Source organism: Juglans microcarpa x Juglans regia, chromosome 4D (genome assembly GCF_004785595.1).
Source record: "Juglans microcarpa x Juglans regia isolate MS1-56 chromosome 4D, Jm3101_v1.0, whole genome shotgun sequence".
NCBI classification, from domain to species: Eukaryota; Viridiplantae; Streptophyta; class Magnoliopsida; order Fagales; family Juglandaceae; genus Juglans; species Juglans microcarpa x Juglans regia.
This window is the reverse complement of record NC_054600.1, coordinates 20,985,644-21,057,732: the sequence shown is the minus strand read 5'-3', so window position 1 is coordinate 21,057,732 and position 72,089 is coordinate 20,985,644. Positions and strand designations below refer to the sequence as shown.

The following is a 72,089-nucleotide window of genomic DNA, read 5'->3' as shown; positions in this document are numbered from 1 at the left end:
AGAGGGTAATTCCTTGTCGTACCTATATACTTGTGTTTTATTCAAGGGGTGGTTCCTTGCCATTACAATGGATGCTTGTGTTTCTGCCGTAAGAGTTATTCCTCACCATACATAAATATATGTGTTCACAAATCTTTTACATGAAATTATACATTACATCTTTACATGCATTTCTGTCATAAGCAGTTTTGTCATAGTTGTTTAACTTACCTATGATTTTGTTTATCGAAACCATAAACTTTGATGCAGAGGTAACCTCAGGAGAGATTTTCGAGGAAGACGGACCGACCTCATTCTAGTGATAATAAAAGAGGTATGTCTTCGTTAATAGTTGTTGTATTGTGGGAGATGTACTATTTAGTTAGGCAACAAATCATGTTTGATCTGTCACACCTGGACGTAGGAGATGAACGGATGGTACTGTATAATATTATTTCAATTGTGACAGTGACATATGAACATTTGTGTTAATGAATAAACCTATTTCCGGTTTGGACCTCTAGTACAAATAGTTTTTAGTTTCTGACTAAACCTTTACTTACTCTGCTACAATAAATATATATATATATTTTACTTACACGTGCACTTCTTTTTGAAAATTACACGCCTATTTCCGATCAAATCTGGGGTGTTGCTGACTAGCTGGCACTCTTGACACCAAGGATCCTAGCTAGGTCCTTTGCCGAGGAACAAGGTGCCATAGTTGCACCCAATTTAATCAATCATACTTACCAAGTCATGGACTTACCTTCCACTTGTAAAATTTCTTATTTTACATATATTAAAGAGGAGCATGCCAATAAGGAGGCCTAGAGGACACATGGGAGGGTTGGAAGGAGAATTGTGAAATAAGTGTCATCTGTAAATTAGTTAAAGTTTTATTTAAATTTTATGAAAGAACCATTTGAGTTGGTTTAATGGTTTGAACTCAATTTATTATATACAAAGGTTTTTAGTTCATTTTTCCCTTGTTATTATTTAAGTTACCATTGTGACGTTAATAGATTCACCCCATTGTTTAGAAAAATTAGGGCGTGACAGTAGTTAAGTACTTCTTGCCTTATGTCACTTTCACCCTTTTGTATCTAACTAAACCTCTTTTAGATTTATCTATTCCTTCTCTTATCTCTTACTTTTATTATTTCTAATGGGCTTCCAATGGGCTGGACCTAGTTCATCTATATCCAACAGATGCTTGCAATTTTTAGGGCCGATTTGTCCAATAAGAAAGCCTTGAAAACCTTCAAGTTAACAATGATAGAAATAGTCTACAAAAGCTATAAAGAACCTTGAGGAGACGTGTAAGTCCTTGTAAGGGCCTTTAAGGATGGGCCTTTAGGACATTTGTTTGGGTGGGCGTATATATGATAAATAAGTGTACTGATGCTCGTGTGTGATTGTTTATCGTTATCGAAGAGCTCATATTTCGTTCTTGGTGATTGTTATAGTTTTCGTTGGTGCTAATGGATTTCATGCCCGGCGATTTCACAGTGGTGGTGTCATTTTGGTCTTAAAGTTCGAGTTTGTTGGTTGTAACCCATACTAAGTGGTCAAAGAGCTTGTCTACCCCCAGGATCCATCTCAGTCAATTGTCGAGCCTGTTGACTTGTTCGCGAATGCAACCTGCATAAGGCAGTTTTGAAGCTCAAAAGGTCGTCCCCAAAGGAGACCCACTAGTTGTGGTTATGGCGAGAGAGGTAGTCTTGGTCATATGCACGTGCACTGATACTTCTCGCTTAGGCAAAGAAAGGCTTGCTCAATCGCTTATGGTCACTAAGGTCATGCTAGACTTGATCACTGAAACACGATTGCCAAGGTCATGTTAGCCTTGATCGTCATTGTTTTGAGAAGTTTTTACCAAAAACTAAGATGATTAGTGTAAATAATTCAAACCATGAGTTTAAGACTTGAGACCTGAGCCAAGTGGCCTAATGTTTGGTGAGATTTTGATTTCTTGGAAGGCTTAAGGTGCCCCAACAGTAATTGAGGGGTGGCTCTGCCTTGGTAATAATGAAGATCTGGAACGCTCGAGCAAGTACTCTAAGGCAATCTATTCTGATGAATATAGGGAGATAAGGTGCCCGAGTGGTACTCGAGGGCAACTCTGCAACTGATGCTCCAGGTTAAGTATCCACGATGGTTGCTCAAGGGCGAGCTTCACTGCTCATCCTTGACACCCACTGCTGGCTAAGTGGTGCTTTGCTCGCTTGTGCTGTGAGCCAGTTATGTTAGTTTCTTTGCTCATGGTGAGTCGCGCTTCTTAATAGGAGCGAGATTCTTTGCTCATCCTCAATGCTCGATTTGTGGTGATTGCCCACTTTGTGTACAATGGTGGGAGTAAAGGGCTCACCATGCTTGTTGCACAGGGGAGAGTTTGGTTCGATTCAGCTTCCTTGCTCACCTGCATCACCACGGTGGTTGCTTGAAGGCGAGCTTCACTATTTGCCCTTAACATGCATGGCCTAAGTGGTGCCTTGCTCACCTATGATGCGAGGCAACTATGTCTACTAGACTTGTTTCCCGAGGTCGTGCCTCATTCCTCCCTTGAGATTTCGAGCACTGATGGCTTAATTGCTTGCCAGGCGTGTGACTTGGGGCGAGCTTTATTACTCCCCCCCTCCCCCCCCCCCCCCCCCCTTATGTTCCTTGTGAGGGCAAGGCTCGATGCTTGCTTTTTTTTTCCTTTGCCAATTCCTGTGCAGGCGGGATAAGTGTCTGCCTTGCTCGTCCCTTAGGCAAGCTTCATTGCTTGCCCTTGAGCCATGCTTATTACTCAGGAGAGAGTCATTGCATGCCTTTAAGCCATGGTTAATGCTTAGGGAAAGCTTCATTGCTCACCCTTGATACTCTGCTTGTAGGGAAAATTGCCCACCTTGCTCGTGAGGTCTACAGCAATGTTTTGAATACCGTACCGGACGCCGTACCGGTCAAGGCACTGGAACGAAATATTTCGGTACCGGTACCGTTTCAAGATAGCATTTCGGAATAACGTTTCAGGATAGTCGATATATGAATAAATTATATATATAAATATATATAAAAATTATATTCCAAAATAATAGTCTATATATAAATTATAAATAGTCTAGTCTGAATTGGGAGTTAAAAAATAAGCTTGTAGTTTGAAAAAATGAAAAAAAAAAAAAAACACAGGCCGAAATATAGGCCGGTACAGGCCGAAATTTAGGCCGGTATGACCGGTACCGGCCGGTACAGCCAGTATTTTGGCCGGTACGGAACAGGTATAGTACCTGTACCGGCCGGACGGCCGAAATGAAAAATTTCGGCCGTACCGGCCGGTACGGTACAAAATTTAAAACACTGGTCTACAGTGCAACATGGTAATGCTCATCAGGTGTGTTTGGTGGGGTGATCGTCATTGCTCACCTTGATACGGGCAAGTTGAGTGCCTGCATCACTCGTTGCCCAGAACGAGCTTCATTGCTCTTTCCTTCGCTCTGGCAGGCTAGGTGCCCACCATTCTTGCAACTCAAAGCGACCTACAATGCTCTCCCTTTATGTTCCTTGCGTGGGCAGTGCTCAGTACCTGGCGTGGGCAGAGGAAGAGCTAGCCTAGCTTGTTGCTTCATGCCATGGGGCGAGCTCCATAGTCGCCCTTTACGTTATGTGGCTGAGGTTCAGCACAATGCTCACCCCACTTGTTGCTTGGGATGAGCTCAATGCTCACCCTTGTACGTCATGTGTGTTGATGTGCAGTGCATGTGTGTCCAACGAATGCACTAGAGAATGGACCAGCACAATCCTCAATGGTGTAGGGCAATGGTCCCACGACCATGTGCATCCCGTACTCTATGCATGGGCACATGTTGCATGCCCCCCACCGCATGCCGTGCAATACTCTATTTTTTATATTTACCAACAGTCTTAACTAAATTAAAACCCACATGAACGATAAAGAGAAATAACGGGGAAACTTATATGCTTTTTGGGAGGCAATCTCGTGAGCCGCACAACCCTTTCATTTGGAAAGTGATACTAGATCCTATAGACAATGCCAAACTGTTGATGCCTTTTTCTAACGTGGCCAAAGCCTATCATTACAATCGAATGACCCACGATGATGGTTTAGACGTTGGTATGGTTGTCGGATGCTCATACATGAAATAAATGATAAATAAAACATATAAATTGTAAATAAAGGAAGAGACACAAAGATTTATGTAGTTCAAAATAAAAATATACGTCCACGGGTTGTTTTGGGGGTGAAATCCGTTATGTTTAGTGATTTTACAGTTTTTCCTAGCTCTCAATACAATAGAGGAAATAGAGTTTGAGAAATGTTGAAGAAGACGCCTCCACTATAGAAATCTGGAGGGGGAGCCAATAATATGCCTTGATTTATAGAGATTTTCTCCTTTTATAGATGTCTCTTTCCTTCTTAGGAGGAGTTGAGTCTTACTCACCTTATATCACTTTTTACCTTTTTGTGTCTGAGTTGACATCTTTTGACTTTGGCCTAATTTAGATACAGAAACGATTTTATCTCATCTCATTATTACAATTTTTTTAAATTTTCACACAATATATAATATATAATTTAACTTTTTCAAATCCTAAAATAATAATAATATTAAAAAATAATATTTTATTCAATTTTCATATAAAACTATCTCATCTCATCTCATTATCCAAACAGTACTTCTATCTTTTTTTTATCTTATCTCTTCATTTTATTCTTGACAATGAGCTTCAATGAGCTGGACCAATTCCTTTCATATTCATAGATCTTATATGATAATAAAATATTGGTATAAATATAGTCTAGATTATTATATGAAATAATATAATGAATATTAAATTCAGAATAAAAAGCAAATCTAATAAACAAGAGGCTCAAGGCGGCACAAGGGAACAAAGAAAAGTCATATTTTTAGACTTTTCAAAGATAGGGTAATCTTGGGCATTTAGAAATCGAGACTCTTTAAGCTTTAAGAAATTGTTTTTTTAAAAAAAAAAAAAAGGATTTGGCTAAATTTTGAGTTTTAGTAATATTAGATATATATTTAGGATATATATGTTCCGCACATTCATTTTGTAAAAGAAGGGATGTATCATTAAAAAAATAAATTTTTATATCTATGTTTTACATTTATCTATTTTTTTAAAAATAAATAATTAAATTTACACACAATAATACTGTATAAACAATTTCCTTTAATCAGATCTATACATTTGTAATTTCTTATATTTAAATAAAAATAAATTATAATAAAATATGTGAGATCCCACGCACATCAAATCTCGTCTTATTCAATCAGATAATCAGAAGTTAGGTGCATTCCATAGTTCCGTGACAGAGGAGCCAAGTAGTCCTGCTAGCTGTGTTGCATGCTGCCACCTCGCTGGTCAATAATTAAAGTTGCTTGTCTTTGACTTTGACCATAATAATATTGTTTAATGAAAGCAATAACTCTTCGTTCTGTCTCCTCATTTTAATCTATCATGTATTTAAATTTTTTTTAATTTTTTTGGTTAATATTTAAGAAAGTGATTGTTAGTGTATAAAAAATACTCTAGTCATAAAATGATTATACAAAAATAATCTCATAAACTGATGTAATTTATCAGATTGTAAAGTTACTTTATTGTAAACAAATCTAACAGATCATATTAAGCCACGTCTGTTTATAGAATTACTTTTGTGTAATCTCTTTGTAGCTCTAACGCTCCTAAAAAAAAGTACAATTTACATTTTTCGTCACAAATATTCATTTTTCTTGTAGTGAAAAAAAATATAATTTGCACTAAAGATACCCAATTGGGCAAATTGAGGGGCAATATAGTAGCACTATCCTTTTATTAATTCCTTTGGGACACATGCATCATATTCTTTAATTAGAAAATTAATGTTGACGGGACTAATGACATGATCCGGTTTTTCAAATAGAAAATTTGGATTCGAAACCACTCATTCCCTTGTATCCAAAAAAAAAAAAAAATTGACGAGGCCGTTGAATATATAATTGGAATATATAGGTCCTGTTTGGATAGTGAAAGTGTTTCATTTCATCTCATCTCATCTCATCTCATCTCATAATTACAATTTTTTCAAATTCTCATATAAAATATAATAAACAATTCAATTTTTTCAAATCTCAAAATAATTATAATATTAAAAAATAGTATTCTAACAATATTTTATTTAATTTTCATCTAAAATCATCTCACTGTCTAAACAACACCTAATGTTAACAAACATAATTTGATAATAATTGCACCTTCTTATATTTTTTTAATAAAATAAAAAGGTGGGAAAACTTTTGTACTACAATCTAGAATAACTTTATCATTATTTGGGTTTCATTTGGAACCTAAACTCATTTCAATTCATCTCAATTTATCATTACAATTTTTTCAAATCTCAACACAAAATATAATAAACAATTCAATTTTTTCAAATCTCAAAATAATAATAATATTAAAAAATAATATTCTAACAATATTTTATCATCTCAACTCAACTCTGTTTAACATCTAAATATAGCCTAAACAATTATGAAGCAGCGCTTTCATGACAAGTACTTAATTTTAAATAATACTGGGAAAATAGTAATAAATGATTTTATAAATTAATAAATTGAGCACGCCATACCCTTATCTCATCTTTGGTATCAAAATTCCATATATTAATTCGCATGATTTCGTGACCAGATTTACAAATTAGCCTGATCAGTACTATATATATAACAGAATTCAATTTTTGTAAAATTATGATATATTTATATATATATAGAGAGAGAGAGAGAGAGAGAGAGAGAGAGATCATAATTTTACAAAAACTGAATTCTATTATTTAGTGATCATTAAAATTATGATATCTGTGATCTCTTCTTCTTGTGCATGCATTTATATTGGTAAATTAATAAAGTAAGGAAAGAAAAAGGATCGATCTAGGCTGCCCAACATGCATGATTATCAGAAGTACTACCCAATGCAGTAATATTTATATATATATATATATATAAATGATCAATCAGATTAATGTGATTAATTAGCGTTTATACGTTAATTCATTACCATCTAGATGATCAGATGGTTACGTAATTATTCATGAATTGAGATTGGACTTCACTATATACCAGAAAAATGTTTTGATCATTAAATAATTAAAAAGATATATATGTTTGCAGTTTGCTAAAAGTCAATGTTGGCTTCTAGATTAATTAAGCAAAAGCTAATTAATTAAGCAGCCTCCTTTGACCTTCGCTTTGGCCTTATCCCAAGCTAGCTCCAAGACATGCACTACTACTTTAAGCAAGCCGCCACGTACAACTTAGTGACATTACCTAAGGTACGACTATTATAAATAGAGGTTGCCTTCATAGATCTCTCTCAAACAACTTGAACATGGCCTCCTCTATCCGATTCCTTCTCTCCTCTTCCCTCCTAATATTATTTCTCATTGCTCCCACTTCTCATGCACAGCAATCTTTCCGGCCCAAAGCTCTCGTGATTCCCGTCTCTAAAGACGCTGCCACTCTCCAATACGTCACCCGCATTAACCAAAGAACCCCGCTTGTTCCCTTAAGCCTAGTGCTTGATCTTGGCGGCCAATTTTTGTGGGTGGATTGTGAGCAGAATTATGTGTCCTCCACTTACCGTCCTTCCCGCTGCAACTCAGCCCAATGCTCGCTGGCTAGAGCCAGTGGCTGTGGGGATTGCTTTTCAGCCCCAAGGCCAGGGTGCAACAACAACACATGCGGTGTCACGCCTGACAACACCGTCACGCGCACCGCCACCAGCGGTGAGGTAGCCGAAGATGCTCTGTCCGTCCAATCCACCGATGGGTCGAACCCCGGCAGAACCGTTAGCGTGTCCAAGTTCCTTTTCTCTTGCGCACCGACTTTCCTCTTGGAGGGTCTTGCTAGTGGGGTTTCAGGCATGGCTGGTCTTGGCCGGACTAGGATTGCATTTCCTTCGCAATTTGCTTCTGCCTTTAGCTTCCACAGGAAATTCGCAATCTGCTTGGCATCTTCAACCACATCAAATGGAGTCGTGTTCTTCGGAGATGGTCCTTACGTACTGCTTCCTAACATCGATGCCTCCGATTCCCTCGCCTACACGCCGCTCTTCATTAACCCAGTAAGCACAGCCTCAGCCTACGCACAAGGCGAGCCCTCGGCAGAGTATTTCATTGGCGTAAAATCTATAAGAATCAACGAAAAGGTTGTAGCAGTAAACACGACTTTGCTCTCCATTGACAGTGAAGGTTTTGGAGGGACTAAGATTAGCACCGTCAACCCCTACACAGTCTTGGAGAGTTCTATCTTCAGTGCAGTGACGGAGGCTTTCATCGCCGAGGCCGCTGCCAGGAACATCTCGAGGGTGGCTTCTGTGGCACCATTCGACGTGTGTTTCAGCTCGGAGAACGTGCTTAGCACGCGTCTTGGGCCGTCTGTACCGACTATTTATCTTGTTTTGCAGAACAATAATGTTTTATGGAGCATATTTGGTGCCAACTCGATGGTGTATATTAGCGAGGATGTGCTGTGCCTTGGATTTGTTAATGGAGGCGAGAACCCCAGGACTTCGATTGTTATTGGAGGGTACCAGTTGGAGAACACTCTTTTGCAGTTTGATTTGGCAACGTCGAGGCTAGGGTTCAGCTCTACCCTGCTGGGCAGGCAAACTACATGCTCAAACTTCAACTTCACTTCCAACCCCTAGAGGGTTCTCCCTATATATGATGTGTTTGCATCTATGTGTTTACACAAGAGTGAATAATTGGCCATATTTAATTTACTCAAGGTGGCCATAAATATGTTAAGCATATAGGATTTGTTGAATAATAAAATGTAATAGTAGTACTAATGACTCTTCAAGAACCATGATCTTGGTAGAACAATTTTACTCTTTTATCTTAAATTTATATATTCGATCACCTCAATTAAAATAATGCAATTTAATGGATTTTATATATCAATCAAACAGAATTCTTTAGCCACAAAGGGATTCCACAAAAGTAAATCTATAAATTGATGTGGTTTGATGTAGTAAGTCAAATTGTAAAATTACTTTTATTATAAAATAGATCTAACGGATTCTATGAAAACACATCAGTTTTTAGGTTTATTTTGTATAACATCTTTATGTCTATAGCAGTTTTCATCAATCAAATAATTAATTAAACAAATCGACACTCAAAATAAGTCATGACAGAGTATGTATTGATTAAAGATGACAAAATTCAAGATCACCATCGTCATTCCTCATCTAATTATAATAATTAGAATGTTATGAAACTAGCATGTTGAAGTGCACAAGACTAGCTATGCATCGTCAAAAGAACATGATCAAACCAAGCAATTAGACGGTGGATATGGTTTATTGAACCTGCCATTATGAACATGAAGCCAAATTAAAATCAAAAGCTTATCCGATTGTAAAATAACAACTTTGACAAGCCGCTTTGTCCCTTTGTGACCATTGAAATATTTTTCAATCTTATCGAATTGTTCTCCTGCCACTACAAGAAAAATGAATTTTTGTGATCAGTTAATTTCAGCGAAATGATTATTTGTAACTAAAATTAGTTGTAAATAATCTTTTAGTTGCAATAAATTAGTCACAAAATCTCCTTTTTTTTATAGTGTGCCCACAGTAGTTGATCTCAGCCCGTTGTAAGCACCACCTTTAAGATCGAGAGGCCAGCAAGTGATTTGGACAGGATATTTATTTAGTTTCTTTTTTATTTATTTAAGCAGATAATTATTTAGTTAATTAAATAATTAATTAGTAATCGGTTTATATATAGTTCTTATTACCTTGTATTAGAACCACATATATATATGCATTTATTTTTTGGGAAAATGATAAAATAACTACCCATTATAATTTTTCTACAACCTTCCAATAAAATAATATTTTTTAAATATTTATTTTAATTTTGATTTTGATTTGATATGTTTGAAATTTTAAAATAATATTATTTTATTAATAAATTGTAAATAAATTGTAGTCGGATTGTAAAGCTATCGTCTGATCCCTTATTTTTTATAGGGCCTTTCAACTTTTCAGGACAAACGACGACTCAACATGAAATCAGCCATTTCCGACTAATTAACACGATTTTTCGGATTCCAGTACCTCACGGTATACCCACGGATTGCTGATTGTTCGAACCCGAATAAAAAATTGATGAGTATTCTGATCTTAACATTGTGTAGGTAAAGTACTGTATGATCGATATAGGTGAAGGGGCACGATAAAGATGCATCGGTGCGAAGCCTAACATTAATCCTTTACCGAGTGAAACTAAGTTTGTGTTTTGGTAGTTAGGTGATCTCAAATATTCTGTAAATAGTAGTAAAAAAATAATGAAAAAATAATGATAGAATATTAAATAATAGTGAATACTAATAAAAAGTATGTGAAAAATAATAATAAAATAATGAATAATAGTTCCACTACCCAAACTAGCCTTAAATTTTATTATAGAATCATGCTACGTGTAGAAGCCTTTTGGCTGAAGCATGCCGCACGCTTGCTGAGGTGGAATCTACGTTTAAAAAAAAATCAACAGAACTCAGTTACCTTGGTCCTCCTTCACATCTTCTCTCTGCACTTCGCACTTCTCCTTCGCGCCGCCCAACCATTGCTTCGATAATCACCTATCTCTCTCTCCCTCTCCCTCTCCCCCGATCTTTGTAACAAAAATGCTAGATCTAAATAGTTCTAGGCAAAATAGTTCTTGTAGTTATGGGTACCTAGAGGTAAGGGCCATGGTTATTTGCAACAGAAATGCTAAATCTTCTCCTACTGTTGATTTGCCCACTACACATTTTGTAGTGTTGATTTCATTTTGTTTACTTGTCGCAAAACCATTTTAATGGAAGGGAAGGAGGAGAAATGAAGGAGAAGAAAGGAAGAGAGAGTTTTAAGGGAGAGCAAAATCGATATTTCACTCCTGATGATTTGGCATTCGTGCGGTGTGCTTCAGCCAAAACGCTTCTGACTAGCATTTTTCTTTATTATATATATATATATGACCGTTTCAAAGAAATTCAATGTGTAAGTCTCGAAACAATTTAGGCTTTTCATTGAATCATAATAATTAATTTGATGCGAGTTATAGATCATAAGTCAAGCCAATGCCAAGGTAATGTCACATTGTTACGGATACGTGGAGCTAAGGGACGTGGATGTCATGCATGCTGCAAGGAAGTCAAGTGCTAGAAGTAGTAGTTAAGTTCTAGTAGGTAGGTAAATCAAAAGGAATTTTGCTTTGTGACAAGTGCTGGTTAGTGGGATGATAATGGCCACTCTCTCTAGAGTCTCTCCTCACTCCCCAGTGAACCTCCACTCCACCATGGAGTCTTCCCTTTCTTGCTAAAATCCCAACTCAGAACTTAGTTACAATCTACACCTAAATGGACATCGATTCCCTGATATCATAAACTGAAACTCTCTTATGGCAATATCTCAAGCTAGAACCTGCAGTGGAAGAAGTAATAAAAAAATTAGAGCTAGTATTGGTAGGGCGTCTAGTTGCAGCATGCCCTTTGCACAAGTTTGCAATTCTTTCAAGCATCAAAGATGCATGGAATTTCATACAAAAATTCCTACTAGAAGACCTAGAAGCAAATTTGTTCTTATTCACTTTCCAATCCTCTCAAGACAAACACAGAGTTCTCAATCAAACCCCATGGAACTTCAAAGGACACCTACCCATTCTTAAGCCGTAGCCACCTAGTTCTACATTGCAGAAAATTCATTTAACTTTTTTTGTGCAAATACATAGTCTCCCACTTGACCATGTGACTCGTGACAATGCTACACATATTGGGAAAGCTTTGGACAACCTACTAGAGGTAAAAGAAGACAATCAATATGGAACTACATGCAGGAAATTTATCAGGATAAAAGTTGAGATCGACATCATCTTTCTACTGAAACAAGGATTCACTCTCCCAAGAGCCTACAACATAGATACTTGAGTTTCTTTCAAATACAAAAAGTTTTCGGATTTTTGCTATGCTTGTGGAAGATTAGGTCATTTCTAAATTTTCTGCACTTTTCTAAAATCTATTCCACACATCTTCCATTCAGTCCATGGCTCTGAGCTGAGAACCTCAACCAACCATTATCTCAAACAATCCTAACTACAAATCCACAAATCCCAAGCCAAGCAAAAAAACCACATCCAACCCTCTCCACTAATCAGTTCTCAACAACCCCTCTTCAAAGCAAGCCCCTTCCACAGCATCATTCAGATCTCAACATCACTACCTCATAGCAAACTCTGCTAACCAGAGCAACCCAAAAGATCCAGAATCAACAATTTTCAACACAAAATGCAAAGGAGAAAGGAAAAATGGTGGAAAATACACAAGAAATACCATAAAATAATTTTCCAGAGTCTTAATCGATGGAACTCACCTACGAAAAAGGCCAAGATAGCATCGTTTTGGCTTTTAAGAACCACTGGCTGATCCAGCAGTCGAAAACTCTCGACTAGCAGATTCTAATGCACTTTTCAGCAATCAGAGGCAAGGAGTTATTGTTGCATAGTATTTACTCAACAGAATTTAATCCATTAGCACCAACCATCTCCAACCTAATCAGAGTGGGGTTTTAATTTTTTCACCGTTAACCCTCTCCCATCATCAGTCAAGGCAAGATCAAACCTCTCATCACCAGGTCCTAATTATGTCTTCTAAGTCCTAACCGATTCGGCACCTCCGCAAGGGAATTTATCTCTCTCAACAGCTACGAAGAAGCCTCTCTAGTATTCACAATAGATATAGATGTCGTTGTCATACAAGGATATTAAGCACAACAAGCTAAACAAAGGGCCCATCTCCTCTCGGCCCATCACAGTGAGCTCAATTCTCTTTTCTCAAATTTTATTCTACAATGCTCATTTCTTAACAAGCAAGCTCAATCAGCTATCCTTCCTAAATTAAGCAATACAAATCACTCAAGCCCACTAGTTATTCTAATATTCACTACCAAAAATTTCGTCTGCTCCAATACCCCAGTTGTATACACAGAGGCCTCCCACTTGTCCTCACTCTACTCTGAGAGAATTACAAAAAGGCAAAGCACTCCTACCTTGCCCGATGACCCACAACCTCTAAAAACAAAAGCAATAACAAAAAAAATCAACCAACAGGTGAGGCTAACGAATCTGCAGAAGCCATCTCGAAACCATCACAGATGATTAAACTCTGGCTTTCATGCTATTGGAAATGTGATCCGATCTTTAGGAAAAATCAAAAAATAAAAGGAGCATCCAAGGTCCACCTTGTACCTTAGGTCACACTCAACCATGTCTGAAAAATCTGAAAAGGCTGAAGAGACAAGCTCAAAAATGCCTCCACCAGCTAAATGAAAACAATGGTTTGGAATTGTAGGGGGACTAGCCCGACCCAATGCAATATGATCTCCAAGGGTCAATATTAGAAAATATAATCCAAATAGTCTTTTTGTCAAAAACCATGGTGCCTGCAAAACGCATCTTATCTATTGTGAATAGTTTTGGTTTTCACCATTTTGTAAATTTTTCAACATCAAGGAACAAAAGAGGCATTCTACTTTTATGGCGTTCAGGTTTCAATATTGAACTTGTTAATATTAATATAAAGGCTATCTCTATTTTGATTTACTCATATCCTCTCTATCAACCTTGGCTTGTTACATTTGTATATGCTTCTGTTTAGTGACACTTTAAAGCAAACTTTTGGATTCAATATTCAGAGCATTCCCTGGACCATGGTGTTATATAGGCAATTTCAATGACCTACTCAACCAATCTAAAACAATTTGTGGGGTTTCCTTTCACATCTACCTCTACAGGATTGAGGAACCTTATGGAAAGTCGTGGATTAATTTATATCAGCTTCACAAGTCCATCTTTTAGATGGACTAGCAATAGACAAGGTAGTGCACTTATATGCGAGATACAAGATCATGGTATTGCAAACCAACAATGGAAACTATTATTCCTAGATGTCGCATTGCAATATCTAGCTTGTTCTGCATCGGATTACCATCTATTGCTTTTAAATACAACAGTTCACTAGCATTGGACATATTCTTTTAAGTTTGAAGAATTCTAAATCCATGAATCACTCAGAAAAATAATAATCCAAGAAGCATGGAGCAAGCATTTCACAGAAACTCCAACTTATACACTCTACAAAAAAATAAGGCCACAAAAGATGCTCTCAAATATTGGAACAAAGTTCATTTTAGGAAAATTCAAGTCAACATTCAAAAAATATAAAGTGAGCTTTTTGAAGTACAGTGCAGCACTCCATCCTTACAAAATCAGGCAATAGAAAAGCCTGATTGAAGAATGAAGAATGAAGAAACTCTATGGCGTAAAAAATCCAGAATCTCATGGCTAATCACCTTATATCTCAACACCAGACTTTATCACCTATCAACAAAGGTGGATCAATGTGATTGACTCCATTAAATTGGGCCCATGAAATTTGTCAATGGACCAATCTATTATTCGATCTACTTTCATTAATTATCTTTGGTCCATATATCCTACAAACCCGACAGTTCCGGCCAACTTGAAAATCTCTTCGATAAACAAGTCACGAATCCAGAAAATGACTTTCTTAATGCACCGCCCAGTGAAGAAGAAATATTTACGGCTTTAAAACAAATCCTAAATCAAAAAGCCCTCGAGTAAGATGGAATGACTGCTCTATTTTATAGACACTATTGGATTATCATCAAAAGTAAAGTCATCAAGGCAATGCAAATTTTTTTCAAAAGTGGTAAACTTTTGAAACAGATGAATCATACAAAATTGTTTTCATCCCAAAAATTCCCAATCCAAGCTCACCCCATCATTATTGCCCAATCAGTTTGACCAATGTCATCTACAAAATCATCATTAAAATCTTGACCAACCATTTCAAAACCATCATTCCTTGCATCATCTCCCTTCTTTAAACGACTTTTGTTCCTAGCTGCAACATAAAAGAAAATATGATGATTGCCCATGAATTGTTTCACCACCTGAAGAAAAAATTAGGGAAAAGAGAACTAATGGCAATAAAGCTTGACATGAAAAAGACTTTCTATTATATAGAATGGGATTTTCTATGTGATGAAAGTTTTGGAATTTAGCAATACTTTTATCAATTTGCTTAAATAATGTGTCACAACAACATCATTTTCTATTCTCATTAACGAAGCTCCCAGAGGTTTTTTCAAAACTTAAAAGAGACTCAAACAAGGTGATCCCATCTCGCCCTTTCTATTAATATTGAGCACAGAGGCGCTATCTAGACTAATAGCTAGATCAGAGACCCAAGAAAAACTTGAAGGTATTTGGCTAAGTAGAAACAGTCTCCCAATCTCTTACTTATTATTTGTGGACGATCTAATCATCTTCGAAAAAGTAAATGAAAAAAGTGCTCAAGTAATATCCAAAAATCTAGAGAAATATTAGGATTGGCCGGGATAAAAAATCAATCTCAACAAGTCCTCAATTCTCATCACTAGAAATACCAATTCCACAATCAAAGTTACAAGCACTTAGATATTGTCATACAAGTCATCCTCATCCAGAATGAAATATCTAGGACTTCTAACTTCTTTCAACAAAGCCAAAAAAGAAAATTTCAAATATTTAGTGGAGAAAATCAACCATAAGTTAGAAGGTTGAAAGTCAAAATTACTTTTACAAGCAAGAAGGACAACGCAATTCAGATTTGTGGCAAGCACAATTCCTTCATATCAAATATTGTCCTTTATGTTGTCGAAATCAGTGTGCAAGTCGTTGAATACAAGCTTTAAAAATTTATGATGGGGTTTTCCCAAAAATTAAAATCACAATCTCACATTGAAGTCATGGAAATCTCTCTGTCAACCCAAAAACTACGATCGGCTTGGACTAAGGTCAATGGAGAATATGAACTTTGTGTTTCTAGCAAAAAGGGGATTGGAATTGAACCAAACAAATACTGGATTAAGGCATGAGGTCCTCTCAAAAAAATACCTCAGTACTACAAATTTTTGGAATGTACCAACAAAAGTATCAAACCGATGGTTATGGAAGGGACTTCTTAAGACAAGAGAACTACTTTCAAAAGGCAACTGCTATCAAATCTTCAATGGTTTATCAGTCAACATATGGTCAAAGCCTTGGATCCCAATATTGGAAAATTTCAAGCCAAAGCCTCTCCATCAAATGAATGAGGTACACCTGCTCCTAAAAATCTCTGATATCATTGCAAACAATTTTGGCTCTTAGATTCCTGAGAAAATGCTAACTCTGTTTGAGCAAGATAGCATTATAGAAATCCAAAAAATTTCTCTCCCTTCAAACAGTTAAAGATAGGACTCAATAATTTGGAACTTGAACCACCATGGAAAATTTCACACCACTGCAAAATTTTCCAAGCTCCAGCTTTAAAAAACCCTGGAGTTTGAAAATTTGTAATCGTCACAAGTTACTACTTTGGAAAATAATATGGAATATGCTTCCCACAAGGGCAAGACTGAGCAGCGTCATTCCAAATTTTCAACTTGAAAATTGTCTATAGTGTAACGAATAAGAAGAAGAAACAATTATCCATATTTTCATTGAAAGCCCAATCATTTGCATACTATGGCATCAAAACAACTGGCCACTAAACCTTACCTTACTGTTAATAAATTCAATGTCAGATTAGATACAAATAATAATCAATCCAGCACAAGTATTGGGATTGAATGCCTCAAACAAACATCAATTTCATATTTTCGCGGTAATAGTGCTGGATTTTATATGGAGGCAAGGAAACGATATTGTTCACAATCATGCAGCCATCTCGCTTAGAAAACAACAATCTAGCTGAAAAGATGTACCAAGCCTATAAACAAGCATGGGAGCAAAAATCAAAAGTCCATCAAAGATTAAATTGGTTAGCTCCACCTTCGAATCAATGGAGCTTCTCTTTTGATGCAACAGTAAGAGACTCTTTCTCTACATTTTCAGCTGTATGTCGAGACTCAAAAGGAAATATATTGGAAATATGGACCAAAAAATTTTCAATAACAAATCTAGTCACAGTCAAAGCCTCAACTGCTATCTTAGCTTCACAACTGGTAAAACAACCCTACAAGAGTCCATCTGTCCTGGAATGTGATGCACTAATTGTTATAGATGCAATAAAAAATGAAGCTCTTTCACCAATATGGCAAATAACTCCAGTCATTGATGGCATCCATCAAAATCTTCACCCTCAAGAAGATTGGAGAGTAATCAAAATTCATCGATCACAAAATCAATAAGTGCGCTATGTGGCGCAATGGGCAGCGACCAATTTAGTTTTTTATCGTATACCCTTTGATTGTATTCCTAGATGTTTCTTATATATTTACAATCGCAAAGACCCTCCTTGAGATATTATGTACCTCTTATTATTACTTCTCAATATTAAGCTTGTTTGTTTAGAAAAAACAAAATAAGTTCTAGTAGGTAATTATGAGTCCTAGAATATTAGATTATTGGAGTCCTAGTAGTAAGTGGGAATAAATAAGAAGATCTATCCTCACTACTAAAGCCAATGAGTTCTAGTAAGAGTTAGATAGTCATAAAATTAAGGACTTATCCTCAAAGCTAAAGCCAACGTAACGAGTCTGGTTTATATGTTCTCTTGTTTATTTAAATGATTGTCAACATCATTAATAAAGCATGCATGAAGTTATTTTAGAGCCTTGGGTTTGAAGGAGGCCTGGATTACCTTTAATAGCCTACTTATTTTATTTTACACTATTATTGGGAATAAACGCGGAAAGGATCCCGTTGCCTTTTCGATACACTAGCCTATTATGAGGTATATTTTCCAACTTCGTAATAATTTGGTACGGAGCCAGTACTCCACCCCCGCCTTTCCCCATGTCTGACCTTCACGATCCGCATGTCGACTATCTAAAACACCTCATGGAGCTTGTAATAAAGAAATTGTATGACTTGAGCACTCATATGGATTCATGTGACTCTACAGATGCTTTTTTTATCTATCATTTGGTCATAGTCATGGCATCTCCTCTTCCATGGCCCTAAAAATCACCAAACTTAACTTCCCACGCTACAATGGTAGCGATGACCCCACTAGTTGGATATGTTGCGTAAAACGATTTTTCAAATTTCAGTAGACCACAGAAGAGGATAAAGCACCGCTAGCCGCTTACCACCTTGATGGTGACATTATCAATTGTTTAAAGGCACAACTCAAGAGGTAACATGGGCATTTTTGAAATCTTCCTTACATGCAAAATACAGCCCCACGATATTTAAAAACCACTTTTCAAACCTCACAAAACTCAGGCAGGTGCGTTTAGTGCATGAATATCAAAATCAATTTGATCAGCTACTGACTAGGGTGGGCTACCTCTCATCCAATCATCAGATTGGTTGCTTCATCAGTGGCCTAAAATACCATATTTGTATTGGTGTTCAAGCAGCATGCCCAACATTGTTGACGGATGCCATTTGTTTGGCTCGTCTATACAAGTCTCACCATTTATTGCACCATAACCCCTTCTGTCTACCACGCCACTCCCTCCACTACCTTCCTCATCATCAGCACGCCCCAAGCAACCTCCAGTTAAACAACTCAGTGTCTCTAAGTTATAGTATAATCCCCTTCTGTCTACCACGCCACTCCCTCCACTACCTTCCTCGTCGTTATCACGTTCCAAGCAACCTCCAGTTAAACAATTCAGTGTCTCTGAGTTATAGTCTAGTCGCAATCGAGGGTCGTGCTTCAATTGTGATGAGCATTTAGCTTCGGGTCACCATTGTAAAAAGTTATTCCTGTTAGAAGGTGGTTTTTCGGAGGATGATGATCCTGATGAAGAATCCTTACTGGCACAATGCACAAATGATGACCAATCATATCCTTACATGCCATGTTAGGCTCAATGGCACCACGAACCATGCGCATCCAGGGCACCTTGCAGCGCACCCCACTAGTTCTATTACTTGACTCAAGAACCACACATAACTTTCTGATTTCTAAATTTGCAACTCGTATCAACATACAACCAAATGTCGAAGATCATTTATTTGTGATTATGGCCAATAACGATTGCTTGGCGTGCCAATGTTGTTCACTGTTATACAAGTAAACCTCCAAGGCCTCCTTTCTCACTCAATTTTTATCTTCTGGCCATTGAAGATTGCGATGTTTTCCTTGGCACTCAATGGTTGCATTTTGTCAGAGCAGTTTGGTTGGATTTCCATAAGTTGGTGATATGCTTCCTATGGGGTGGTCGTATAACTCACTTAACATGAATTAAATAGCCAAAACGTAGGGTGGTTAACACAAACCATACTCTCTAAGCATTGCATAAATGCCACATGGGTTGGGTGTCTTTGCTACGTTTGGGAGTTGTTCAGCCTGACACTTAGGAAGAGCAACTACACACCATTATGTTGGGGTCTGCCCGCTCGGGTCCCTCTAGTCCATCTATAGACTTGACTAAATTATTGGCTACTTTTGAAGATGTGTTTACTGAACCAATGGGCCTACCACCACACCGCCAAACAAGACCATCAAATTCCGTTAGTCCCTAGGGCTAAACCAGTCAACGTCCACCCATACAACTTCACCATATAATATAAACCAGGACCAAAAAATCGAGCAGCCGATGCACTTTCTCGTCAAGTGGCAAACGCCCAAAATTTTGCCATCTCACAACCATTGCCTCGGTGGCTTGATGAAGTCAAAGAGGAAGTGGCTTCCACACCAACACTACATGCACTTTTCTAGGGCATCGATAAGGGAGAAGTCGTAGGACCATGGACTGCCAAAGATGGAGTGATCTTCTAAAAGGGACATATTTTCTTTCAAACTAACTCTCTTCTTGTCAAACCCATTATTCGAGAGTTCCATAAGGGCACACATGAGGGGTATCACAAAATGTGGTATCACATACTATTGGAAGGGAACACAGACACACCTCAAGGCTTTTATTCGGTAATGTGACACTTGCCAATGTAGTAAAGGAGAACACACGAAACCAACTGGATTGCTTCAACCATTACCAATTTCATCAACAGTTTGGACAAAAATCTCAATGGATTTTATCAACGACCTTCTACCAACAAACGACAAGTTAGTTACCTCGGTAGTAGTAGTTCATCTTTCCAAGTACATACATTTTAATCCTTTCAATCACCCATATACAGCAACAAGTTTTCTTTGAACAGATTTTTAAACTCCACGGCATGCTAGTTTGAGTTGTCCGTGATAGGGACATGGCATCCAATCCTTCCGTTTAGAGTGGACATTTTAATTTTAGCTCATTATATCATCCCCAAACGGATGGCCAAAAGGAAGTCTTAAACCGGACCTTAGAAATGTATTTACGTTGCTTAGTGGGTGATAAATCAAAGGAGTGGATTTCATGGCTATTGTGGGTTGAGTCCGTCTATAATATAAGTTGGTGCTCCAGCATTGGCACTACATCCTTCAACGTTGAGTATGGTAAAGACCTGCCCTCGCTACTCTCATATGTCTTAGGCACCGCAGAGTTGAAGCTATGGAGCAATCACTCCTCACAAGAGACCAACTGCTTAAAGAAGCACTAGAGAATTTGAAGTATAGCCAAAACCGTATTAAACAAATTTACGATAGGAAGCACCAAGATAGAGAGTTTTAGCGAGGCGAATGGGTGTACATGCATCTTCAGCCTTATCACCAACAAACGGTAGCTCATGGATCAACATGAAGCTCGCCCCCCCTCCCCAAAAAAAAAGGTTTTATGGCCCTTATAAAATTTTGGAACGCATCAACAAGGCGGCGTTTAAAATTGACCTCCCGCCCAACTCAAGCATCCACCCTGTATTTCATGTGTCTCTCTTAAAGCAAAAGATTGGAGACAAGATGGGCACAACAATACTTCCTACAATAGTGAAAAGTGACTAGGAACTATGACCGCAAGCGATAATTGACCGACTGGGCATAAGGCCAAATGAAGAAATCAAGTGTATTGGAAAAACTACAACCCCACTAAAGCCACCTAGGAGAAGCTGTCGGAATTTTCTTTGAGATTTTCTTCACTAATCCTTGAGGACAAGGGCATTGTTAGGGGTGGGGGAGTTGTTATGGATATGTGGAGCTAAGGGACATGAATGTCATGCATGCAGTAAGGAAGTTAAGTGCTAGAAGTAGTTGTTAAGTTCTAGTAGGTAATTATGAGTCCTTGAATATTAAGGAATCCTAGTAGTAAGCGAGAATAAATAAGAGGATTTATCCTCAGGGTTAATGAGTTCTAGTAGGAGTTAGATAGTCAATAAATAAGAGGACTTATCCTCAAGCCTAAAGCCAACGTAGCAAGTCTGGTTACTATGTTCTCTTGTCTATTTAAATTTTTGTCAACATCATTAATAAATCATGCATGAAGTTATTCACAAATCTTGTGCTTAAAGGAGGCTTAGGTTACCTCTAATAACCTACTTATTTTATTTTATGTCTTCATAGGGAATAAACGCCAAAAAGATCTCGCTGCCTTCTCAGTACACCAGCCCATTACGAGGTCTATTTCCCAACTTTGTAATACACACTAGGGGTGCTACCCGCCCCCCTCCCACTTGGGGTGGGGGGTTCCCTGTTCCGCATAGGCCCCAAGGGGGGTTTGGGCCCTGTCGACACGGCCTCCTGTGGGCAGGTGCCTTAGTACGGGTGTGGGGGAAGCATTGGCCCTTGCGGTCGTTTGCACCACCCCAATACCCACGTCGAAAAACAATTGAAAAAATCAGAAACAACAACAAATCCACAACCAACCATCCCTAAAATCCATAGATCTATCATCCAATAACAACTCCAATAAATTACAAACATTAAAACAATGGAAAAAAAAATACGACAATGAAAAGACCATTGCACAACCACGAATGTTTCAACGAGGAGAAGAAAAACTGAAACAATATAGGTACAAGAGGAGAAGAATAAGAGAGAAGAGAATGACAGAGGGAGAGAGACTGAGACAGAGGGAGAGAGACTGAGAGAGAAAAATGGAGAAGAGAGGAGATCAATAACGGAGTAAGAGCAACAAAGAGAGAGAGAGAGATGAGAGAATTGCCAAGAGGAAAATTAGGATTTTTGACTTAATATAATAATTCATAAGTATAAAACAATGTAACCACAGATTTGTTTATATTTATGTGTGTATGTATATATATATATATATATAAACTTGGGTCAGGCCGGCCAAGGCAACTAAAAGTGTATCCGCATGCACCCTCCCCCCAATCTGCAGGCGGGGGCCCTGCCCCCGACCAAGCGAAGGCCAGACGAGGTGGCGAGTGACAGAGCCCTGACGCCCACCCCTAATATGCACCCTTGAATAGCAAGAATATTTTATTTCCATCTAACAACAATTATACTTGTAAGTCAATGTGGAGGGCACACCGGCATCCACGCTACCTACAATACATAATAATATTTGATTTGTAAGATAATTTAATTTTATATTATTTTTACAAATTCAAGTCTTATCAAGTAAGTACAACATAACAACTCGTAAGTAGAAGTATTCTCTATTTAAATGAAGAAATATAGTTGAATTTTACCATCTTTTTTGTATGGGATACACTTGCTTTACTAGAAAGAAGATTTGAAAGCGATAACATAGTGAACTATGTTTGAACTTAATTTCAACAATCACTTAAAACTTTCTCATAGTGAAATATCAGTGTTTATTATATGTAACCAAACAGTTTTAAGGGTATCCAAACCAACCCAAAAGAATAATTTCCATCTTTGTTCTCTTTTTGGTGTTTAAAGAATGGCTTTTATTTCTTATGGTTGAGTATTAAAATATTTTTTGAGTTTTGGATGGGTATCTTTTTTGTTTTTCGGGTTTTCCAACTTTATTGTTATGACTCTTGGTTTTGTCAATTATTTTTAATCAGAATTTTCTATCTTCCGTTAACTACATCAACGACAGACTTGTCTTGTGAGATCATTAATGACCGCAAGAACCATTAATTAAAACAGATAAAATGACATCTCTTTAATAATTTTAGACAAAAATTTAGATAGACTATTGGGAATGCATTTAGATTGAGGTGATTTAAAGAATTCTTTTTTTAATTTACCTATTTATTAATTATTTTGTAAGTTTTAATTAATTTTTTAGTTTTTTATTTTTTTAGATGTGTCAAAATTATACTATAACTCATGTGTAACGTGGCAAGCTTGTGATCAGAATAGTTAACAAAATATGTAAAGACTTTTTTACCTGGGTTTCAAATTGGGTACCCGGATAAATCCGGCCCGAAATCCGGATCTTAAATTCAAATCGGAACTCAGATCGGGTTAACTCGGTTATGACTCGGGCTAAAACCTGAATGAAACCGGGTCTTTACTTTTTTTTTTTTTTTTTACAATAATTATATGCTATTCAAAAATTAATGTTGAAAAGTATTATTTTTATTTTTATTTTTATTTTTTTATCTAAAAGCCTATATTTCATTACAAAATTTTCAAGAAAAAATGTTGTTAAAAAGCATAATTTGTTTTACATAAAAACCTATATTTTTAAACACTTTATCCAATGAGTATGCTCTAACAAAATATGGACAAAGTGTTTAAAAATTTATTAAATTATAACTTAATAAAAAGAATAAATCTACACTCATTGAGGACCCATCGGTCCCGATGCAATTTTTTTAAAAAAATTAGTAATTAGAAAGTGTTTTTTAAATGATGTTGTTAATTTTTTAAAAACAAATATTTAAGAATATAAAAAAAATAATTTTTTTATATATCTTGTCGGTAGCCATTCTCATGCTACCAACAAGTTTTCGGTAGATGTAGCACAACTCTAAAAAAAAATTGACAAACGTGATAAATAAAAGGGCAACGCTACATACCATCCATAAAATTGGACTCATTTGCAATCCAAATATAGGAATAGATAGAAAGGCCCCTATTTTAGAATAAACTTGACCAAAATACCCTTAGTGAAAGGCCCCCATTTCATCTTAGTGAAATGCTTCGTTTCAATTGAATTAGTTTACATACAATCCCCAAATGAAGATTACTCATGCAAGTCTATATATTTATATTTAAAAAAAATTAAAATTACAATAATATCTTTTTTAAAATTATATTTTTTCATTTTTACCCTCATTTATCAATGAGACTACACACACAGTCCCTCACTCAAGATTGTAAATAGAATTTTTGATTTCATTTCTCTATAAAACGGAGCGTTTCGTTTAATTTAAGTCTGCAATGCAGTCCAGAGATGCAGAGTGCAAGAAGAATTATTCTAAATAAAAACTCGGGAAATGCAAACTTTTGAATACTTGCGGAAAGCGCGGGAGATCCAAGTAAATACCTCAAAGTGCAGGGTGTCCAAGAAAACTCACCCTCGAGCTACGTCGTCGTTTCAAGAAACACAGAAGCCTTGGTTCAGCGCGAGCCAGCGCGAGCCCTAACTTAAAAAAGTCGCTCACTCTGTGTCTGTGCATTTTCGCGTCTTCCTCCGGCCCCAAGCCTTTGGTCTTCCTTGCCTGCCCAGTGCCCACAATGAAGCTCGTCAGGTCCATAAACTTTCTCTTCATTTTCTTACCTCCCTATGCTAACATATTTTTGAATTCTCTTTTTATTACTGGTTTTATTTTTTCTTTAATTTATGAAAATCAAATTTGAAAATTGTGCAGATTTTTGATGAAGCTGAACAACGAGACCGTTTCAATTGAGCTGAAAAATGGCACCGTTGTTCACGGAACTATAACAGGTCTCCCTAGCTCTGACCTTTCTCTTGTATAAGGACAGGTTTTAATATACTTGGGGTTTATGTTAAACCCTAGGTAATCGGTTATTCGCTTTTGTAAATCTTGGATGGTCATTATTTGGCATTTTACCTCAGCATTCTGTGTATTTGCTTCGTTTTACGGTAATATTATATCTACACTACTTCGACAAAAAATTAGACGTAGTAGTTGGTGGTTATACTTTCACTTCTGCAGTATATCTCTGATCTAAGCTTTGTGTTTGGAAATATGACGGAAGCAACAAATAGGGTCAAATAGAGTGCAAGGAGGTTCTTTTAGCGGGTTGAAGCTCAAGTGTAATTTCTACCATTTTTTATTTTTCCTGTTTCAAGTACAAATAAAGAGTGCAAACATTCGGATTTCCTTTAGATTTTGACTTGAGATTTTTGTGAAATATCAATGGAAATTCTTGGATTTAATTTATGACATGGGGAACAAAATAAGTGCTAGTTTTTAATCTTGTTGGTTTCTCCTTTTAGTTATTTTATTCTTCTTCTGGTCAAAATTATGTTTCCCATGGCTTCATTAAGGGAACCAGTGGAGAGACATAGGAACTTAGCTTTTGGTGGAGGTTTCCACTGTTAAATTATCTTACCTTTTGGTAAGTTAAGGAATGAAAAAAGTTTTGAAGATCGCGAGCGGTCAATGGACAAGCTTAGAATGTTTGTCTTTAATACTTTATTCTATTGGTCGATTGTAATAGACTTCAAGGACATGAATATTCATGACTTCCTTGTATCCCTAGTCAATTATGCATAGGAGTTGCTCTTGTATATGTCCTATGTACTTGGTGTATGCCTACATTCTATCATTAATAAAATTACTATTTGCCAATAAATAAAAAATAAAAGGAAAAAGATTATCTTACCTTCTGGTAAGGTTGAGGTTAGGATGTTCTCTCAGTGCCTCTAGAAGGAATTTGTATTTAGAATTTCAAGAACTTGTGCCATTATAGCTTTGAGCATTCCCTCTGTATTACTCAATAAAATGAATTTTAGAACTTTTAATGGGGTTGACTCATATTGATGATTTTTGTTTCCGAGTGATAAATAGCAAAAATTCAAAGTTTTTTGGAGGGAAATCGGGTAGAAGGGGTCATCTCAAAAGGAGGTGGAAAGCCCTAGGGGATTTGCATGTTTGTGATTGTACTAGTTGTTTCAGTGGGAATATATGTCTTTCTTATTCCTTTTGATGGATGTGTGGGTGCTTATTCATGCTCCATCTTATCAGGGTACCATCTGGATACTGGAAGCATCAACTGCATCAATGTGAACTAAGCATATCATGGTTTAAGACACAATTGACTTCAAAATGGTTGAACGTTTGAGTGTCCAACCTAATGCTTAATGAAGAGCTTGTTTTTGTATTCTAACCGAAAATGATCTTCAATACATCTTATAAAAAGAGAATGATCCTCAACACATTTTACCCTTTTCTATTAACTAATTGCCTTCCTAATGCAAATGAATCAATTTTATCAGAAGTGGGATTTGTTTCAGAAAATTTCCCACGGACTCATAATATCTTGCATCTCAAAATATTATGAGGGGTAAGCAAGGTAGTATTGAGGTGGACAAGACTGTAGGATTTCATTTTTCTTGATAGTTTAAATATATTATTGCCTTTGAAATTCTATTTGGAGACAAATTTGATAACTTGGACAATAAAGTTATCAAATTGGGTTGCATGTGGCGTCTTAGATTTTGGGTGCCTTATACAAGTGCAAGGTAAAGTGGTAAGGGGGATTCTTAACTCTGATATTAAAGGACCTGATTCTAAGTCATATTTCTATTATAAGGTTGTGTCATCGTGCTTCGCCAACATCAGTTGTAGACTATTGTCTACCAAATTGACTCTACCTTCACCATTTGAAGGCTCTTATCATAAAATTGTATTCTTGCCATCTAGGAACAGTTAATATTAGTTCCCCTCTCTCTCTTGCTCTCTTCCCCAACACCCCTCCCACCCTAGTGGGGGTGGGGGTTTGCTGTAATTCATGATGGATCAGGCAGCGTGTTTAGTTTTCAAGTAGGAGATGAAGTTGTTTAAAAAAGAAAATAGTATATGAAGTTTCAGGAGTATGAAGTTTATGCTTGCCAAAGTGTAGGATTGTTATATGCGAAATAGCTCTTTTTTGACGTGCACAATGCACACAAATAGAAAGGTTTGAGAAATTTCAGCTCTTTGTACAGGGGCCAGCCTGCTTTGTAGAGAGGATTTATTTGTTTTACAGTTGAAAGATCGAGAACAAAAATAATGCTTTCAGCAATTTTTGTATTTCATGCATAGATAATGCGAGGAAGGCATTGTGCTTATAAAAAAAATGTTGGGATGGTAGTCTACCTGAATTGTATATGGTGAGGGATGCATCTTTTAGGGCCCTTTGGGAAGTGCTACAGTTTCTTATTAATATGTGAAGGTCAACTGCTTGCTTCTAAGAGCCGCCCAAAATGCACAAAAAAAGTTGATTCACAAAACTGACAATGAGCTGAAGCCCCTTCGGTTTACCAACTGAGATGTGGGTAGCTTCCGCTTTAAAATCCAAAGTGCCTCTGGAAAAGACCCTCCTGTTGGAGACTTGGATATGTGTATTTTCAACCCCCAAAGACTTTTGTCCTTATAGGGTGTTGACCACATATGTACATATATATGTTTGCATGCATGTATTATGTATGTATATGGCTATATATTTTTATATTTATATATATATATATATATATATCTTTGAAATGTAATATTGCAAAGTTTTGATCCTATATGTCTTCTAATTATGAGTTCTCTTGATTTTAAGCTGGTAAATATCTCCTTTTAGCCTAAATTTCATCTTTATGACATAGAAGTACTGCTTCAAAAATCTTCACTCAGGTCTGTAATAGTTTTGGTGTAGGATGGGTTTTAGGAAACAATTATTAGTTGAAACCAAGGTTTTTGTGTTATCATTAGAGGGGGGAAGCTACTTTCGTATTACTGAAAGAAGTAGGAAGGTCATAAAGGAGATGTTCTTTAGCCATGCCAGTGCTCGTTGGTTGGCAATCACGGTAGAGTGCTATCATTCTAGGGGTAGGAAGGAGTTCTTCAAGACTTTTTGTAGTGGGTATGTATCACTAGTTGCCATTAGACGTTCCAATACTTACGAACGCTACTTAGAAGTCACTGAGTATGGTGGCAATGGATGTCGAGGTATGCTTGTGTTCCTGGAGGGGATGGAAGGTAGATGGTGGAGAAGCCTCTTCATGGAGATGAGGTGTGCTCTGTTTACTTCTTCCAAGGCTCCAGTGGTGAGTCAAGGTGATGGGAAAGGGAAGGAGTTGGGAATGCATGCTAGGACTTACGTTGAGGCTACGATGGGAGAAGTAGAAAGTAGGGTGGCGGTGCACAGTGGTACAGGCCATCCTTTGGAGTCACAACATGGAGAAAAGGACAAAAAGCAAATGGCGATAGAGGAGTGTTCACACGCAGAAGGGGAAGGTTGCAACTTAGTACCTGGAAAAATCAGAGATGGTCTACCTGATACCTACACAGTGGAAAGTGAGGTGCAGAGCGTCCTATTTGTGATAAAGGAGGAGCTGGCTGGCATGAGAGGAGCTACTTTGTCTAAAGAGTTCTGTCAAGAGATGCTAGGTAGAGTAATATCTAGCTAGGGCGTAGGCCTGGGCCTGGGACAAGGAAATTTTGGGAGGCCTGAAAATGGCAAAATTAAGCAGGGGTTGGGCTTGGGCTGGACAGGTCCACCACGTCCCAAATGGGGATGGCGCTTGAAAAGAAATGGGCTTATGCCCATCCAGGCCCATTCAGGTCCACCATGTCCCACTTCCCAGTTCGAAGTGGGCTCAACATCGAACTATGAGCCCAAGGTCATGCTATCACAACGGCCAATGTTGTCACCGGCACTTTCGTCAACATCGTCTGGGGTAGTCTCAGGCAACCCATGTGCCGAAACCCTAGAGTTGCCAACGTAAGAAAAAGAGGACAACTCGCAGACAACAACCTCCAGTGGCTAGGGCTTTAATCGAATCGAGCCGAGCCGGTCTTTGGCTTGCCGAGCTCATCTTGACTAAAAATACTCGAGCTCGAGTTCAAGATTTTTATTTATTCTTTGTTCGAGCTCGACTCGGTAAGCTAAACTCTTAACACAAATGAGCTCGAGCTCGAATTTTTTATTTTTTTTTTTATTTTTTGAATAAGATTTAATAATTGATAAATTAGATAAATAAAAAAATAAAGAATCTAATATTGAATTTGTACAACTAACAAGTAGAACTTCTATCGAATTATAAGATTTTAAAAATTTATGAATAATTAATATCTAACTAGTTGATATTTATCCATAATAACAATATATTATATGCCTACATATATTATTAATACATACACATAATATGATAGCATATATCTATTTCATATGTGGTTTACACATACTAGTATATGAAATTATTAAATCTTATCGACTAATTATTGTACAAATTATAAAATATAGTTATAAAGTATATTCAATATATAGACATAAGTAATTAGGTTACATATTATATATTTAGTTATAAGTGTTATGCTTATATTATTAGCTAATACATATATATATGTATATATACATAGGTGTATGTATATATTTATCAATATATAAATGAGCTTTAATTGAGTCAAGCTAACGAGTAGGCTCGAGGATAAACGAGCGGCCTTAACAAGTTTTAGCCTAGTCGAGTTGAGTTTTGTCGGGTATATATCATTTACTAATCGAGCGGGTATCTGCTTTCACAGGCGAGTTTTTTTTTTCATGAGTCGAGTTTAATTCAAGTTTAATCGGGCGAGTACCGAGCGGGCTATCGAACAAACTGTGGGTTGTCACAAACTTGTGCGAGGTAAGGGTGACGTTGCTGTCGCCAGCTGCAGAGCATATGCAACAAAGGGTGGTGTCGGGGGCTCAGGAACATGGGGAAATCACACAGAAAATTTTGCAGGAGGCCTCTGGGTAGGAGCTCAACCTCAGTGCAGTGCAAAGGGATATTTCGGTGCCAAAAAAAGTGTTAGACTACGAGATTGATCAGAATTAAGAGGAAACACCAAAGAAAGGGCTGCTGGAGAGGGTTGAGTAAGAGCAAGGGTTACATATACATGAGAAGGCAGAAGGGGAAGGAACAATGGTCTTATTTGGGTCCAACTTGATCCCATCTGGGGGTGAGGAGATACATCAACTTAGGCCAGAGGCAACTAGGGATGATCCCATCCCTATCTCTACTATTCTTCCTCGTATATTTTCAGATTGGGTCATACAGAAAGTGGAGGAAATTCAAAGATGTGTAGGGATTTCCTGTGAGGGCTCTGAAGAGCTATCCAAGGCACTCTTTACAACAATCGAGGTAGGACATTATCATCATGAAATGAGGTAAAAAGAAAACAAAGAATTGAAGAGGTTATTGTGGTCTATTAATTATGAAGGAAAGGAGTGAGTGCTAGTAGAGGAAGAAACAAAGGGAGGGTTGTAGTAGCAGATAAATGAAGTCACAAATCAAAGCAGATAAATGAAGCCCAAAATTCTAATTTGGAATGTGAGGGGGCTGAATGAGATTGAAAAATGCCTCCAAATAAGAAATTTGTTAAGACAATAGAAGGTGGACATTTTATGCTTAATGGAGACTAAGCTGAAGTTTATCACAAGAAGTATAATCCGGAATATTTGGGGCTGCCAGCATGTAGGGTGGGCGTATCTACTCTCAAATGGGGCCTTAAGTGGAGTGTTGGTAATGTGGGATAAAAGGGTGGTGGAGAATCGTGAAGAGTTTGTAAGGGAATACTCGGTGGGGTGTTCTTTTAAAAATACTGAAGATGATTTTTTATGGGCATTTGCTGGCGTATATGGTCCTAATTTGGATGGTGAGAGGCGGTTTCTATGGGAAGAGCTAGCAAGATTGTGTTCTTGGTGGGATGTTCCGTGGTGTATTGGAGGAGATTTCAATGTGACAAGATTTTCGAGTGAGAGATCGGGGGGGGGGAAGGAAGACAAAATCATGCTATGGTCGAATTTTCTAATTTCATATTTGAGTTGGAGCTCATGGGCATCCCTCTTATCGAGGGTTACATATACATGGTCTAATAATCATGCTTGGTCTAGACTGGACAGATTTCTTATATCCCCAGCTCGAGAGTCGCATTATCCAGATGTATACCAGAAAAGACTAACACGGATATCTTCGGATCATTTTCCTTTAGTGTTGGATTGTGGAGGCATCCAAGAGGGAAGAAGGCCCTTTAAATTTGAGAATATGTGGCTGAAAACTAATGGGTTTGTGGAATTGATTAGACAATGGTGAAGATCATATCAGTTACAGGGCACTCCGAGCGTCATATTGGTTGGTAAGCTGAAAGCTTTGAAGAAGGATTTGAAGACATGAAATAAACAAGTATTTGATAATGTAGAATTTCAAAAGAATTTCTTATTACAAGAGCTACAAAGATTGGAGGGTGTAGAAGTAGAAAGCACTAGAAAAGACCAAGTCATTTCCGAATTAGAAAGGGTGACTCTAATGGAGGAGATTTCTTGGAGGCAAAAATCAAGGGCATTGTGGCTTAGGGAGGGGGATAAATGCACAAAGTTTTTTCATTGGGTTGCCAACTCACATAGGAGGAATAATGCCATTGAAACCATGATTATAGATGGTTGCGATTTTGTTGACCAGTCAGCGATAAAGGGCTACATTGCTGGACATTTTGAAGATTTGCTTTCGGAACCCTTTGAATGGAGGCCTAGATTAGATGGTCATGCTTTTGAGGCCATTGATCAGAATAGTATGGCTTGGTTGGAGAGACCATTTGAAGACGAAGAGGTACACCAAGTAGTCAAAAAAATGAACAAAGACAAAGATCCGGGCCCTGATGGTTTTACTATGGCATTTTTTTAGAAGTGTTGGGAGGTGGTGAAAGGGGATGTCATGCAGGTTTTTCATGAATTTTTCACCTTTAGAAAATTTGAGAAGAGTTTAAATGTTACATTTATTGCACTTATCCCTAAAAAGGTTGGTGCAATAGAGGTGCATGATTTTCGGCCTATTAGTCTTGTGGGCAATATGTACAAGATAATATCAAAAGTTATTGCTAATAGGATGAGCACGGTTATGGATAAAATCATCTCTAAGTCGCAAAATGCATTTGTTAGGGATAGACAAATATTGGACTCGGTTCTCATCACCAATGAATATTTGGACAGCAGGATCAAGTCAGGAGTCCTGGGTATTTTATGCAAATTAGACATGGAGAAGGCCTATGATCACATCAATTGGGAATTCCTTTTTCATTTGTTGAGGAGATGTGGTTTTGGGGAGCAATGGAGGGGGTGGATGAGACATTGTGTGACAACAATACACTTCTCGATCTTGGTAAACGGTGATCCTGTGGGTTTCTTTAACAGCTCAAGGGGGTTGCACCAAGGAGATCACTATCACCCCTCTTATTTGTTATTGTCATGGAGGCATTAAGCAAAATGTTGTCAGCTTTAGTGGAGGGTGGCTTTTTCTCAGGTTATTCAGTGGGGGATACTAACCATAGTGCTACTATTATATCACATCTTTTGTTTGCAGATGATACGCTGTTATTTTGTGAGGTAAATCCAGGTCATCTTCAATCTTTAAAGGCTACTCTGTTGTGTTTTGAAGCGGTATTCGGGTTAAAAATAAATCTCCCGAAAACAGAGATAGTTGTTGTGGGTAATGTGCATAATGCCAAGGGGCTGGCTAATATATTGTGATGTGTGGTCTCTTCATTGCCTATGAAGTACCTTGGCCTACCGTTGGGAGCATCATTCAAAGCTAAGACTATTTGGGATGGGGTGTAAGAGAAAATAGAGCGTAGGTTGGTTGGGTGGAAACGGATGTATTTGTCTAAAGGGGGTTGGATTACATTGAGAGCACCCTTTCTAGCCTTCCCACGTATTTCTTGTCATTATTTCCTCTTCCCGCTGGTGTTGCCTTGCGGATTGAGAAGCTTCAATGAGATTTTTTGTGGGGTGGACTTGGAGATGAGTTTAAGTTCCATTTAGTTGGATGGGACAAGGTGTGCTCTCCCTTGAGGGGTGGTGGATTGGGGGTTCGTAATGTGAAGGCCTTCAATAAGGCTCTTCTCAGGAAGTGGCTATGGAGAAATAATTATGAGAGGAAAGCCTTATGGAAGATAGTGATTGATAGTAAGTATGGGAGTATAAAGGAGGGGGGAGGGGGGGTTGGTGCTCTAATGAAGTTAGGGGGGCATTCGGGGTGGGGTTATGGAAGCATATTCGGAAATGTTAGTGGTCTCTCTCACAACACTAGGCTGTGTATGGGGGATGGCCATAGAATCAGGTTTTGGCATGACGTTTGGGTTAGAGATATGGCTTTTTAGGATGTCTACTCTGTTATTTTCATAATTGCAAGGGAACAATATGTCATGGTGGCTGAATTGAGGGATATTAATAATGGAGCGCATCAATGTAATGTTAGTTTTATGCGGGAGGCCCATGATTGGGAAGTAGGAGTCACGGTGGAGTTCTTTAACTTGCTGTACAACATTAGTCCTGTTGTTACAGCGGAAGATATACTGGATTCACGGCCTTCCAGAAAAGGCAATTTTTCTGTACACTCCTTTTATGACTCTTACTGCCCAAGGTAGGAATCACTTTCCTTGAAAGAACATTTGGCGGGGTAAAACACCTACAAAGGCTGCTTTTTTTGCTTGGACAACAGCTTTAGGGAAGATATTGACTGTTGATAACTTAAAAAAACGCGGGCTTATCATCATCGACTGGTGTTGTATGTGCAAAAATAGTGGTGAAACAGTGGATCATCTATTTCTACATTGTGAGTTTGTAAGGGTCGTATGGAATTATTTTTCCATCAAAGTGGGATTAGCATGGGTTAGCCAAAAAGGGTGGTTGAACTCCTAACTAGCTGGAGAGGGATCTTGGAGACACCACATATTGCAGTTGTGTGGAGGACGGCTCCCATTTGTATTTTATGGTGTATCTGGAGAGATGATAGAAATTTTGTGGATTGGGAGCGCTCATTGGAAGAGTTGCCCGGTTTATATTCGCAACCCATCTCAACTCATCTCACTACTATTCATTACTATTCATCAACTTTAACTCACAAATCTCACTACTATTCACAACTCATTTCACTACTATTCACAAACCATCTCCACTCATTTCAACTCATCTTCGAATCCAAACGACACCTTAAGTTTCTTTTGGAAGACTTTATTTATGTGGGCCGTCACTTTAGATTTAAATGGTCTCAGTTTTAATGATTTCCTTGTAACCATTTTTAGTTCCTAAATAGGTGTAATCACATGTCTACCGCTTGTGTATTTGGGCTATGCCAATTTTTATATCAATGAAATATCTTCTTATAAAAAAAAAAAAAAAAAAAAATCTTTACTCTTTGGACAGCAAATGGGAAACTTTTCAGTTATAGCACATTAGTTAACAAGATTCTCAGCTAGTTTTTATCGATTTGAATGAATCTTATTGTACACTTTATTACTTATTGCAGCACTAATCTGCTGCTGTTGCATGTATTTGCTTCAAAATGTGTGAATTTGCTTTTGTTTTTTTTCAAGCTCGGCAGAGTTTTAAGGAGACAGGCACACATTGTTGTATGAATTTGCCGTTCCTTTTTAAGTTTAAAATTTCAAAATGCACGAATTTGCAATATGTATTTATATTCGATCTTTAAGGAGACAGGCACACATTGTTGTCGCGAATATTAGAATTTTCTTTAGCTGTGATCTTGCTTTTGTTTTTTCAAGCTTGGCAGAGTTGCGTTGTTTCATTACAATAGTCTTGCAGTTTCCTTATTCACTTGGTGGATGCAGGCGTGGATATCAGTATGAATACACACCTGAAGACGGTGAAACTTACATTGAAGGGAAAAAATCCAGTGACTCTGGATCATCTAAGCGTAAGGGGTAACAATATCCGATATTATATCCTTCCTGACAGCTTGAATCTTGAGACTTTGCTGGTTGAAGAGGCTCCTAGGGTCAAGCCCAAGAAGCCAACTGCTGGTATTGCAATTATATCCAACTTCATTTCGATTCATGTTGATGTTTCTTTGTTTACACTTTGGGGGCATGTGGTGAGCTTTTTCAGGGAAGCCTTTGGGACGGGGACGCGGCCGTGGACGTGGGCGTGGGCGTGGACGGGGTCGCTAAGTCATGCTGCACTGATTTCAATTTTTGTGGCACCTGTTTATGTAAAACACCTTTGTTGCGCGGAGCTTGTATTTTGAGTTTGTGGTATTTTCTTAAACAGGGCTATTAGAGAAGTTGAAATTGATCATCTCAGGAAAATTTTCATTTACGGTGCTGGCCAACCAGTAGTAGGCAGTAGTATAATCTACAATCTCGTAATCTCTTTTTAATGGGAGAATCAGATGAGCCTGATTTGTTATGGGCCTCATAAGTAGTTCACTGTCTAGGATTATCATAGATTTCTACTGCGCATTTCTATACAATACTATTATTTCTTTTAATTCCTCTTCTAGACCCAAAACATGGTTGAGTACTGCTATCATGACATTTTTACACCGCACACTGTTTAGATAGCATAATCTAATTTGAAAGATAAATTTTAAAATTTAAGACTAGATTTGGAATAAAGATAGTTTTAACTTACCTTAACTCATATTAAAAAATAATTTTTTAATAATATTTTATTCAATTTTTAACTTTCATTCTAACTCATCTTATCTAAATTTACTATTCAAATCTCACTTAAATTTTACAAATTAAATCTTATTATTTATTATTTATGTGATGTGAATGGTGCTTTACATATTGACTTGATAATTATTTTATAATTTTATTGAAGCTGGTGGTTCATACTGCACTATTTCATTGTTTTCGCCACTTAGGAAAGGTTTGGATAATGAGTTGAGATTAGATGAATTGAGATGAAAGTTAAAAGTTGAATAAAATATTATTAAAATATTATTTTTTTAATATTATTATTATTTTGAGATTTAAAAAAAATTAAATTATTTATTATATGTTGAGTAAGAATTTGAAGAAATTATAATGATTAGATGAGTTAAGATGAGTTGGATGGATTTTTGTATGCAAATCGGGCCTTAGTTAACGTGTTGTGAATTTTTTTTTTTTTTAATAAGGATTTATCTGAAGATGAAGATTATTAATAATTTTTTTTATAATTCTTGGTAGATTAGTGACCTAACTTTTAACATTCTGGGATGATCATGTGTCCCTGCATATGATTGTATTTTGATTTTACTCTTTGCAAATTTGAATGACGATAATTGTTGTGCTCCTTTATATAATCTAGCAATTAAATGAAGGATAATACTAGTCATACTGGAAAAACCCATCGAGAGTGAGTATCGTTCGTCGTTTTTTCTTTTTCTTTTTTTTTCCTTAGCGGTTAAGGATGTGTTTTTTAATAAGTTTGTGATTTTTTTTTTTAATATTTAAGGGGATTTTAAAAAAAAATTGCTAAATGTACTTAAAAAATTTACTTTTCTACGTATCAGTTATTGATATGTTGAAAATCATGAAATTTGAATTTCAAAAGAAAATTAACAAAATAAATCTTATAAGTACATATAGCACTACTCTTTAATCAGTGTTTGAAAAAAAAAATATTACAAGTTGGGTATCCACTCTAATTGAATATTTTTTACTACATATAGCATTACTCTTATAAGTATATATAGCACTACTCTTTACATATAGCATTGTCCTTAATGGCTCTGCAGCCACAAATGGAGGCTCCCAACCGTGCATTTTATCTATTTTTTATTTTATTTTTTTCTCACGCATTTTTTTAATAGTTTTAAATATTTAAAAAAATTCACAACATTGTTAAAATATATTTTTTTTAAGAGAAATAATATTTATAATCGTAGAATGTGTAAATATTGTACAATCACTTTAAAAAAATGAATAAATACAAGACTCACATAATAAAAAAATAATATTTTAATAATAAGATTTTACTCTTTTTCAAAATAATTGCACAATACTTATGAGCCATTTTTCTTAAGAGTTGGGCTATTATGCCGTCCCACTCTTACCGTTGGGAGTATCATCCAGTGATTTTTATTTTTTTATTTTTCTTTTCATATTTTTTTAATATATTTAAATATTTTGAAAAAATAAAAAATATACTAATATACTTAAAATTACTTTTTTAATTATTAGATAAAAAAAATTTTGATCAATAATCAAATAGAGATCAATTTGAAATGGCAAAGTAGACTCTCTCTTTTCTTAATGAGTAAGTACATCAAGAAGTTGCATATTTTTTGAGTTTTGATTGAACGTATATCAAGAAGTTACACGACGCCATTAACTGTCCCACACGCTTCCACGTGTCCGTTTATTATAAATTTTATATATGTAAAAATCGATCGAACCGTTTGTCAAAGCTTTGAAGAAGGAAGATGGGGAAATTAGAGGATACGAAGCAAGCGTTGGTGGTATTCGGAGCCCTAGCGTTCGGGTGGCTGGCCATCGAGCTCGCCTTCAGGCCCTTACTCGACAAGGCTCGGGCCGCCATCAACAAGTCTGACCCGACTCGAGATCCCGACGACGAAGAGACCGCCGCCGATAACAAGTGAGGATCAAGATTTTCGAAATTGGTGAGAATCTTATTCCGTGTTAATTAATTGAAGTGCTTCGCTTGTATTATATTATAGTGAGTTGGGGCTCGGTTTTGAAAGTGTATTTTGGAGATTTTATAATGGAAAAATCGTCAATCAAAGCCGAAACTTCGTGTTTCAATTGATGTTTTCGTTTTCGTTTTATTTAGAAAATAGGTACACTATATTTTAGTTCACAAGTCATTATCTGAAACTACTCGTCGGTTGAAATTTGATTGTTTTTTTATTTTTGTAACGAAATGTGATTTTAAAATAATATTAATAATAAGAGGTTGGTAAAATATTTTTTTCGTCCTGCAGCTGTGTGATCAACTTTTGATGTTAGGTTTTAGACGTAAAGTGTATCCGTCTAAAACCTAACTGGGGTGGTGAATAAAGTTAGGTTTTAGAATGTTAGGTTGGTGAATAAATTGTATTTGAGAAAAGATATTTGTAATCGTGAATTGTATAATTGTCGCGTAATCGCTTTAAAAAAAAGTTAATAAAACATGGATCCACTTGAAAAAAAAATTAATTTTTTAATAGTAGATTTCATTCTTTTTCAAAATAATTAAGCAGTATTTACGATTGTATGTAAAATTATTCATTATATTTAGCCTCAGTTTGGATTGAAAGTTAATCTAACTTATCCTATCTTATTATTATAATTTTGATAAATTTTTATATAAAATACAATAAATAATTCAATTTTTTTAAATTTTAAAATAATAATAATATTAAAAGATAATATTTTAATAATATTTTATTTAATTATCAATTTTAATCTTAACTCACTATCCAAACCTAACATTTTAGTAAGAGTAGTATTATATGTACTTACACTTTTACTTACAAGACTTATTTTATTAGTTTTCTTTTAAATTTCAAATTTTATGATTTTTTAACGTATCAATAACTGACATGGAGAGAAGTAAGTTTTTCTCAAATATATTTACCATTTTTCTTGTTGTAAACCGTAGTCATTCTTGAACTAGGATCAATATCTTTTTTTTATTTCTGATATATTTCTTCCTGTACAGAAATTCATTAAAACCAACAATTATTTGGAACTGGAGTAGTTGGAATTTTTTGCTAGACATTATTGTTTGTTTGGTAGTAAATGGTGACAATGAAATTTGTGCTGTCTTTGGTAATTTAGCTTTTTTTTGGGGGAATAATATGATGATATTCATTCTGGAAAAGAAGTAATTTCTTCTGTATCTCATTTGATTTCTGGAAATGATAAGTCCTTGGTGCAAGAAAATGGGTAATCTATAGCTTTTGATTCGAATAAAATATTAAAAAACCCAAGGATGGAACAAGGGTAAAGGAACATTTTTCAAATAGATATCTTGAGGTTAAAGGCAAGACAAAGAGGGTCAGAGCATTTTTAATGATGGAGACTTGGGGGTTATATACAAGCAACCAGCACTAATTGATGTGGGCATCGGCAATGGGTTTCTTGTAACGATTCCACGTGATTTAAACCCACCCACCCCACCCCCAACACCCCAAAAAAAGGAAGAGTTGTATGTTAAACAATTTGCATTTATAATTGCAAGGTTTTTGACATGGACAGGGGTTTTATGTCTGACTACACCTATAATATAATTGAGCTATGGGGTGTCAATATTTTTAGGATTTTATAAAAGTAAATTCATGCTTGGCTTTATATTATCTATTAGATAGAAAAAAAGATATAACTTTACAATCTAATGTATCTTGTTACGTTAGTTTGTGAGTTTTATTTTTATAAAGAGAAATATTCTAATCACAAAAGAATTATATAAAAATAATCTCACAACCTGATATGGCTTGATGTAGTTCGTTAGATTATAAAGTTATTTTTATTATAAAGTAAATATAATTGATCAGAAGAAATCATATCAATTTGTGAGATTACCTTTGTGTAATTCGTCTGTAGATGTAGTAGTACACTTTTATAAAATCAATTGTAGCTAAAATATTTCTCTTTCCTATATAAACAAAAAATAAAATAAAATTTCAACAAAAATTTAAACTTCCTTGCTAAGATTATATTTGTTTCATGATTCAGAATCCACCTTAAATCATGGCAATTAAGTTATATTATTAGGGGTGGGGATAGAGTACCTGAGACTATATAGAAATTAAATTCATAAATATTGAGCAAGATATGTCAAGTTAAGAAGATTGATAGGTACACAAACCTTTATAATGAGCAGCAGGCCAGCAAGCCTGGACATGTCCTTTTTCAACTAGTAAAAGACCTTTGGTCCACTAGCCAGCATGCCAGCAACCTTTATAATTACTACCACACTTGCATTACAATCGCCCTAACAACCTACAATCCATATCTTTCTAGGGTACTATACCATATAGACACCTATACTAAGTTATTCCACCGAATTTGTACAAACTCTAATAGGTAAGCTATATACGAGTCTTGTAAAAAGTCCTTGTAAAAATCTTAGCTAACAAAGTGGAAAATTAGATCTGGAAAATTAGACCCCCCCTCCCCTTCTTTGTTTTCTGAATTAATTTTGTTTTTATTACGGATTGTTTTTGTTTTTTGTTAGCTAAGATTTTTAGACTTATATTTATATATATATATATATAATATAAGTTTTTTCTCTCCCTTTTTTGTAAGATTTTAGGTTTTTAGATGATTTCCCATGTTTTTTTTAATCTAAAACACATGGCGCACTCATTGACATGGGAAGTAATGGTCTACTACTAGAATTCTGACGAATGGACTGCTTTGATTAACATCATATTCAATCCAAATATATTGGAAGTAATTTGATTTCAAGACAAACAACAACAATAATTAAAAACTAGTTAATCTTATCTTTTAATGAAAAATACTTGGGAGTCTCATCTACTTTCTTTGAGATCCAACCCCCCCCCCCCCACAAATTTTTTTTTTGGCTTTAATTTATGATACTGTATATAGACAATTGGTGATTATAGAAACAAGAAAAATTATTTTCATCAGTCAATATTCACCATCTCACGCCCTACATCCTATGAAAAATACTCAATACACCTGATAAAAAATACTCTCAAGTTCATGACCTAACAAAGCCAAAAGAATAAAGAGGTTGTGGATGAATCCATCCTATGATTTAATGGACAGTGGAAAGTAATGGTAAAATGGGGGATGTTAGGCAAGAAATTGCTGGCTCATACTTGGCAAAATATCTACGATGTGGGCAGGCATTGTTCTTGCCATCATAATAAAAGAGAGATTTTATATGAAAATTTTATAGCGCACTTATCCATTTAATCAATGTATGATTTGTTATTTTTATACTTCTATCTTAATATTTAAATATGTATATATTTAAATAGAATAATAAAAATAATAAATTACATATTAATTAAATATAGATGCGTGATGTAAATTTTCCATTTCTCGTTACTAAGTTACAAAGGTGTGGGTGGGTCTCAAAAGGAAGGAAGTGAGTTGTTGGGAAGCGATTTGAATTTCAAAAGTGGCAAACTATATCCATCTTTTATCTTCGAACACCCGAAAGAAAGGAATTTTGTACCCATAATAATATTAATAATAAAAAAGAGTCCTCAGAGACATTAATGGATTGATACGACCTAAGGTCAACTTTCTTAAATACCCTTCCCAAACCTATCTATCTTGCTTACATTTTTTTTTTTTTTTTTTGGTTTCCCAAGCCTATCCAAACTCAGGAAATTAAAAGCTGGTAGATGCATCATGAAATTAAGCTATTATTTCGTATTTTGTTACTTTTATTATATAAATTAAATATAATATTTAAAGTAGCACACATCAATTTAAGATTAAAAAAAAAACCATTTCTTATATCATTAGAAATATCTTAATACATATAAACATGATTAGTTGTCTCGTGCTTATTTGTATCCCATAGAGTTCTTAAGAGAACTTTAATAATGTTTACAAAAATAAAGAAATTGATACAAAAAATATAACTCGACTATTTTCAAAATTTTCAACTCATCTCACTTCCTAAACAAGTTCTTAATATTTAATAATTATTATAAAACTCATATTATATGTCTAATTATCCCCTACTCGAGATTCAAAAATACTTAAAAATTGTGTCAATATTTTTTTGTTTTAGATTGTATATCAATATAATTAAAAGCTTGTTGACATGATATAATGTTGGATTTTTATCTTTGAAAAATACATAGAAATGATACTTTCGTCAACACACTATCACATAATTTTTTTAATTTAACGTCCCAAATTACCTAATTTACAGTTCTCTCTCTATAAATATATGTCAATGTTTTTCAATATTCAGAAAAACAAAATAAAAAGGAAAATGCAATTTAATATGCCGATTTAAGAAGAAAATAAAAACAAAACAAAAAGAAATATCTAGACATGTTGGGTTACACAAATGACCTGTATCTGATGACGTGGTGAGAGTTGTGTGGTGGATGAAATATCAGAAAAATCACCGGAGAGGGGGACGCAAAGCTTGGGAAAAGCGCAATCACCATGTCTAGCTCCGTGGCGAGCGAAGGTACAGACAGGACACAGCACAGCACCCGAGAACAAAGCCTCTGAGATTAGTGAAAGTGACCCTTAAGCTAACGGACAAACCCAAATCTCCTTACGATTTCCATCTGGTCAATCAATATCCCAAAGGATTCGCTTTCAGATCTTCGTCCTTCCCTTAAATTCCTTCCCAACCCTTCTCTGTTTCCCTGCTTGGGTCTTCTCGTTTCATTTCCTCAGTTGGCTAGTCTATGAGGTGCCTCTCTCTCTCTCTCTCTCTCTCTCTCTCTGTGTTATATCTTACCTGGATGTTATTGTTTGGTTGGTTCTACTATGTGAATTGAATTAGGTATGCTGTATTTGTAAAATTCTCCCAGTGGCAATTGTTTTCTTTTTTGTTCTTGAATTAATAACTTGAAATCATCTTTGAGGTCTTTTGTTTTTGTAAAATCTGGATGCTCATATTCAGTAAAAAAACAGACAGCAAAAGAGGAAGAAGAGTATTTTAGAAAGTCCAGGTAGCAAGCATTTGCCATGTTGCTGATAAATTTCTTACCCCTCCCCCCCTCGCTCTCTCTCTCTCAAATGATATGATCTTCCATAAAGAGGTGTTTATAGTTCTCCCTTGAGATGAATTGCGTTTGTATTTGTATTTTTTTCCATCTTTAAAGGATGAATGCCTAGTTTACTTGCTAGGTTATTCTGTGGATGTTGTTTTTGGGTGCAGAACAAAAGTTGTCAGCTTCTAAATTGGCCTTCTTTTTTGTTGTTTTAGAATTTGTTTCCATTTCTTGCACGGTTTTATTATCTAATACATCATATCGTTATTTATAGTTTTGTCAAGAATAAATACTATGCAATTCACTTGAGGCATTATGGACTGAGGCTTGATCTCTTAGATGGGTTTCTAGTAGATTTTTCTTGGTATCGACGCTGGGAACATTTCTTCGTAGAATCAGAATGTAATGTTGTGTATCTCTGACTGCTTACCCATGCATGTAAAATGCCATGCACAAAATTTTAATACTGACTTATGAAGAAGTCCCCAAGTATTGGTGCCATTTTTTCGAAAGTATTCTTGATCTTCTGGAAAAACAATTCATCAAGCATTTAACTTAGTTGAGTTGCTTCTAATACTTAAATCACTTATAGTACAGTTATTCTATTGTTTTACTCCTTCTGATAAATGTGTTTGGGAAATTTTATGAGGGCTTTCCCCGATAAAAAACTTTATGAGGGCTTTCTAAGCATCTAGTGCAATCATTAGTCTTAGCCCAGGCATGCTAATACAAATGTGAGTTTTAAACTTTTGTCGAAGCTAAAATTTGTCTAGTGAAAATGAAAAAGAAAAGATTTACAGACTTGCGCTTGTTTTGGTTACTAGTTTGGGTTTTGACTTGTACTTGTGATACTTTTGAAATGTAGATACATGAACACAGTCAAATGGTGTATTATAACTTTTTTAATCTAGACGCATGTATTTATCATATCTGAGCTTTTTTTTTTTCATGTAGACAAACTATAGGTAGTTTATAATCACAAAATTAGCAATTGTGTTAAACTTTCTTCACAAAAATGAATGCAATCTTATGATTACACGTTTTCAGTTAAATAAAGGAAATTCCTTTCCTCCAATGACACCATTGGAGGTAGCGGAAACAAGTGCCTTGTCCTCAATACTCATGCCAGTTTTTAGTTTAGGAGAAGTTTCCTACAAGTCTCTGTTTAAATATAACCAAATATCTTATTGGATCTTGTAATACTTTGCCCAACTATGTTACTACTGAATCTTTCTGTATCCAACTTCTTTCAGATTTTTGGATCCAGTCTCGTTGTAAAAGCCAATTAAGTCCATTTTGACCCAAATCCAGTTCAAACATGGAATTGTAGGAAGTTCAGGTGTACTGTTATCAATGTTGCTTAGAAGCTATAGATTGGAGTAGGTTATAAAAGGATTTAAAAGTAAATTGTGGCACTTTACTGAATATTGTGCATGGATGCTCAAAATATTAAAATCCTCTATTCAAATTAAACCAAAGTTGGTCAATTTTCTAGATAAAAATTAAATACCTCTACATACTGATCTTAACTTGCTATTATGCAGGAAAATGACAATTAACTAATATGGTAGGTAAGAGGAAAGTACCGTATCTGAAAATAAATTGTCAGTTTTAAGGCTGGCCATGCTTGATTGTATGGAATGTGGAGTAATTGAGAAATATGTTCTTGAACATAGAATACCTCAACAAGCCTTCTGCCTATTGCCGTTAGTATCCTTATTATTGTTAGTTTATTGGGCATTATTTGAAACTTTGAGGGGGAAGAATTGCAGTGGCAACTGTATTAAGTTATGTACCAAGAGAAAATAAAGGCCCTGTGCAAGTGATACATTTTAAGAGAGTTTATATGTTGAATTTTTCACTGAAAAAAGGGTGACGTGATGTGAAACCATATTGCAAATGCCTTGAAACATGACATCTCTTTTACTTTGTTATTATCAAGTGAACTTGTATTTTATCTTTAACTTGTTCCTCTGATGATCAGAGGTCTATGGCTGTGTCATTTGCACCTGTAGAGAGTGTGGCATCATTGAGCAGTGATCTCTGCTACGATATATTAAGGCGTCTTGATGGTCAAACTTTGGCAAGTGCAGCCTGTGCTTGTGCATCATTCTGTTCTATATCAAAAGAAGAAAAATTATGGGAAAATGTGTGTTCTTCTATGTGGCCTTCAACCAATAGGGAAGATGTCAAAAGTTTAATATCATCCATCGGTGGATTCAGAAAGTTCTATGCAGATTGTTTTCCCCTTATTGTGAACAAGGAAGTCACTGAGAACCAATGGAACAACTATCCTGAGTACCCTGAAGAATGGACTGAGGCTGAATACTACGGTGACACAGATGAATTTGAAAGTGTTTTGCCCTCAGATTTTGTTTCCCTTGTGGATATCAGCTACAAAGATAAAATAATTTGCTCAAAAGTTCTTTGGGGCATTCCAAATGCAAATGGCTTTGATGGTTGGTTTTACAATTGCCCATTTCGGATTGATCTTCTAAATTATGCAGATAGAGATGATGAGAATGATGGTGAGGTTAAACTTTCTGTTTCTGATGGTCTGCCACGAATTGCATCTATGGAAAGAGAAAGGAAAGATGGAAAGCTATGGCGGGAGCTTCGTGATGGACTCCGGCTTAGCTGGATTGTTGTGAACAGAAAAATAAATCAAGCTGCTAATCTTGCCAGCTGGAGCCCTCTTGGTGGACAAAGGCATTGGCCAACAGACAAGGATTTTGTGTTACGCTTTGGATCTGTCCTTCCTGCCAAAGACATTCTTCCATGTCAAGTTGTGGAATGCATCCTTAGTATGAAATTCAGAGTGACCCATACTGAGGGAGAGGGCGTTCAGACAAGTCTCAAGTTAACTGAGCTAAGCATGCAGTTGGAAGACATGGAAGGTGCCCATGTTAATGGAAGAAACAGTTTGCTTATCCTGAAAGAAGCACTGAGCTGCCGTAGGAGCAAAAATTACAGTGAAGTTCTAGAGTCTTGTCATTTATACTCAAAAGTGCAGAGCGAGTTAAAAGAGGAGAAGATAAGAAATGAAAGCAGGTTAGACAGACTGTGTATCCTTAGTGGCATTGCTGCATTCATAATGTTCTGGTACTGCATATTATAAACGGAAGTTTTTCCATTTTAACACGTTGGCTGAAAATGCTGTAACAGACTTTCAATGTTTGTAATTTTCTCTGATGTAGATATTCAATTTTGCTCCAACTTATAAAAGGATAGCCGATCTCATGTTCTACGAAAAAAAACCCTTTTGGAAGCAGGCATTAACACTCCAGGCTGATGCATGACTTTTCACCTTGCTTTTTTTTTTTTTTTTTTTTTTTTTTATATATATATATTATTTATATAACTGACATTTCACCTTCTTGGATAGATTAGATATATATACTCCCTTAATCAATCTATTAACATCTAATGATCATCACAGATTTGGTCTATTGCATTTGTAGCATCATCTGATTGGTTCAATCTGCCCTTTTTTATATTTTCCTGCATCATAGACGGATTCTTTGAACTTGCTCATTAATTTTACTGGAACAACTGCTATCTTATTCAATCTTTTTGTGGAATGTCACTTTAAAGTAATTAAATGAAAACTAATCTGATGTGTTTAGTTAGTATGGAAAAATATTTTGCAAGGAAATATCTAATGATTTGATTTGCATACTTTTTTCTTATTAATGGGTTTTACCAACGATATGAAATGTCTGTTTCACTTACAGAAAGTAAAACTGATTGACTTACAATTATTTTTACAGCTATTTTGCAACTTGGAGTAGTTTGTATGTATCCCACCCGTGAGTCTGTGACCTTCCAACAAAGCTTTTTGCCCTTGTATTCTAACTTAATACGTTCACTTTAATTTATTCAACAACACGTGACTTAACTCTTTGTTATTTTCTTATTTCAAAAACTATTATTTGGCTCTTGGGATTGGCAGAGTAATCAATAAGATCTCCGCAACTTATGTATCGTATTTGTTACGTAACGTGATATTTATACGAAAAATGATGTTTATGGTTATAGAGTAGGTAATCGTCAAGTATTTAAAAATGAGTAAATATAAATATTATATAAATAATTAATTTTTTAATAATAGAGTTTAATATTTGGATAATTTATAACTATATCTAATGCTATTCTAAAGATTCCTTGAAAAAAGGGAAAGGTTTTTTATTTTTTGGTCATTGATTATTTAATTTAGTTACTATTTAATTAATTTTCTTTTTTAAAAAAGAAAAAAATATATGGTTACTCTATTCAGTCAGACACATATTGCTTTGTGATTGGTCATAACATCATAAATGAGGGCACATGTACAATCTGTATAATCTTTTAAGGTAGATGTTGCTTGCATTGGAATCGTTTCCATGATTTGACCAATCTCTCAAAAAATAAAATGATAATGTAAATATCAAGAGATCCAATTTTTTTTTTTGACAAATGAATCACATTGAGCTAAAACCCCACGGAATAACATAATTATTGGTAGACCCACGTATGTCCCCCCTGCAACAGTCTTGACCTTTACAAAAATTGAAACTCCAGTGAAATGAATGAGAACATAGAATAAAGGAAAAGATATTATTCAAATTTAAATAGTGAGATGAGATATTTTATATAAATTAAATAAAATATTATTTTTTAATATTATTATTATTTTAAAATTTTAAAATTTTAAATTATTTATTATATTTTATATTAAAATTTAAGAAAATTATAATGATGAGATGGATTGAGAGTGTTTTGTTTACAAACGAGACCTCAATTACTATTTCTTAAATCTAAACAAAAACAAAACTTAACAATAAAGTTATGTATATTTAAGAAAATAATTTATATATTTCTAAAATATATTAATATTCATCACTCACTTGGATATAATAAATTCATGTGTACAGTAGAATTTATATAATTGGAAAATAGAGTGGTTGATTTACTGTTAATGATGAGAATTAATCCTTAATTTAACCAATCAATATTTTTATTTAGTGTTTATGATATAAGTTAAATCATGCATGCAGCTGCTGGTTTCATGAATCTCTCTGGCACATACTTTCGCCTATAAGCAGTGAATTGGAAGGGCTCGTCTAGTAATTTGCAAACGTTATGAATATAATTATTTTGTAATTTATAATATTAAAACTAATATTTCATAATAAAAAATAATCAAATCTAAATTTTAAATTTAGCATAACAGTCTTAATTGAAAATTGCAAAAAAAATTTTTTTTTTTTTTTTTTAATGTTTATCAGAAAGCCACTCAACAAGAATTATTATTATTATTGACATCTTTTGTCCAAATTTCAAGATAATCATGGTGACATGGAATGCTGATCCTATGCTACTTTTTTATTTTAAATTATTGTATATATTTAATTAGTGCAAGCTTCTAGAAACCCAAAAACAACCACAGATTTGACATTGAAATGAACATTGAATGACACATGCAGGAGGTTGATGGCATGTGGTCTTATTGCATGCAGTAGTCCCCACATCTCATTATCACATCGATCACGGCTATCTTCCGCACCTTTTGTTTGAATGCGTTTATATCTCATCTTTATCTTATATTTTATCTTATATGTAATAAACGTCTATAAGCAGTGGTTATACACTATTTTTTCTCATTTTAGCATCCACCATCCATGTATTTTACTTTCTTACTCTATCTCTCGTCGGTCTTAATTTTAGTTTTGCCGAATTATTTTCATTTTTATCCTGTTCTAAATATGTCAGCATTTCTTTCCTATTTTATCCTCTACTACATATTTTCCTCATTGTTTCGTCTCTTATATGTTCTGGATTTTACATTTCTGCTGTCGTATACTATTTTTTTCCATTTTACCCTCTACCATCTATATATTTTACCTTCCTACTCTGTCTCTCATCGGTTTTAATTTTGGTTTTGTCAAATTATTTTCGTTGTTATCCTGTTCTGAATATGTCAGCATCTCTTTTCCATTTTGTCCTCTACTACATATTTTCCTCATGTTTCGTCTCTCGTATGTTCTGGATTTCACATTTCTACAGAATTATTGTCCAATTCTTATCCTGTTATAGAAAAGTATTGTTCTAATCAGGTAATCAGATTTTTACTTCTTCAAATTTCCCACCGCTTTTGCAGCTGTTATTGGATTCTATTTTTAATTTTTTCCCACCGCTTGTAGTTTACTATAAAAGCAATTGTCACCGTCTCATTTTCTACTATTGTCGTTGTTCTAAATTTTCCAAATCTATTTCCTTGCTTCCGCGTTTAAATTTGCTGTCAGATTTTGCTACTTGGCTTTCAAATTTCAGATTAAATTTGGTATGCTTTCCGTTTGGTTTTATGCTCTATTAATTATGAAATTTCCTTTTATTTCATAAAATAGTAAATACTTATAGATGTGAAAAAAAAAATTATGTTTTTTATGATTATAGAAACCATTAATTACAGCTTAGCAAAATTATATTGTAGACTCATAACATCAGGAGAGAATTACTTTTACATTCATAATATGCATATACATAACATAAAAGAAATATACGTAAAAGACATATAAATAACATGTCAAGAATTTCTTGATTGAATATCCTAAACTTCTTTTTTTTTAAGTATTTCCAGACTTAATACTTAAAACTCCAAAAATTTAAACCAAAACTCATACAATGTAATAGATATCTTATATATATGTGTCAACCATATAAATTTTCAAATATGAAAAAGGTTGGTATCCATACAGGAAAAAAAAACCCAACAGAAACGAACTACATGCATTCATTTATCTAGAGATTCACAATACAAGAAAAAATAAATAAATGTAAAAAACAGGAACATCGAATATATGAAAATTTGTTGAGATTTAAAATAACAGAACAATAGAGTGAAAGTAAAATAACAGAAACCATATTATATTTTCACATCTAACAAAGAAATGATACAGAGATTTCAGCCGTCAAACAACTGAGATTTCAGGCTTAAGATAATAACAAAAGTAACAAATAAAGAAGAGATGCATGAATTTACAAAACAAAACAAAAAAATAAAGAAACTTACGAACGCACATCTGGACATGATTGCTTCAAATATATGAGTGTCTTCAAAAATAAACCCACATAAAAAAATACACCAACTCAGATTTGCAGAAAATGAACATCACATCGTCATTTACTTAATGCAAGAAAAAATTAACAAACAAAATGAAAAAACAGAAAACGAAGGCATAAAAAAATTGCAAACGAATGAAAAAGTAAAAATAAATAAAAATGAAGTTTAGATCTGAACATGATAGCTTCAAATATATGCAGATCTGTTCAGATCTATAGAGAAAAAAAAAATATAGCGCCCTAAAAAAATATACATGGAATCGGATTTGTAGGAAAGTGATTTAATACAAAAAAAAATATGAAAAAGCTATAAACATTGACTACGATATGAAGATTTCTAGATCAGTAGAGAAATTAAAAAAAAAAAACATCGTTTAGATCTCAACAAAATATCTTCAAATATACAAGGATCTGTTTAGATCTTTAGACAAAAAACTCCAGATATAAGCCAACTAAAAGAAATTTCTATTCATTCCAATCTGCATGTCAGAAGCACAAACAAAACAAATAAAAATAAAATAAAACCATTTACAAAAAAACACCTACAAACTACCGAAAATGTAAAGACAAAAAAACAGAGGAGAAGATAGAAACGGAGAAATAAAACCACTTAAGAAAAAATAAAACCTACAGATGAAAGAAACAAATAAAGGAGTAAAAAAAAAGAAACAAACGAAAAGGGAGAAGAAGAAAAAGCCTGAAGAAAAAAGGTGAAAAAAAAAAAAATAGAAGAGAGGTGGAGGATTAACCGAAAAGCAAGAAAAGGAGAGACAGAGGAGATTGAGGGGTATAATGATGTATTTATAGTGGTAGGTATAAAACTAGGGTTTTCTTTTAGGCAAAACATCGTCGTTTTTTAAATGTGATTGAGGGTGTTACACGGTTGTGCTGAAAACGGTGCCGTTTTGGTGATTTGGGCTGATGATTAGGCTGGGTTTGTAGGGTTGATTTTCCTTCTTTGCTTTCTTTTGGGCTTCAAGTGAGAAAAAAGAACTTAATAAAATTAAGACTATTAATAAAATTAACAATATTAATTTCAGTAATATAATTATAAAACTTGATGATGTAAAAATATATATATTCTATTACAATTTTTTTTACAGGTTTGTTGTTCCTGTTCTTCATTTACTGTTCTTTATTACTATTATATTATAGTTGTAAATATTACGCAGATCATGTGTATAATATGTATTGTAAACAAGAAAATAAATTCTGAAGATATGGACATAAATCTGTACTCCATTTGTAGTTAAGATTTCTATGTTAAAGTTATCAATATTTTGCACATAACAAATGTAATTTTTTTATGATAAAAAATAAAAACTTAAAATATAGATGAAACTCTATCCATTAATATTTAAAATTAAGAAATTGTATAAATCTAAATTATCATTTTGTTATTTATTGTGGATTGACAAGTAATCAATTTTTCATATGTTTTCATGTGTTAAATAATTGTATGATTAAATTATTTAACACTTATTTAACAATTATTATTATAGGATTGGAAAGTATAGAAAAAAAATATATATATATATATATATAGAAGCAAAAGAAAAAGAATTTAGGATATTACGCAACTTTTATTTGCAATCTCACAAAATTTATTCTTATTATATAGTTATTTTTGTTTCTGACAGTTAGATAGCCACTTATTATAATTAAATTTAAATAAAAAATATTAACAAATTATATTTTAATACGTTAGTGTAGCTTTTTTTTAGAAACGACGGGGTATTATTAGAATAATCATATGATCTTATATAATATATTTCTTTATAACAGGCGTTTTGGTTTTGTCACTTTGTGCTTGTCTTCCTATTCGCTGTTTGGCTCTAATTCCATTGATCTTTTATTTGCCTCTATCTCCAGGTATGTATTATTATTATTTATACAAATAGATGTTGTTATTTATATTTTATAATATTTAATGCATTTATTTCTACAAGGCATCTTGTAAATATATAGAATTGTGATTATTAATTAGAATTGCTCAATATTTTTTATATATGTATTAAGATTTTTAATTGTAAATAGTTCAGTATTATATTAAATAATTTGGTTTTAATATTAAGCATGTTTTATTGATTGGATGATATTTATTTATGCTTTAAATGTAGATAACTGTACTATTGTTTATTTTTTATTATCTAGTTTCTGTGCTTTGTATTTTACGTGTTTGACAGATTGTTATTGATTTCTTATTATCTGTCAATAATATACCTGGGATAGCAGAATAGCTATTTCAAAAATTTTCTTCCAGACTTCCAGTTATTATAATGTATAGCTATTAGAAATTCATATGTAATTATAAATGTATTTATAGAATTTTTTTTTATCTTGTAATTATGAGATAGCTCTTGCTTTTTATTTGTAATTATGATGATAACCCATTAACTTCAATAGTCACTTTTTTATCTACAATAGAAAATTGTGTAATTATAAATATGTTCGTGCAAATTCCTATGTTATAATCATAGATATTATGCAGATAATATATGTTATTATTTTTATGATCAATGAGAATTTTAAAATATAAACAAAACTAACACATTTTATAATTATATATATTAACCTATTTTTTATTATTACATATTTTTAGATTTCATAAATATTATTTTACAAAATATTTTTTATATTTTCACAATTGGGCACACATGCAATGCACGTGTTTGCCCTTTACTAGTATATATATATATATATATATATATATATATATATATAACATCTGAAAATTTCTGAGCAAATTCAATAATCTTATTAATAGGTCTAATTTTATTTTAAAAAATATCATAACTAAAGAATTTGATCTTGATTTGAAACAATTTGATTTGTTTATTTTCAGAAATGAGTTGAGATTAAAGTTAAAAAATTGAATAAAATATTGTTAGAATATATTTTTTAATATTATTTATGTTTTGGGATTTGAAAAAGTTGAATTGTTTATTTTATTTTGTGTAAAAATTTGAAAAAATTGTAATGATGAGGTGATATGAGATGAGATGTTTTCTGAAAACAAACGAAACTTTTTAGCAAAGACAACAAGACCATTCAACCTAATGATATCCGCAAACGATTGCAAATGTTTTCAGTATTCATCAATAAATTTAAAAAATATGAGAATATTATCAATATAAACAATGGTGAAATATGTGAATGAATTGAAGATATATATATATTTATATATATATATATATTGTAAAAATGATAGAATGGAATTAATATAATTTAAAAGACATTCACTCACAAGGAAAGGATAGCGGCCGCCGGCCACCACTTCCACTTCAAGTATATATTCTTCGTTTTGGATGATTTTTCTGGCATTTCTTTGAGACAAGCTGCTTTCATGATCATCTCCTAATTCCATTCTGCTTTCAAATCATTTTGAGTATTGCAATCATAGCTATTGGGAATAACTTTTTACTGATCTTTTTAATTAATATCATGTTTGAATTTTCTGTAATTTTTGGTTGTTGGGTAATTAAAGTAGGCACTACTACAGAGATATATAATTATTCTCTTTTATTATTGGGTATTTTGGCGTTGAACTCACCAGGTGCAAGGTACGTACGAATGAAGTGGGAAAGGAATGAAATCTAAAGGCCATGCACCAGTACCATTCACAACATAAAATAATCTTGGCCACCTCGATCCTTCTGATAGCACGAAAGTAATTAGCTTCATCTACTTCGTCCCTAGAAAATTTTCAGCTTAATTTCATGACTTTGGATTTGATAAAAAAAAGCCCAAAAAAGAAAGAAAGAAAGAAAGGTATCTTTCTAATATATTGTTTGGATTCAGAAAATATTTTATCTCATTTCATATTTACAACTTTCTCAAATTCTCATATAAAATATAATAAACAATCTAACTTTTTTAAATTTCAAAACAATAACAATATTAAAAAATAATATTATATTATTTTCAACTTTCATCTAAAACCATCTCATTTTATGAATCCAAATCAGTCTTAATTCTTTTAGAAAGAAAAAGGGAAGAGAAACAAGAATGGCAGGGTTCATGGGAATTGTAAGGTCTTTAAGGCTGCGTTTGTATGTTGAGCTAAGCTGAGTTGAATTGAGTTTTTTTTTAAATAGTAGTGAGTTGAGTAGTGGAGAGAGTTATGTAAGGGCCATCTAAATTGAGTTTAAATGCGTTTGGATGTTAAGATGAATTTAATACTTTTTATGGTAATTTAAAAAAAATTGTGGGTCTCAAGTATAAAGATGGTTTAAGTTGAAAAATAGTGTAGGTCCCAAGTGTAAGAATGTTTTAAATTAGGATGAGTTTAGTAATTTGAGAGTTAGGTGTTTGAATATTAGACTCAGCTTAAAATTAGATTGAGCTCAACTAAATTTAGGAACCAAACATAATCCTACCTTTTGTACTTTAGATTACTATTATAAGTTTATTTGCCTGTAACAAACACAAAAGTGCAAGTTTTCGACTAACGGAATAATCCAAATCTCATGTTCTACATGATCTAAGAGATGGTTCACATGGAGGTGGTTAATTTGGTTCACAGTCTTGTGAAAAGGGCTTGCCTAAGGTTAATTTGGTTCACAATTCTGAAAGAGTTCATACAACTGAAGAAGATTTTTCAACTCAATAGCCTTAGATAGGTAAACCGATCCAAGGGCTAAGAGCTTTCATGCAATGACTGTCACAAAACTTCCACACTTTTCTAAAAAGATTCATGTAGCTCTCGTTTCAAGGACACAATTTAAATAAATGGTGAGGTTGATGGATTATGCGGGCTAGCAATCACCTAATGTTTGTGAGGTCGAAGTAGATAGGGTTATGCCAATTTTTAAATGAGTTGTTGCTGTTGAAAAAGATTTCTTGCTCTATAATCTTGGATATATATGAAAACCAATTAAAGGGTTAAGATCCATCACACTTTCCAAATCATTTGGATATTTTCTGTTCTACGTCTAAATGTTGAGGTGATCTCAGATGATCTGTAAATAATAATTAAAAAATAATAAATAGTTAATAGTAAATATTAATAAATAATCGTGAGATAATTTGATGTAATTTGTGATAATCTCAATTACCAAATACATCTTATCATATTTACCATCTTAGACATCGAAGGCACTTCTCACTGGAATCACTTGGCATACTTTTCTTTACATGCTGGTGCAAGATAGAGGCGGACACAAAGATTTTTGGCTAAAAGAAAATTGTCTAAACAAAAAGATTGATGTCATTGAGTTTGAGAAATTAATATAAGTGGTAGGTTTAGATATTTAGACGTAAAAAGTTAATAAACTCTTTTATTAATATAGTGAAGAAATAAAGTTGAGAATAGAGTTTTATAGGTTTTTGTGGAAGTTGTGTTGCTCAAGCTGCTACACTTCTCCCTCCCTACTTCATCCTTTTCCATCATCTTCGTTTTATTCTCAAGTTATGTATCTTATAGACTTATATGCATGGTTCTCTTTTTCTTTATTTTATTTTATTTTTATGTATCACCTTTTTTGTTTTTTGTTCTCTCGCCTCTGCTCAGAGGTTCCATGTTGTTCACGAGAGAGTAGTCTTCCCCTTTCACCTTTTGGTCTCCACCATCTCGGGCGTCTTGGTTTTTTTTTTTTTCGATAAATCTATAGGTAGATTCAACTAGTTTTGACGTGTGTGCTCTACATAATATGCGTGTAAGTTTTTTACTAAACTATGGAGCTTAGGCTTCATTTGTTTTCAGAAAATATCTCGTCTAATCATTACAACTTTTCTAACTTCCAATACAAAATAAAATAAATAATTTAACTTTTTTAAATAAAAAAAAGTAATATTAAAAAATATATTTTAACAATATTTTATTCAACTTTTTAACTTTAATCTTATCTCATCTCATCTTATCTGTGAAAACAAATGAGCGTCCGAAAGAGACGCGTGAAGTAAATTCTACAACATTTATAGTTACTAGTGTTAATTGCTAAGTAGCATTAAATATTCAATAAATATTGTGATGTTGTATTTCATGTGTTTATCTTTTCCACTCTAGATCTTAGAGTTCGGTCAAATACTATAGATTAATTTTTATTAAAATCGGCCAATATAACAATGAGACTTTATAACAATATTAAACTTCTTATTTAAATTAAAAATTTATAGAAATGTCATTCGTTTAAATTTGAGTTGTAAAAATAGTTATTTAATATATTGTATGTATATCATTATTTTTTTCAATTAATTATTCAAACCTAAGTTATAAAAAAATTATAGTCCTAACTTCTTCCCTCGGGCCTAGCATTAGGGCAACCATGTGAAAACCTAAAAGCCAGCTACAAATGCGTTCTCAATACGTCAAGCTCCAACCAAGGGTATTATTAATAAGGAAAAAATTAAAGACACCGATAGATTCTTCCAATCAATTATTCTAATTTTGATTTTTTTTATTTAATAGTTAAGAAATTATTTTTTAATAAGTTATGATTTTTTTTAAAAAAATATTAAATTGATTTAGAAAATGCTTGAACAAAAATCACACTAAATTAAAAAATATAAATTACACTTATCGGTGCGCAGTGTCTAAACTCCTCTCGGTGGCCCTAACACTGCAACCCTCAATTAATTGTTGTTTTCATATTCAATATTTGAGTTTAAATCTTGAGGGATTTCTTTTTAAAGAATGTAAATTGCAAAATCAGTAATTATATTTCACTATTTACAATTCGAGATCCAAGGTTTAATATTTGCAAAATTGATATCTGAACTTTAAAAAAATTACAGTTATATAATTTCTAAAATTTACATTTATATAATTTCTTCACTCTCCAATTAGAATACTAATAGAAGGACTACCACGTCGCGTATTTATGCCACATGTCAGTCAGTTATTGACATATGTGACCTCTAGTAAGTTTTCTAACAAGAGATTGATAGGGATACTTAGGGTCTATTTGGAAAGTAAAATTATCTCATCTGACCTCATCTCAAAAGTTTTCATAATTTATTTCTTAAATATTACTCAAATATAAATATTTTTAAAATTTTAAGTTTTCATCTAATTATTACAATTTTTCTAAACTTCAAAACAAAATACAAAAAATAAAATAACTTTTTTAAATTTCAAAATAAAAATAATATTAAAAAATAATATTCTAACAATATTTTAATTTTATAATATTTTTAATCAACATTTTCTCTCTCATTTTTCAAAACTCAATAAAATATCATAATTAAAATCATTTCACTACTATTTATAAATTATTTTACTACTATTCAAAGAATTCACATCATATTTCATTACCCAAACATGCCAATCTCAAATATATAAAAATTCAGGTACCAAATTTATAAAACATAAAAACAAAAATGTTAAGGTCTTGTTCGTTTTCACAATCATTCTTATATCATATAGTCATTATAATTTTTTTAAATTTTCATATAAAATAAAATAAGTAATTCAACTTTTTCAAAGCTTAAAATAAAAATAATATTAAAAAATTATATTCTAACAATATTTTATTTAATTTTCAATTTTTATCTCAACTCATATCATCTCATTTGTGAAAAGAAACGAGGCCTAAATTGTAAAAGACGAGAAATTAGATTGTTTTTCGAATTAAAACTTTTAAAGTTGATCCTGCCCAAAATGGAGCTGTATTTGTCTTGATTTGTTTTTATAAATAATCTCATTTCATCATTATAAATTTTTTTAAAATTTTAAATAAAATATATTAAATAATTTAAGCTTTTCAAATTTTAAAATAAAAATTATATTCTATTAATAATATTTTATTCAACTTTTAACTTTTATCTCATCTATATAATAAAACCTTTTAAGGCCGTATACCTGTATCGTCACCACCAAGCGATTAGTTCTCTTACATTTTCTCATTCTCATACTCAAAACGATTTATTTATTTTTTCAATTTTTAGGTAAGATACAAGCTGAGAAAGGAACTAGGGGACGTGAATCATGGCCGAGAATGCGCAAATGAGTAAATTGCACGAATGACATTTTGAGAGAGCCGGATGATATACTTTTTCTATTTATATTCATATATATAAAAATAGATAATTTAATCACAATCCCAAAATACAAAAAAATGTCAACATCTATGTATATGGTAAAACCTCATAATTTCAAACAAAGGATCATTTTCTTTTTTCAATCTAAAAATCATATACAAGTATGAAAAATAGAAAATAGAAATAGTGAGAAAATGGATTGAAAGAGACTCCAAAGATATAAGGAAATCACACATTATCGTCATAATACAAAAAATGTATCTATTGGTTTTTAAAAATGTTTTCAAGCCAAATCTAACTTTTTATTTATTTATTTATTTATTTGAAATGGAAAATATTTTAAAAAAGTACAAACACTATGCATACATGTTTTTTTTTTTTTTTTTTTAACATAGAATAGTGTTTGCTATTTATATAAATATAAAAATGATATTTTAAATGCAATTCCAAGTACAAAAAAATATATCAACATATTTGTGGATTCAAGGATCATGTGAACGTGTATGTATATATCATAATTAAATAAGGGTTTTCTCTATTCAATGTTATAAAGTCATCCTTTACCTTTGATATTATAATTATCTTGAAGAAGATAGAAACGAGAGAAAATAAATGAAAGAGACAAAAAAATAAAGAAAGGTGGCTAATGAGAAGACGTAGTAGTGTTCAAATCAATCCAAAACAACACATGACTATGATCGCTTGCACCTTTAAATCTTTCATCCATTAAATATCTCTGTATTGGCAACTTTTATTTTTGTAATCTTTGAAATTTATGGATCATTCATTATATATAGTATTGGCAATTAAATGGTTTGTGACATTGTGTATTGCTCTAATGGTTGCTTCTGTTTATTTGAATAGCAAGTCTTATTGAAAAGTCTCTAGCTGGGGTAGTGTTGGAGACCACATAACCAAATATTTTTCCCTCCTTTTAAGTGTTTGCACTGTGTCCTGGGCTTCCTTTTTAAATTGTGTCCATGTTTTTCGATATGCATATTATACAAAATATATCTATTAGAAGAATATCACTATTGTAAAAAAAAATGAATATTAAAAAATAATGTGTAGTTTTTAATAACGAATAAATATTCTAATTATCATTAAAATTAAAATAAATGAAAATGTCAAAATTAATATTTTAATAGAATAGTAATAGATTTAGATAGTTTGTTATTTTGTGTTGTTGAAAAGTGGCTAGCTAAATTTAAAAAAAATGAAATTTTTAGTCAAAATTTGGCCAAAGAATGGCTAGGACACTTCTAGTGCTCTTATAGCATTGGCAATGTATAAAATTTGACTAAAAATTGAGGTTTTGACTTTATTAGATAGGTTAATCCATATTGAACTATCCATCCAAAAGTTAAAATAATAATATAATATTAGATATTTTAATAATAATTTTTTTTATTTTTTTATATTTTGTAGATACACTTTATATATTAATTAATAAGTTAATTTTTACTTAAAATTATTATTTCTCAACTATTTTTTCCTCAACCTAATTATTCAATAGTAACTATTGGAAATATTTTTGAAATAAAATATTATTTTAGAATTGAATAGTGACTCGCCAAATTCAAAAGTAAAACCTTAAACTTTTGACTATTCTCATACATACCACTTTTAAACTACTTAACCAAAATTTAACTAGGCAAAATGCCTGAAGAGTTAGGCTGTGTTTAGATATTGAACTGAATTGAGTTAAGATGATAAAATATTGTTAGAATATTATTTTTTAATATTATTATTATTTTAGAATTTGAAAAAGTTGAATTATTTATTATATTTTATGTTAAAATTTTAAAAAATTATAATTATGAATTGAGATGATTTTAGTTACCAAACGAAGCTTTAGAATTTAAGAATTTTATTTAAAACTTTGGTGACGTACTATTGATCTAATAAATAAAATAACTTATTCATTTTTATTAACTTTTAGAATTCTTCAGCTCAATAACTCTATACCACATATTTATTAAAAAAGAAAAATAAAAAAATAAAAACATGTGTACAGCGTGTAATGGTACTAATTGAATTTTTTTCTTCTCACACGTCGTCACCGTCACCGTCACCGTCAGTAAGTTGTCGACTTGTCGAGGCCCAAGTTCAGTCCCGTTTCATTACCCACTTCCGTCGTCCACGCCACTATCAAGCAGAAACATAAACCTCTCTCTCTCTCTCTCTCTAATCTATACAGTAGCGGTAGCACCTTTCAGTGACGGTATTCAAGGTTATGTTCATTCGATATCTTTTTTATACCAATACCACTAAATACTAATTGCTCTGTGTTAAATCCAAGATTTTGGGTTTTAACTTTACGGTTTTGAGGGGCTTTTCTTTTTCCTGTTTTTTGGGTTTTTAAGATCATGATATCTTTTACCCGAAATAGACCTTCGTGTATGTAAACCATTTTTGCTGAGTCACCTGTATCTTACTGACCCAAGTGATGAGTTCTTACGTTCTCCCTTACTCTCATTCTAACAAACCAATTTGATGAAACGTTTTGAATGTCTCAAAGGTTTTCATTTCTTGCTATATATAATGCAAAAGCGGTTTAGCCATTAATGCTTTCTTGTTGTCAAGACCCCACCTGCTCTCTCTCTAACCCCACTTTTAAACCCCCTTTTGGACCATTCTACAACACGCCTGTGAATCTTTAATCTTTTATTCAACGAGATGGCAAAGAGCACAGCTTCACAGGACCCAGAAAACACAATGACCCACTTTGATTTCTTCAAGAAATTTAGGCGCTTGAGCCCTCTTGAGCCTTCTCTAAGTATTATCGCCTTCTTCCTGGCCACCCTCTTCTTCGTTAGCTGTTTTTTTAACTTGGATTACTTCAGTATTGGTCGTGGATTCACCTGGAAAGGTTCATCATCATCAGCCAATGTGCATGTACGCCGTGAATTTCTTGATGAAGATGGTGATGGGTGCGATGTTTTTGATGGAAACTGGGTATGGGATGAGAGCTATCCACTCTATCAGTCACAGAACTGCTCTTTCTTGGATAATGGTTTTAGGTGCAATGAAAATGGTAGGCCTGATAGTTTCTATACCAAGTGGCGTTGGCAGCCCAAAGACTGCAACTTGCCCAGGTTATATGTTTCTTCATCTCTCTCTCTGTCAAGTTTCTTTTTTGGTTTATGGGAAAAGTTAGATAAATTAATAATTAAATAAAACTCGAATGTCGCGTTTGGTTTGCTTTCAAAAGATTGAGATTTTGCCTCAGATAAACTACGTAGATGATTAGACTCATTGTGAACGGCAGGTGTCTGAAGTTTCTTCGGAACCGAATGGAGATTTCACGATGTTTGTTTTTGCACTTTCTATTTTTCCCTGTTTTAAAATTTAACTTTTCAGTAATATTAGTTCGTAATGTAAATTTTGAGTTTGTAATTTGGTATAAGCACATAGTTTATGACCAAAGTAGCTTCGTCTCAGATTCTGTTTTCCCGGTTGTACTTAAGAAAATGTAATTTTTTTTTTTTATTACTCTTTGGACCTTAATTCGGTTTATTACTTTTTATGATATGACGTCATTATTATTGTTTGTTGGGGTGGTTTTGATTTGCATACAGCTTGTTCCGTGTTTTTTCTTCTGTAGCTTAGCTCTGCCCGTGAATCTTTGTCTTATCCATTGCAATAAGGTTTCCTCTCTCGAGCCATCAACTTGTTTGACCACCCATTTTGATGATTTCTATTTTGGGAGTGTGAATATGAGTATATTCCTATTTTAAATGTAATTAATAGTTTTCTTCTAGTAATACAACTCAGCCTTAGTGATCTCTTAACGAGTAATTATAGGCAATCCCAAAATCTGAATACATGGTAGTATTGTCCTACAACAGGTCGCCATATTGTGATTAAAATCTGGTGATTCTGTTGGCAGTTTTAATGATATGACATCCCATGTGAATGGGTGGGAATACTATCTCATCGGTACTTCAAGACTGCCTAAATAATTAGTCTTGTTTAAAAACATTTTCCAAATTTCAATAATCATTCTCAATTGTTTGCGTACTTAGAATTTTCTTTTATCTGATTTTATTGAAGAAGGAAATCTTATCTGGGGTTTTCTTCTGCCTCTTGAGAACAGATTTGATGCGGGAATGATGTTGGAAAAGCTGCGGAATAGGCGGATTGTTTTTGTTGGCGACTCAATAGGAAGAAACCACTGGGAGTCCCTCCTCTGTCTGCTTTCCTCTGTTATTCATAACAAGACTTCTATCTATGAGGTGAATGGGAGCCCAATTACAAAGCATACGGGCTTCTTGGTTTTCAAGTTTGATGACTTTAATTGCACAGTTGAATACTACAGATCTCCATTTCTAGTAGTCCAGGGCCGGCCTCCGGCTGGAGCTCCAGAAGAAGTGAAGGTAACTCTGAAAGTGGATCAAATCGACTGGGTTTCTAACAAGTGGAGAGATGCAGATGTGCTGGTCTTCAATTCTGGGCACTGGTGGAGTTATGACAAGACCATAAAAGTGTAACTATATTCTATCCGATAAACTTTTCCTAAGAGCTGATTTGTTTACATTTACATTCATTTCATAGCTATTTTCATCTCGTACAAAAAACACAGGGATGCGGATATTGGGAAGTGATCTTATGAAATTAATTTCACCAGAAGACATGGAATCTTCAAGATAAATAAATTTCACATAATTTAGCAATTTGGTTAATTATCAAGGTTACTTTAGGAAGAGAAAATCATGTGAGAATTTTCTTTTTTGGCTGATAGCTTGGAATGTAGGATGTGAAAAAGAGTCAATGCAAGTAAATTTGCTCATTGAGGATATGTATCAGCTCTACCTTTATTTGAAAATTAGTCACACACCCACGTTATGTGAGGGAAAAAGTCCCTAAATTATCATAGGAAAAGAAAAAGAAAAAAGTCATATTTTGTGGTATCTATGATTAAAATGGAACCTTTAGGGTCTTTTTGGAAGTCGAAATCAAAAGGTCTTATGAAAATTGAAAATCGAAGGGTTTTTATGCAACAAATGGCTGTTTGAATGGTTGGGAGAGTGTAAGAGGTGGGTGAGTGGATGACCATAATGGATAAAGTGGAAATGTTGGTGTTGTAATTTAGAGAAGAATAAAATAGAAAAAAATACGGTAATTAGGAAAATATCGAGGTGGCTTGCTGAGAACAAAGGAAATGCTTCAGAAATTATATGGGGAATAGATTCTTTGAGAAATCTTATGATTCTCATAATTCATAGTTCAGTGAACCTCAAGAAAACCAAAAGCACAGCATTAAGCTAAGTACAATGCAATTCTATACCAGCGTTGAGTGTAATCTTGCTATATTTTAAAAAAACAGAGGAAAAAAGAGATAAATCATAGAATTTGGAAGTTCATAACTTGGAGCACTTTGATGCTCACATTGCGCAACATTTATTTCTCTGCTGGTATGTGTAGTTCTTATCTTTTATTTTTAGTAGCAATCTGCATAATATGCAATATCAATATGCTTGTATGGTGAAGAGTAAGGGGAGTAGAGAGATGATTGTTATAATCACCCACTGGAATAATTCTATTTGAAGGCCTTTACACCATATACCATCTACGTGGCAATTGGCATTATTTGATTTGAAAGATAAATTTTAAAATTTGAATTTTACAAATCAAATTATGCTATGTGGATGGTGCGTGATGTAAAGGCCTTCAAATAGCACTACTCTAGAAGAATAATAGATTACCCTGGTTTATAGAAAATAAATACATTTGCATATAACATATAGTTTGTCTGTAGAGGATCAAATTTGAAATCATATATGAAGGTATACATTGGAACTAAGCAAAAGCATGTTCATGAAATGCAATGCTGTTAGACCTCATATCAAACATCAATGGGGGATGGCTAAGATTTCTTTTTAGAATCAGAATTCTATTGATGCAAAACCCTCACTTCAGGCGGAGGAAAACTGCAATAAAACAGCATACACCTTTGACCAGGACAAGGTGTTAAGTATGACTAAATTCTATCTATAGACTTTCTATACACAAGTAACCTCATTTGAGCCGAAGGACCGGTAAACGCAACTTGTCTATTCTCAACATGCCAATTAAAACTTGTGGTAAATCAGAACTCCTCAAGAATTCATCAATGCAGTCACTTACCCCTTGTTTTGCCTAGAAATCTGCTTCTTGATTGATCTCTTGAAAAATATGTTTCATGAAAATAACTCTTCCTCCATTAGCCCAATTCTTGATCAGTTCCCAGTGTTCCCAAACTGACCTAAATACCTCCCCCTTCTTCTTCCCCCACATCAAGATTAGCATGGAGTCGGTCTCCACTTCAACTCGATTGATTTGGAGACTTTCACATAGCTTTTGTCCGTTCAATAGAGCCCGGTCTTTGGCCATATTATCAGTTCCTTCACCAAAGGACTTGGAAAAACCTGCAACAAAATCACCTGCTGCACTTCGAATAACCCCACCCCCACGACACTGCCCTGTGTTGCCCAAGCAACTACCATCAATATTTAATTTCACAAAGCTTGGATTTGGTTTGGCCCACCTTAGAATACTTGCTCTTGGGCATATAGTAGGAGCTATTGTGATTCCGAGCTGTTGGAGAACATGCTCATCAGATTTTTTTCAGTACTTTGGATTGAAAATGGTCCCCATTCTCTCAGGCAAAAAGTCTTTGATCTTGTGGCACACTGTTTCCACTATCTCCAATTTATTTTCCATACGTGCCTTACATCTTCTAAGCCATAATACCCAGCTAATGGTAGATGAAAGAAGGCCAATCAAACAGTTGAGTTGGGACACACTCAATGCTTTGTCAAACCACCACAGTACCAAATCGTGCCAACTTCTCATCACCCTACAATTTAGACCCAGCAAATTAGCAAAATAACTCCAAACAGCTGATGCTACTTCCCCTGCAAACAAAATGTGGTCTAAGGACTCGCAGGCAGCCCTTGAGCAGTAATTACATTTTGAGGCCAAGGATACATTCAGACTTTGAATGCGACTATCAGTTGGGAGGGCCTTGTACAGACCTTTCCACATAAATATAGAAATTTTGCTGTGAACCAGTTTATGCCATACCCATCTTGTCCAACTTACTTGTTGCCCCTCGTCTAGACACTTGCCAAGCTGTTTTTGTTGAGAAGTGTTCATTTGAAGATGTCTTCCATATTGGTTTATCTAATCCCGCTGACCGAAAGACTTGCCTGGAGCTAATTTGGGCCATCAACTCTACCCCAACCAGCTTTTTCAGCATGTCCAAATTCCATCCATTTTCTGTCAAAGGTTTTGGCTACCTGCAGATTAGAACAAAAAAAGGCTTCCACCTGCTCCGCCAATGGTCTTCAGCTCAACCAATTATTGTACCAAAATGACACATTTCCTTCTTTGAGAGTCCATCCAGTGTGCTTGTTTGCTTCCAGGATAAGGCCTGGTATTGATTTCCAGTGATCAGAGTCACGGCGGGTTGGGAGGATGAAAGAAGGATACTGCTGTTGTGAGTATTTCTGCCTAAAAAAATCAGACCACAGGGATTTCTCATGTAGAGATTTCCAGGCCAATTTCATGTGCAAAGCTTTTTTCAGCTCCAGTAAATCCCTTATGCCAAGTCCACCTTCGTCCACAGGTTTGCAAATTCTATCCCAAGCCACCCATTTCCTTTTGCTTTTCACATCCTTACTTCCCCAGAAGATATTAGCCATGAGCTTGGAAATATGACTCATGACAATACCTGGCATTTAGAACTGAAAGTAAATGAATAGGCAAACTGGTCAGCACATGTTTGATGAGTGCTAACCTTCCAGTGTTGGACAAAAGAGCAGCCTTCCACCCAGCCAATTTCTTCTCTATTTTCATAACAAGTGGATCAAAGAGGCGAGCAGTAAGCCTACCTGTTTGAATTGGAGCTCCCAAATAAATACACGAAATTTGACCTCTTGGAACCCCAGTACTCGAGTCCCAATTGATTTCCTAGCGGCAGAAGCATATGCTGGAAAGTATATGGCAGATCTAACTTAATTGACTTTCTGGCCCGACATCTCTTCATAAGTTTTAAGTGCACAAGCTTTGAGGGAACTCTTAGATCCATTTAAGAAGATAACCAAGTCATCCGCATACATGAGATGTGAAATCGACTGGCAGCCCCTTTGAATTTTAAATGCCCCAACTTTACCCTCACCATGAGCTCAATTAATCAAGTGACTCAGCACTTCCTCTGCAATGATAAAAAGATATGGTGAAAGGGGATCCCCCTTGCCTGACTCCACGGGAAGACTTGAAAAAACCTCGATAGGTCATTCATCATAATGGATAAGGAAGAAGAGACGATGCAGTGAAGCACAAGCCGCCTCCATTCCTCTGAAAAGCCAAATGCAGCCAGCACTTCTAAAAGAAAGTTCCACTCCAGCCTACATAGGCTTTGGCCATGTCCACTATTGCACCCTGTCTCTAGAGTTTATACTACACCATCTCTTGAGTAGAAAGATGTTCTCATGAATACGTCCCTTCAGAAAAGCTCCTTGGTCCTTGGAAATGATTCGTGGTAGGAGGGGGGAGAGACGATTTACCATAACTTTAGAGAAAATCTCATAAGCCACTGAACAAAGACTTATTGGTAAGTCTTAAAAAATTCCTTTGGTGTTCTTCTTTGGGAATAGTCACAATAAACGATGAAGTGTAGCATTGTGTCAGGGGAACTCCTTTGAAAAATTCTGTGGCAACCTCCAACAAATCCATACCAATTATATCCCAGCATTCCACAAAAAAGCTTGAACCATTCCCATCCCGGCTGGGGCAGCTGTCCAATGGAACGCCTTCTATTGCCTCTCTAAATTTTCCCAAGGATGGAGGCCTGCAAAGACTTCGATGGCTATCCTCTTCCGAAACAACAGGTTTCAAGAGTGAACCCAAATCCCTGGGTGGTTGAGTACCAGACGAAGTCAAGGCCTCTTGAAAATATTCAACAACAGCATCATGAATAGTTGAGTAAAGTATCTCCCCACTCTCTAGGATCATCCTGTTAATCATGGACTTGGATATTCGTTGTTGAATAATTGAGTGAAAGAACTTGGAATTGGAGCCCCCCTCAACCATTTAACTCTGGATTTTTGCTTCAATAAAATTTCCTTTTGAAATAAGGCACTGATCCAGTTCAGCCTTCTTGGTTATCGGTTTTCTCTCTGCTGAGTAATTTGTCGTCAATACAACTTCAAGTGCCAGATTTTCATCTTCCAAGTCTTGTAATCTTGTTTCCACTCTCCCAAACACCTCTTTGTTCCTGGTTAAGCTATTGTAATTTTGAAAACAAAACCAAAAAAAAAAAAAAAAAGAAAAGAGTTTATGTTGTGAAGGCATCATTGCTTCCAGATATAATAGTCAATATGATGTGTGAACTTTGTATTTGTTAGGGGTTGTTACTTCCAAGAAGGCGAGGACGTGAAGATGAACATGACTCTTCAAAGTGCATACCGGCGATCGCTTGAGACTGTAATTGATTGGATTGGTAGTCATGTGAACATGAGCAAGACTTATGTTCTCTTCCGAACCCCATCTGCTGTGCATTTCAGGTTTTCCTTTTCACCCTTTTGTTAATGGGAGTCTCAATTGATTTATTGTTTTTATTATCTTTCTCAATCTCCTAAAAATTTAGCTTGACTTTTGAACTTTGGAGGTCTTTCATGGTTCACATTTCGTGGTTTAGCACTTTCATGCTTGGCCTATATCTAAACGAACTAAGGTCAAATATCTCCATAGGTAGCTTAATTCTAAAATATTTATACCAGAGGAATTATGCAGAACGCTAACTCGTGGCTATGGAAAAGATACTTCTACAGTCCTTTTGCCATTTATCATGGTGTGGAAACCCAAATTCTTTTCTCAGTTACGTTGTCTCATTGCTGACAGAATAAAAATCAAGTGCCAATGGAAAATTTCAAAATTATCGGTAGTTCTTATTTTTGTTGATTTCAGAAGAGTGAAAAACTTTTATTCACTTTTTGTCTATGGATGTAACAGAGGTGGCAACTGGAATTCTGGTGGTGGTTGTCACTTGGAAACACTACCTGACCTAGGGTTATTGCCAGTTTCATCAGACATCCAGTTAGACATTCTCGTTAATCTGTTATCAGAGCACTCAAATGAGTCACAAGTGATGAAATTGGATTTATTGAATGTGACTAACATGACACGAAGAAGAAAAGATGGCCATGCTTCTGTTTACTATTTAGGGCCTGAGACTGGGCCAGCCTCTCTCAACCATCAAGACTGCAGCCATTGGTGCTTGCCTGGTGTCCCTGATTCATGGAACGTGCTTCTTTATGCACTTCTTCGCAAGCGAGAATTCTTTGGCCGATGAATCTTGACTAAACCAACTCAATCTATGTTATGATTGGTGGCTCACTGCTTTCTCAACAGTTGGTGAAATTGTCGTATATAAAACTGGGAGTTGTGTATAGCCCTTTTTGTGTTCAGGTAAATAGGACAGTTTGCCTTACCAGTTCAGAAATTTTGTTGCAAAACAAGGAATTGCAAGTTTGTCTTATTCTTGTTTCTGTACTTTTGTGAGTGGTATATGTCTGCTTGGACTGGTCTAGAGATGATAAGCACTAACTAGAATGGAATCATGCCTATGTTGTTGGCAGCTTAATCTGGAATGCTTGGTGGCACATATTTCATCCGAGATACAGGCGGTTGATCTATGAAGGGTGCTAAATTTTTAGTGTCAAATTGTGCTTAGTAAGGCTTCTTGAGGCAAACTTTGATAGTTGTGAGAAAAGATGTACGCACATAGGCTTTTGTTATTGGCACATCTGATTCTTCAGAAAGAACAGAAAAAGAAAATGATGTAATGTCCTTGATGTTTGCACAAAATTTTGGATAAATATTTTATAAAGAGGTTGCAATTTTGTTGCTAATCCATTCATACTGGAGAATTCAATGCTTTTTCTACTCTCCACGACTTTCTTGGAAAAAATGACGGGAAAGAAAATGAAACCGTTTGAGAACTCTTATGATGATCCAAAGCATGCATGTTGCTTTTCCTTTGTTAATGCTACTGGAGGAAGCAGCTCCTGAGTTCTTATGCACTTCTTTTCTTGTTGGCAACATGCACTTCTTTTTTTATTGTGAAGGTGGTATGGTGCAGATTTAAGCCTTTCAGCTGTGTTCTTATGCTTCTCTATTAATTGCACAGTTGCACTATCATTGATTGAAAATTAGAATACGTTTCTGATAATCATCTTGGTGAAGAACAAAGAATAAGCATCAAACATGTTCATGCCATTCTAAGAGTACGCAATATGATCATGAAATACCTTTTTAACTTACATCAATTGTAACCCCTAGGGTTTGGCTTAAGTGTTAAAGTCCTTGAGCTTGGGGGTATACTCCCCCTAAGTCTAAGGTTCAAATTCCCTTGGGTGCAAACAATCTCAATAGGCCATCGGACTGGAGGATTTTTTCATTGAATTACCTAAGGTGCACTTACGAAAAATTTCATGCCGAGGGCCTGTGCATCCTTGAGATTAGTCAGGACGTTCTGGACACTCAGTGCCAATAAAAAAAAAACTTACATCAATTGTAGTGTTTTCTGCTGTAGGGCATCAAATGGGAAACATAGGGGTTCTATTTCACTAAGCTATTGGTCCTTTTTTTCATATTATATTTTGCTTTATGTAGAAATTATGGCATACCGAGATCCTTCATCTGAAACTTCATTAGTCTGTTTCAGTCTTTTATAAATCTTGGTTGGAGGTAAGTATAGTTGATGCCTGTGAGGAGATGCTACTCTTATGTGTTCTCGATCCCCGCAATGCAGTTTCATGTCTTTCTTATTTTATGTGTACTTGATCTATTATTGGAATTCTTGGTTCTCTACTAAATTACCTGGCCTTGCTTGGGAAAGACATCATGGCGTATTGTTCTTCTTGCTAATAACAGTTCACTAATTTTCCCAGGTATGCATAGCATTTAGTTATGTTGCTTTAACAAGTTTGGTTTGTGCATCCCATAGAATGCAGATTTCATCCCCCAATAGAGAAACGCGTCAGGATTTTGTTTCAAACAACTTACAATGATTCAGATATTGAAATGTCTTCATCTCTGGGGTCATGGGACCAACTATCTCACAGCAATTCTGTTTGGCAAGCAAAACATAGAGAGGGACAACCTGACCTTTCATGTCAAATATTGCAGAAATCATGCCGGCCAGCTAAGAAAATATCCCTTTTTTTGCGTGGGTCTACTCATATCGACAGCCAACTACAGAAACCATTAGGAAGAAATTGACAAAACTGGGGAAGAATCAATTAAATGGATTATCATCACCTTCTCCATCCCTTGTTTTGATGTTTGTCTTCATGTCTTGGGAGTTTTGGAGAGATTTGCTAAAACTAATCAGTTTTTTCTGTTCTTAAACAAGAAAGTTGAAGTTTTGCAACATTTATAACTATTTATAATAAAATTTGATTATTTTTCTTTTGTTCCAACAAACATCATTTGCTCGAATGATGATCCAATACCTTGAGTAAAATGCTATTTATCATAATTTAAGTATAATCATTTCATTGTCTCTTCAAATGACACATATAGGCTAGTTTGGTTACACAAAATCAAACTATCTCATCTTATCTTATCTCATATAATTATTACAACTATATCTAATTCTCACACAAAATATAATAAACAATTTTAACATTTTCAAATTTTAAAATAAAAATTATATTATAACAATGTTTTATTCAACTTTTAACAAAACATCTCATCTCATCTTATCTGAACTCCGTAACCAAACGAGAGAATAGTTAGAAGATAAATAACGAATAACATTAAAATTTTCTAATCATTTAATGATGGAAAAATGATAATAAAAATAATGATTAATAACATTTCTCATAACCTAAATTGGATCCTTTCCATCTCACTCTCTGTCCCTTTTTTTCCCAAACAATCATCATCATTTGAGTTTTCTCATATTCTTGGAGGAAAAATCAGATTTATGAATCATATGTACATTGAGATAAATATGATAAAAAATTCGTAGTTTATAATATATATGATTTTTGAGTAAGGAAATACATATATGAGATTTATTTTTAAAAAATTCAAATTCAAAGCTCATTTACCATAAATATATTATTGCCGATCCCTTTGTAGCATGCTAGCTAGAAGCAGTACTATGCGCTCCTTGTAAAAGTAATTAACCCAAGATCGTCTTTGATTCTTATTTATTCCACTATGAAATCAAAATTGTATTCTAAATTCTACGTCATTACAATAAGCTCCCAATTAATTACCAAATATTGCAATTGACCTTATTATAAAAGATAAATACTTTACTTACAAAAAGATCTTACAAAAATAAGCCCACAAATTGGCATCACTTGATATGATACGTTAGCATGTAAAACTACCATATTTTTAATATACTATCAAAGAAAGATAAAGCGTTAATATACTATCACATTATCTCTCTATGTTTTAATTCCTTGAGATCTTGGTTATTATTATTATTTTTAAATGAAAACTGTTTTACTCATCAAATCCTTTAGAGCAAAGAAATAATACATGAAGGACAATCCTCCATATCCACAATTACATCAGAACATGTAAGGCATTTTGTGCCAATGCATAAGCTACATTATTAGTCTCTCTTCTCACATGATGAGCATACCACTTGACATAACCTCGGAGCTTATTCTTGATGTCACTAATAATCATGCCATCACTGGTCTAGGACTCCTCAGCATTTGTGATGTCTTGAATGATCTGTAAAGAGTTCACACTCTAGTATGACATATCTAAGGCCTAATTCTAGACCAAACAGAGTAGCTTGAAGTGCATCAATTGCTTCTTCAAGTAGAGGATTAGGGAATAGGGGTTGGTTCATTCTCATTGTGGCTATAACTTTACCTTCACAATCTCGAACTATGATACCAACACCAATTTTGCAGGAATTCTTGTCAACCACAACATCCAGTTTATCCAAAAAGTGTTCATGGGAGGAGGATCCCATCTTTGTGCCATTTTACTAGAAGTGCCCGACTTACAAGATCTTTGTGTATGTATAGCCTTCAGCTCTTGTAAAATCTCGTGATTTCTACACCATTGCATTTAGATGTTTGAACTCTACTTGGAAAACAAATCCTTTCCTTCTTTGCCAAACTCTTTTTGCAACCACTGCCATCTCCTCCATCTCTTCCTTCTCAAATACAATATACATATCTTCTAGAAGTTCCACAAAAGTCTTCTTACATAAATAATTTTTTTAGACTTTTTTGGACATTGGCCCCAAATATCTTGTGCTGCAGGATATTTTCATAAGCATGAACCACTGATTCTTCCACCTCTAAAAAATTGGATAGTTTGGACTACCCAAAACCTTATTTTAAAACATATTCAAGTTTCTGGGAAGGCCTTCCAGAATAGCTCTCCACAAAAAACTTAATTTATTAGGGAGATTTTCAAGTTCCAAATATTTGACCAAACTTGCCTTTGATCATTACTACTGCATGAGGTTTGTCCCTTGGATTGATCCTATAATTCTTTATGGAAATGATATGCACTCCTCACTGTAAACTAAACATTAGAGGATCCTT

The 72,089-nt window shown here is 34.3% G+C and overlaps 5 protein-coding genes across 6 annotated transcripts; all 5 read left to right on the top strand.

Annotated features, from left to right (window-relative positions):
* Window positions 1–7,332: 7,332 nt before the first annotated feature.
* Window positions 7,333–8,838, top strand: LOC121259429 (probable aspartic proteinase GIP2). The gene has a single exon (XM_041161022.1). The coding sequence runs from the start codon at window positions 7,369–7,371 to the stop codon at window positions 8,686–8,688; it is 1,320 nt and encodes a 439-aa protein (XP_041016956.1). The 5' UTR covers window positions 7,333–7,368; the 3' UTR covers window positions 8,689–8,838.
* A 15,377-nt stretch (window positions 8,839–24,215) lies between these two features.
* LOC121259428 (small nuclear ribonucleoprotein SmD1a) lies at window positions 24,216–35,259 on the top strand. The gene is made up of 4 exons (XM_041161021.1): window positions 24,216–24,532; window positions 24,653–24,729; window positions 34,601–34,792; window positions 34,878–35,259. The coding sequence occupies exons 1-4, from the start codon at window positions 24,519–24,521 to the stop codon at window positions 34,937–34,939; spliced, it is 345 nt and encodes a 114-aa protein (XP_041016955.1). The 5' UTR covers window positions 24,216–24,518; the 3' UTR covers window positions 34,940–35,259.
* A 1,894-nt stretch (window positions 35,260–37,153) lies between these two features.
* On the top strand, window positions 37,154–37,527 carry LOC121259427 (outer envelope membrane protein 7-like). Its single transcript, XM_041161020.1, has one exon. It carries the CDS (start codon window positions 37,186–37,188, stop codon window positions 37,360–37,362), a length of 177 nt encoding a protein of 58 aa, XP_041016954.1. The 5' UTR covers window positions 37,154–37,185; the 3' UTR covers window positions 37,363–37,527.
* A 4,199-nt stretch (window positions 37,528–41,726) lies between these two features.
* On the top strand, window positions 41,727–45,652 carry LOC121259426 (F-box protein At2g27310-like). The gene is made up of 2 exons (XM_041161019.1): window positions 41,727–42,125; window positions 44,414–45,652. Exon 2 carries the CDS (start codon window positions 44,420–44,422, stop codon window positions 45,545–45,547), a length of 1,128 nt encoding a protein of 375 aa, XP_041016953.1. The 5' UTR covers window positions 41,727–42,125; window positions 44,414–44,419; the 3' UTR covers window positions 45,548–45,652.
* A 13,970-nt stretch (window positions 45,653–59,622) lies between these two features.
* LOC121259425 (protein trichome birefringence-like 10) lies at window positions 59,623–68,408 on the top strand. Of its 2 annotated transcripts, XR_005939585.1 has the most exons (5): window positions 59,623–60,608; window positions 61,610–61,999; window positions 66,903–67,061; window positions 67,510–67,966; window positions 68,134–68,408. XR_005939585.1 is itself a non-coding variant. In XM_041161017.1 (4 exons), exons 1-4 carry the CDS (start codon window positions 60,190–60,192, stop codon window positions 67,847–67,849), a joined length of 1,308 nt encoding a protein of 435 aa, XP_041016951.1. In that variant the 5' UTR covers window positions 59,623–60,189; the 3' UTR covers window positions 67,850–68,408. The 2 variants fall into 2 exon arrangements, 1 of the variants encoding a protein (XP_041016951.1); XM_041161017.1 differs by having other exon boundaries at window positions 67,510–68,408.
* The last annotated feature ends 3,681 nt before the right edge of the window (window positions 68,409–72,089 follow it).

What these genes read in the sequence shown, in the direction of transcription:
- LOC121259429 (XM_041161022.1), top strand. Translation starts at nt 7,369, where the DNA reads ATGGCCTCCTCTATCCGATTCCTTCTCTCCTCTTCCCTCCTAATATTA.
- LOC121259426 (XM_041161019.1), top strand. Translation starts at nt 44,420, where the DNA reads ATGGCTGTGTCATTTGCACCTGTAGAGAGTGTGGCATCATTGAGCAGT.
- LOC121259428 (XM_041161021.1), top strand. An exon ending in TGTTCACGGAACTATAACAG is followed by an intron (nt 24,730 to 34,600) that starts GTCTCCCTAGCT and finishes TGGTGGATGCAG; the next exon opens with GCGTGGATATCAGTATGAAT. An exon ending in GCCCAAGAAGCCAACTGCTG is followed by an intron (nt 34,793 to 34,877) that starts GTATTGCAATTA and finishes GAGCTTTTTCAG; the next exon opens with GGAAGCCTTTGGGACGGGGA.
- LOC121259427 (XM_041161020.1), top strand. Translation starts at nt 37,186, where the DNA reads ATGGGGAAATTAGAGGATACGAAGCAAGCGTTGGTGGTATTCGGAGCC.
- LOC121259425 (XM_041161017.1), top strand. Translation starts at nt 60,190, where the DNA reads ATGGCAAAGAGCACAGCTTCACAGGACCCAGAAAACACAATGACCCAC. An exon ending in AAAGACTGCAACTTGCCCAG is followed by an intron (nt 60,609 to 61,609) that starts GTTATATGTTTC and finishes TCTTGAGAACAG; the next exon opens with ATTTGATGCGGGAATGATGT. An exon ending in TATGACAAGACCATAAAAGT is followed by an intron (nt 62,000 to 66,902) that starts GTAACTATATTC and finishes TGTATTTGTTAG; the next exon opens with GGGTTGTTACTTCCAAGAAG.